The sequence below is a fragment of the Barbus barbus genome, assembly GCF_936440315.1.
Source record: "Barbus barbus genome assembly, chromosome: 16".
Lineage (NCBI taxonomy): Eukaryota > Metazoa > Chordata > Actinopteri > Cypriniformes > Cyprinidae > Barbus > Barbus barbus.
Window position 1 is genome coordinate 27,914,523 of NC_136744.1, and position 72,089 is coordinate 27,986,611.

At 37.6% G+C, this 72,089-nt stretch overlaps 1 protein-coding gene across 5 annotated transcripts; it reads right to left on the reverse strand.

The window, feature by feature from the left end:
* Positions 1-6,810: 6,810 nt before the first annotated feature.
* On the reverse strand, positions 6,811-55,214 carry LOC306882523 (fibroblast growth factor receptor 2-like). Of its 5 annotated transcripts, none has more exons than XM_079437204.1 (18): positions 54,786-55,201; positions 53,139-53,398; positions 44,609-44,875; positions 43,555-43,629; positions 40,092-40,261; positions 38,435-38,558; positions 33,001-33,191; positions 31,826-31,970; positions 30,009-30,205; positions 28,766-28,905; positions 23,017-23,138; positions 20,177-20,287; positions 18,808-18,998; positions 17,733-17,855; positions 15,188-15,258; positions 10,865-11,002; positions 9,421-9,526; positions 6,811-7,619 (listed from the first exon to the last, which is right to left on the reverse strand). In XM_079437204.1, exons 2-18 carry the CDS (start codon positions 53,320-53,322, stop codon positions 7,455-7,457), a joined length of 2,520 nt encoding a protein of 839 aa, XP_079293330.1. In that variant the 5' UTR covers positions 53,323-53,398; positions 54,786-55,201; the 3' UTR covers positions 6,811-7,454. The 5 variants fall into 5 exon arrangements, with proteins under 5 accessions (XP_079293330.1, XP_079293331.1, XP_079293333.1 ...); XM_079437205.1 differs by lacking the exon at positions 31,826-31,970 and adding an exon at positions 32,600-32,738; XM_079437207.1 differs by lacking the exons at positions 31,826-31,970; positions 44,609-44,875 and adding an exon at positions 32,600-32,738 and having other exon boundaries at positions 54,786-55,214.
* Positions 55,215-72,089: the final 16,875 nt, after the last annotated feature.

Consider the following 72,089-nt stretch of genomic DNA (forward strand, 5'->3'; position numbering starts at 1 on the left):
AAAACAAGCACAGACATTCCTGAGCATTTGGAAGGGCAGCTCCTTCAACCTGCAGCCGGCAAGCTAATTATCCACACAATAGACACTGTGTCCAGGTAAATGACTTTGGATATTGAGAATTAGCTGAGGGAAAAAATTGCAGGGAGTGGGAAGGAGGTCATCCTTCTCTTATATGGTGTTGGATCAACCTTATGTTGTGCGCTTTGGATTCTTTGGCTCCTCTGTTTTCCCGCTCAGATGAGCAGCTGTCTCTGATCCGCGAGCTACAGACTAATTAAGGCATGCTAACACTGCCAGGAAATATCACTCAAAACATTATAAACAGCAGCAAAGATAGAAATCATGTACCAGTTTTAATTTAAAACTTATACAGAGTTTTAAATTTCATGATTTACGGTTTTGGAAAACTGGTACGACAAGAAGACAAGAAATGTTTACAAATCGTTTGTTCAGAGTTACCAGTGTTAATGTTCTTTAAACGCAAGCACAAAATGATATTATACGTCATTCATTGAATGTTTTAGTTCTAAAATATTAGTTGGATGTTTTACGTTTTTTAAATGTTACTACTTCTTTTAGACTGTTCGGCGAACAAGTTTTGTTCCCATAATGTCCGCAAAATTATCAAATGGAATGTGAAAAAAAAGGTTTTAAATGTTTTAAATCTGGATCGTTTTGCATTTTCAGAGAACATTCAGAAAAAAATTTTTTATAGCGGTATGTTCTCAGAATTTTGTTTGTTTGTTTCTTTTTTAGCTGGGTTTGACTCTTTGCATTCATATGTGAATGATTCTTCTGAGTCAGTTCTTGAATTATTGGTGTTCGCAGCAGATTTAAAATTGCTGACTGAAGTCATAACTCTCACAATGTCCAAAATGAGCTAAAAACTGATTCATTTCATGTTTTGTTTCAATAAAAATGGCCCTTTAATTAAACAACAATTTGGCACATACACACACATTTCTACACTATCTCAAATGTCAAAGAAAATAGTTTAATATAAAACAATTGCTAAGAGAATTGCTCAAGAACCAGAATAATTCACTGGAATCGGAGGCGATAAATTCCTTACTGTTGATGCACAATTCTGGATTATTAATGTTCAAAGCATCACGTTCAACCTCAAGATATGAGGTAAACACCAGCAGGCCAACAGCATCAGAGCTCTAATGAACTGCTCATCTGCTCATTTTCAATTAAACCTCATTTATGAGGCTGCGCTTCTTTATAGCTGTTTTATTGGCTGACTTTATGACAGTAGCTGCACATCTGCTAACCCTCTTAAACTTCAGAATCTCTATTGACAACTTAAACCCTGTGGAAATACACAAGCTTTAGTTTCGAACTTGATCAGTTTTAATAAACCTTTGAGGTGAATCTGAGGATGAGCATGTACCTACCTCAACCTCAAGCTTTCACATTGCTCTTGTGTAGATGATCTCTGCACTGAAGAAACTATAAACAGGGTGCAACTTATGAGCAACTGAGACAAGAAACTTCAGTTACTGATGTAGCAAGTAGAATTAGGTACTGCTCCTTTAAGGTGGAGCACACTCTATTGCTGCATCCCAATTCACCTACTTATACTATGCCCTAGAAGTATGTACTCTTTTTGTGAAGAAAAAGAACATACTTGAGTATGTAGCAGAAGAGTAGTCAAGCTTTGGGACATACTACTTGTCTTTAACCAAAGTCTCTTTAAGACAAGTCACTCGGCGGTCATTTTTTAAATGCCTCTCGGGCATGTAACGTGTAGCTCCTATCTCTTTGAATGAGGAAACCTCAAATTCATGTGTTTTCTGAAGTTGCAGCGCGTTGAGCTCTCTTGGCCACCATAGGTTAGATATTATTTATCACTCAAAAACCCCTTTCTCTACCTGTCCGTGGGTCACGCATATCCACCATGTTTGTAGTTTTTAACAATTTTTATGCATGTTTGTAGTTCTAATCGAATCCTCATCCACGCAGTGTGTTGTGGGCAATATTAGCCGTTAGATTGTGCATCGATCTGCATAGACATATATAGACACCCTATTTGACCACTCCAGGCACGTAGATGCCTCATGGAATGGTATTTTTGACATCATTCACCATACTGTAGGTTCGCACAGAGCCATTGAGCCGTTCTGTGCAGGATTGTGGCATCTTTCGAATATTCAGTGATTACTATGGTGAATGACATCAAGTTTACCGCTGCAATATGGCGGACGGCCTACATATGACGGCCCATAGAAACAGTCACTAATGAGGCATCTATGTATATATATCTATGTCGATCTGCACTTCGAATTCTAACCGGAATTAGTAGGCCATCCGGGAATCTTTGGCATACTTATTTAAACATACTGCGATTTGGGACATTCTAATTATTTTCGAATACTATTTAGGACGGATAGCATGCGAATTGGGACGCAGCGTATTACCTCCTCACAGACCTCGCTCACTGATGAGTGGGCAGTTGTTAGAAGGAGCGCGAGCTGTGAACATCGCATGTATGCATGTAAAGCTTGTTTATATTTCCGTTGCTCTTAGTCTTATTTCTGTACAGTAACGCAGTTGTTAGTCGAGTGTTTTTTACAAACTGCCCCATATGTGCTTGGGAATTGATGACGCTGATAATAAAGTACCACTGTAGAATGTCAGACACATGAGCCTCTGCTTACACTTGGCTACAGCTATTCAGACAAGCTATACGGCCTCCCTGATTAAAGCGTAACAGTGTATAATATTTGTCACACCAAACAAAACTGCTAAAACAATCATTGCTTTCAAACACACTCACTGACCACTTCTCTTATTGGTCAGAAAACTGATAGTCCCACCCCCAAGCTCACACTGTTGGCTGAATGTTCTTCTGACTGCAATATCCACATTTTTCTTCCCATAACATCGAACATGGCCATTTGTAAATTCTATGGGTTCAGCTTCAAAACAGCTCGTTTTACTGCTTTATATTGAAAATGGGTGTATCTTACCATATTATTTTAAAGGGATCATCGGATGCGACATGCACTTTTACAAGTTGTTTGAACTTAAATGTGTGTTGGCTGTCTGTGTGACGTCACAGAGACCCAGGCCCTCCCACGACTGTTGATTGACACTAGTGTTTTACCTTAGACCCGCCCTGAGTGAGCGGTCATTAGTCCGCCATTGGAGCAGATGTAGACAAGAATGTCTCCTTAAGTGGTTGAGGTGTTTTGTTGTTGGATGTAATAATGAACATAGCAGTTGTCATTTACTCCTGACATCTGAGCTGCTGAAGATGCAGTGGATTACCTTTGTTTTTGAAGGGAATGCATCCTGCGATCTGCCTAAATGTGTTTATGTTCGCGCAAATCAGTCTTGATCCAGCCTCACCTACAGAAGAAGTGAGTTTAAGGTTCTTTTATGAATCTTTGCAAATCGCCTTTCCTAATAATGTGCTAGTTAGCCATTTCCGAGACGAATGTGGCAAAAGTTTACAGTCTCTCAGAGAACGGCTCGTCACCCAACGGAAGAGAAGGGCGGGGTGAGCAGAGCTCATTAGCATTTAAAGGAACATGGACTAAAACGGCTTGCTGAAAACAGAACTGATTTTGACAGGGTAAAAAGGGTGTTGTTTTACACTACCATTGAGAAATTATAACCAAAGTACGTTATAGACTTTTCATTAAGACCCTAAAGAATCATATCAACTTGTGGAAAATGGGCATCCGATGACCCCTTTAATGTATTATCTTAATTATGAACACACTGGTTTGTAGTGCAAACATTTTTACCGTTCAATGCACGTTGTCATTCTTCTCGTTATTTCCCTATAGTGGCTAATGAACTGGAAGTCTCACCCATAGGTTTACTTTCGAGTTGTAGAAAAAGGTAGATAAAGATATCTGCATTTTTCTGGGTTTTTTTGGCAGCTAAAGTAGTAGTATGCTGTTATGAATTCACCAAAGTTAATGCTTACATAAGTCCAGTAGTAGTAGAAGGTAGTAGGTTTGTTAGGATAGGACAATATTTGGCTGAGATACAACTATTTGAAAGTCTGGAATCTGAGGGCACAAAAAAATCTGAATATTGAGAAAATTGCCTTTAAAGTTGTCCAAATGAAGTTCTTAGCAATGCATATTACTAATCAAAAATTAAGTTTTTGTATATTTACAAAATATCTTCATTGAAAATGATCGTTGCTTAATATCCTAATGATTTTTAGAATAAAAGAAACATTGATAGTTTTGACCCATGTATTTTTGGCTATTGCTACAAATGCTACTGGTTTTGTGGTCGAGGGTCACATATATGCTAACTTGCATACATTTCCACAACAGAAATGTAAGCTAGTGCTACTGAAGTGGAGATTTCTGGCTCGGTTAATGGGAAATAACTCATTTTGAGAAAATGGCCTTTAAATTTGTAACTGAAATCTACAGACGTAAATAGATAAAGTGCACTAAAATAAACACTTAAATGTGTATTTTGAATGTTTTCTTTCCACTAGTCTTGGAGGTTATGGAAGCAAAATAGCACAAAATCTCAAAATTCATTAGTATTTGAATTAACAATTTTCCTTTAAGATTATACTAATGCACCAATTTAGGTTGTGGGAGAAGAACCTCAACAGATCACGCTCTGAAAATGACCTCTAGAAATTTCTCTAAAGAAGCTGGCTATTCTTAAAGAGAGTGCAAAGCTATGAAAGCGTCTGAAGCACTGGATGTGGTTTATATTACTGATTAACTCTCTTCCTGTGTCACCCGTGTGTTACCTGCGAGCGCCGGTCTGTCTTGCCCGCTCACGCCCGACTCATGTTGACATTCCAGAGGACTGGACCTTGTGCAAACAGCCTCTGACAGATGGAGGCTACAAGAACCAGTAGATTGAAATGGCAGTCAGTGCTTTGATGGGCTTCCTCGTGTATTTCAACAGCTCTGAGCTGAAGAACTTTATGTGGCAGATGCTCATTGCAGTCTCTCGTTTAGAGGATCATACAGGATGGTGGAGAGCAGTAATGAGGTCTGAATGCTGCTGTCAGTGAAGGGCATGACAGGTCTCAGTCACCATAGTTTTTGTGATATTTTCAGATGAGGAGAAGGTTTTGCTTTCCTGAGTGGTACCATGAAGAATAAAGAAGAAAATGTCTTGTAAACATCATTTTTAGGGAACAGTGGTTTTGATAGAAATAAAAAAGTGATTAATTTAGTATCTCAATTTTAAATCAAATGGAGATCATGTTAACATCTGCTTCTCAGAAATATCTCGTAAGAAAAACACCCCAGTAATCTCACGTCTCCTCTAATGTCTTAAAGATCTCAACAAGGTCCCAGACTGCTCACATATGCATAAACAAAATACCAAAGCTTAAAAATAATGTCATAGATCTCAATATGAATTTATCAAATTCTACTTTTTTATGTAAAGACTAAAACTACCATGAAGATATGAGTTTATGTGCTTGTAATTTTCATATTAAAACACTTTTTTTTCTGCAAAACATAACTATTATCACCCAGCCCAGTGTACATAGTTGCATATTTAGATATGTACAACTTTATCTGCATATTGCACAAGGCAAGAAATACTATATAGCAAATCTCAACTGCTTAATTGCTTGTATCATTGCAAAATGTAAAGTGTATTATCACACAACTCTAATCTGCTAAATGTTACTTTAACACATAAAAATATTAAGATATTATAAACATTAACGTGATTTTCTGCAAAGCTGCTTTGAAACTGTGTACTGCAAAAAAGCGCACTATATAAATTTGACTTGAATATGTGCAAAGACACCAGAAAGGGATTTACTTGGAAAAGCGGAACAGAGTATAAAAACAAAGCACACACAAATAATTTTTTCATCTTTAATTTTACAAATCTGTCAGGAACACTTGTTGAAAACAACCTCAGCTCATTTGTCTGGAAGAAAATGAAACACTTGAATGATTCGTAATACTTTCGAGTTGATGTGGGTAAAACTGCACAAAATATACTGCAACTTTTTTTCCAGTATTTCGTCAAATTCAAATGCAAACTTCAGTGTGAGTAAAACAGCCGGATAAAAACCACATCCTCTACTATAGAAAAGGGATTAGCTGACTATAAAAATGTACGTTATTTTTGCATTTTAACTTACCATTCACATTTGTATATATATATAAAAAAGACGTAAGAAATGCAAATCTTTCGATACCAGCTACAAATAATTCTTTGTACCACTGAAATGTAATTTTTAAATTACAAAATAAACATTATGAATCATTATTGTTTCTACGGTCATCATTAATATTATTATCTCTTTATTATTTTGATCTTTTTATCCGTTTGATTCTTTTTTAACATAAGTCAATAAATTAACACGCTATCTCTTTCCCTGAAAGCCAATACGTGACTGTGTCAGCAAGTGAGAGTTGTGCAGGACCCGACATTAAACTTCGAACCAGCACCACAGCTCAACGTGCCTGGAGCATACGCATGAAAACTGAGAGTTCTGTGGCTTTTAGTCCATGTTTGTTAGTTTTGAGGTCATCTAAACGCTAGTACACTCCCAAAAGATGACAAAGAAAAGAGACTTCCTGTTTTAACAGGAAACACAAAAGAGAAAACTGCACTCGTCAAACAATGTCGTGGAGTTTTTAATGTCGAGTCCTGCTATATATGTGCGAATGTATGTCTGGGAATGTAATAGAAAGTTTCTCACTCTGTGGGAAAAGGGAGGAATTGTTCGGAAGTCCATACAAAAAATAATCCATTGTAAATATATAATATATATTTTTACATATTTGAATATATTTACAAATATACCCAGCACTATATACCATGTATTTTTTTTTTTTTACCATTAAGGATAACTGCTTGGGATTTTTGTATGATAACTGTGTTATCATGTTAAAAACGGAGCATTAAAAAAAAAAAGTCAACTGGAGGCAGTGTTATGTTTTCTTCTATTTCTTCTTCTTCTGTTAGTTGTATGTTTCCTTATTGTACTCGTATCCTATTTTCTCCTTTTTGTCTCTTAAGAGTTCTGTCCATGTGCTCCATTCATTTCTCTTGGGAACACAGAATCCGGGAATGCCAAGCAACGGAATGATGGCAAGAATGTAATAGAATTCCAACACAAATGGAATCAAAATAAACAAACAAAAAAAGCAAGAGGTGGGTCCTTGGAAACAGTCACTTTTCTTCACTCCTCATCCTCTTTTTAAGAGCTCGGTCACGTGTTTTTGTGCGCGCAAGTGTGCGTTTCCACAAAAAAAGGCACCTGCGTATCACACACTTCAGTTTCTTTCCGGAAAAGCAGCACTGCTGGCATCTCAGCCTCCTTTGGCGCACTCCGAAAGTCCAGCGGGAGCTTTGCGAGGAGTCTAGAGGCAGCATACGGTTCTGGGTGGGGACAAGGGAACTGTGGGTAAAAGTCTCAGTCTTGTTGAGAACTGCAGGTGTAGCTTGGATGTGGTGGGTCTGGAGAAGGTTGAAGAGGCTCATGTTTTTATGCCTCCGTTGATGTGCTGGTACTTGGGAAGGCAGGGCTCGTCGGCTAAGGGGTCGTGGGAGAAGACTGAATCGTCTCCGGAGGAGCAGGAGCTGCGTGTGTCGGGGAAGCTGGGAGAGTACTGCTCCACTGGGGCGCACAGGTCCAGATACTCCTATAGACACAAAGATGAAGCTGTCAGTATAAACATGACCAGAACTAGAGCTGCCACATTTACTAGGGAAAAATTATAGCTCAATTAGTCAATTGAAAGAGAACCTATTCCATGGAGAAAAAAATGCATTTAAACCAGTGATATTTTAATAAATTGTATAAACTATTATAGTTTTTAAATAAAAAATTAGAAATAGATTTGAAATGTTATTTTAATTTTAACTTGGTATAATTATAGAAATGTGTCACTTTTATTCATTTTATTTTTTGTATGTCTATATGGTTTTCAGTTATAGTTGTTTTGGTAAAAAAATTAAATGCTGAAATTAAAAAGTTCAAAATTTCACTTTTTTCCATTTTAAATTGCAGCCTGATACTACAATTGTTTAAATTATGTTTTTTCTTATTAATTTACACTCTGTACTTCATAACGACAAAGTGAACATTTTAGAAATGTCTGTAAATTTATTGAAAAGAAAAATCTGAAACATTTTCATAAGTGAAAATTTGACATTTTTAAATGAAATGTAGCTCAGGTGCCTCCCATTTCTCTTGATCATTGCTTGGAGTCCACCTGTGGTAAATTAAATGGATTGGACATGATTTGGAAAGGCTCACAACATTTGGTGAAAAGTATTTATTTGAAATAAAAAAACTTTTGTAAAATTATAAATGGCTTTGTCACTTTTTAATCCAATTAATGCATCCTTGATGGAGGAAAAAAAAGGGATTAATTTAATTCTTTAAAAAAAATGTTTTGGAACGGTAGTGTATATAATCAAATAATTATTTATTTGATTATAATGATTATTTTAAACAATACTTTCTGCTGTTGCTTTGGAATAAGTTATTTTTTGTTTTTCTTCAAAAACAAAAAATACTGAACCCAAATGTTTGAATGGTAGTGTATATAATAAAATAAGTATTTATAACTCAAATAATACTTTCCGCTGTGGCTCACCAGCAATAACACTGATCTACTAGCCAGTGTGCTCAATCCGAGTTTAACCATGCTGGAAACCACCGCGCCAGATTCCATGTCTGAACAAGTCTAATCAATATTTGCTTATCGAATTTCAGTGAATCAGTCACAGAACGGACCACACCTGAAGACTTCTATTTACTTCTGAAATGCATATCTAACATCCAATGCACGTGCATATATTTGACCAAAAAGGATGTTTTTTCCTGGTTCACTCCTCAGACAAAATTGGAGCCATTTTCTCTTTGTGGCTGGTATTGAACTATTTGATGAGAGGAAGATGGGGGTTTTAGGTTGCTGAAAATGAGTGTTGGATTGAACTCTCGCTGCTCAACACAAGGCAGCTCACATTACTAAAGACCTTCACATCTGTGAGCAGTTTAAGACGGGGGGAAGAAAGCAGAGGCACTTTATTACATTTCTAAAGTTCAAGACGGCAAGCGAGAGCGGGGCTTTTGGCATCATCTCTCTTCCACAGCTCAATCCCCCCCTTCGACAAGTTCTGACAGATTTCCATCCCTCAGTCTGCCACACGGATATCACGGATGACAGCTAGGGAAAGGAAAGAATTGTCTTGTAGGGATCCATCTGGCAATTGAGCAACGTTAGCACGAGGGCCACTCTCGAAAACCCAAGCTTGGATGAAATCAAGCGACCTGTACACTGACCGTAAAAACATTTCCTTTCCCTCATGGATCTTGTGAAATGTTATGAGCTGAAGCCAGTGTTGGCACGGGTTTGATGGATCCCATAAATATAGGGAAAGCGTGAATGGTTTCGAGTGTGTTTATGCATGTGTGCAAACGTGTGTACGCCTCACCTCGTTGGTTGCCAAAGTGAGAATGCGGTCCAAGTCCTCGACCAACTGTTTGAATGTGGGCCTGTGGGAGGAGATCGCATGCCAACAGTCCTTCATCATCATGTACCTGAGAAAAGACAACGTGACATCATTTATTTATTTCTAAGCTCTGTTTTGGAAATCAACCATTTGTGTAATCAGACATGCTCAGGCGAGTACACGTGCGTTAAATAGCAGGCTCGATGAAAGGGTAACAGTAATTTTGCTGCCCATGTACCATCTCAAAACTAATGCAAAAGTTTTATTTTGGCAGAAAGTCAATGTGAAAGTCTGTTAGGTCATCATGTCGATGGCTTATAGGTACTCTTTTGTCAATTTAGGATGGGAGGGAGCTCATTGGTCACTGCGAAGGCCATGAGAGCACGATTAAAAACTTGAAATTACAATCTGTTGGATTTGCTGAGAAAATCAAAAGCATCTTGGTAGAGCTGGAAAACTAGCTTCATGTCAACATGAACAGCATTTTACCATTTTACTTTAATAATGGGATATATTTCTGAGTAAAACTGAGGGGAAAAAACAGAATGATGCTAGCTTAACTAGTTCAATCTAAATGCAAGACAAAATATTTTAGGAAAAATGGGGACACTAGCTCAAGTGCAGTGAACAAGCTAAATGTAAGACAGAAAAAATTGCAGGAAATTAGCTTAGCTAGTACATGCACACATACATGCAAGTCAAAAATGAGATTAAAAAACAGTTAGTGGGACACAGGCTTAACTAGTCCATTGCTAGGCTAAATGGAATAAAAAAAAAAAAACAAGAAAAAAACAGTAGAAATGTAGCTCAACTAGTACATGTACACTACATGCAAGTCAAAAATGTGATTAAAAAACAGTTAGTGGGACACAGGCTTAACTAGTCCATTGCTAGGCTAAATGTAATTTAAAAAAAAAAGAAAAAAACAGTAGAAATTTAGCTCAACTAGTACATGTACACTACATGCAATGTGATTAAAAACAGTTAGTTGGACACTAGCTTAACTAACGCATTGTTAAGCTAAATGTAAGACAAAAAACAGCTAGTAGAAAATTAGCTTAATATGTACAGAGTACATGCAAGTGAAAAATATGATTAAAACTGTTCCTGAGATACAAGACAGTGAAAATTGGTAGAAAAAAAGATTTGTGCAACATCTGAACTAATACAAGGACATACTAAATGCAAGCTACAATATGGCAAAAAAAAGGGGCGCTAGCTTGACATAATAAATTTAAGTGAAAAAAATGGTAGCAGCAGGACACTAGTTCAACTAGTCCTGAAATGCAACTGAAATTACCAAAACATTTTGGGACACCACCTTAACGAACACTATTTCAAATGCAAAATATATTTTATTGATCAGAAAAAGATTCCAATTACAAACAATGCAACATGAAACCTTTGAGAAAACATCAACACTCACAATTCGTTGGTGCAGTTAGCAGGCTTGTCCATGCGATGACCCTCTTTTAGTAGCTTAAAGAGCTCCTCGACAGGTATTCCTGGATACGGAGACCCGCCGAGCGTGAAGATCTCCCACATTAACACCCCGAAAGACCAGCTGGAAGAGACAGACACACATTCATCAGATCACTTTACCAGTACAACACACAACAAGCACGGTCCTCTCGTGGTTCATATTACACTTTCAATCAGTGTTTTGACTGTAAATACAGTGAGAGTATATTAGCATTCGACAATCAGCATTTTGTTCAGTTATTATTTAACATCAGATTCCAGCCTCTTCTGTGGTACCATTACTTCACTATCCTCAAAATTTGGATGAGGAATGCTCTGTGAAATGAAGCTTTTCCAAAAATCCCAATTTGATCCATTTACAGTAGTGATATTTGTTGGCGCTAACAACGCAGTAGCTGTTGAGGTCTCAATGCAGTCTTTCTGCCAGCGTCCCAGACTGTGGGACCACTTTTACACGACTCAAATGGCTCTGGGCTCAAAGCTGGCTTTTGTCCTCTATGGAACGCCACAATGACACATATTGTCCAGCCAAAATAAACATTAGCGAGACCCACAGGAAACAAACGTCCAGAGGGCGGAAGATTGTAGCGGGGAATGATTTTTCAACACATGCCAATTCCGTGTTGCTTCATCTAAGATGAGGAGGGAAAATAAAATACGTAAATGATAAGAGTTTCCACAGAGGGTTTCTGACCTTTGACTCATCATATGTGAGTTAAAAGCTTCCCAAAATAGGCCAGCGAACATGCAGAGCCAGAAACCCTTATCATCTGTATAAGCTTTTATTTATCCTGCTGAGTTAACAAAAGCATTTCACAATCACAAGATATAACGGTTTGAAATCAATGCGTTACACAATGTGCTTGAGAAATACATCTCTACAACTATACACACAGGTAAGTAGAAAAGAAAAGAGGTGAGGTTTCTTTAACATCCCAACTGCTTCTCATAAATAGCAATGAGAATCAGTGGAGAGCATATTTGAGACTTTGGTGTAATCTCCTGCTTCTCAGATGTTTCTCCTGAGAAAAAGACTCTAACATGGTCTCAGATACCAACATTTGCACACAATGAGATCTCAACATGAACTCCAATATTTCTCAAAGATTCCGTGGAGGGCAAATTCGAAACTTTGCTTTGGACTCCTGCTTCTCAGATGTTTCTCCTGAGAAAAAGACCAAAATTTGCTCAGATACCAACATTCGCAATCAACAAGATCTCGATATGAGCTCCAATATGTCTCATAAAGATTCAGTAGAGAGAAAATTTAAGACTGTCTTAAATGTCTCAAAATGTGATCAGATATCAAAGTTTGTGATCAAAACATCAATATTTCTTATAAAGATTCAGAGGAGAGCAAATTTGAGACTTTGCTTTGGTCTCGTGCTTATTTAGATGTTTCTCCTGAGGAAAAAGACTCAGCAAATGCCTCAAAACGATCTCAGATAGAAACATTTGCGATCAATGAGATCTCAAAATGAACTGTTTCTCAGAGATTCAGTGGAGAGTAAATTTAGACTTCACCGTAGTCTACTGCTTCTCAAATGCTTCTCTTGAGAAAAAGACTCTAAAATGTCTCAAAATGTGCTCAGATAGCAAAGTTTGCATTTAAAATTCATTATGAACTCTAATATTTCTCATAAATATCACAGTAATGTACATAAATTGAATACCTAAACAACTATTGTCTTATTTATGTCTATTTCTCCTAAGGAATTTTAGGAGAAACATCTGAGACTGAGAACTCATCAAGTCTCATTAGCTATAAAAGAGCAGCCTCTGAACAACACAATGTTCCTCTGGTTGTACTCTTTTCTGTTGGCCCACAGCAGTCACAACACGCAAAGCACAAAGGCTCTCTGCTTTCGTTTACTCCTGCGGTTATCAGTCCATGTGTTTGTTTATTCAATTAGTTACCCTGTTTGTCTTCTCATTTTTATCTAGCGCTGCATCTTCTCTGACATGTTTGCCAAATTCATCATCTCTATTCGGTCACCCCATGTAACCGTGGCTTACCTCCCCATGATCAATCACTCACACTGAGAGAACAAAAAGGGTCACTGCAATGTCCTCTTGAACCCTTGCGCTTCAATGCAATAGGCCGCAAATGGCTTGTGTGCAAATGATACAGCTGTATGCTAGACCTTGCTTGCTAATTAGCAATGAATGAATGACACACTTCACTTGAAAATTAAGAGTAAAAAAAATTAGAAATTTGTTTTTGTATTTGTCATGGAAATAATTCCACAATGCATAAAATCTTAGTCAATTTTTTTTCTTTTTCAAAAATAAAATAACAAATAAATAAAAATAATTAATCAAACAAATGAGTTGTTTTGTGATTTTATTATTTTATTTATTTTTTTAGGGTAAAATTTAAACCCAACAAATTTCATAAGAAAATTTTAATTTAGTCTAATTGCTAACTAGGAAATAAAGGCAAAAAGTGACACAATTTTACAGGCTTTAAAAGGCCAACACCTTTCTTTAATCTAATTTAGCTGACCTTGCATGATGCCGGATGAACCTCAACCATAAAAGCCATCAATTTAACATCCTGAACAAACAGGAAATTCACACACATGCATCCGCATTTCCAATTTTGCAAGCTCTGCAGGTTACATCCCATTCCCCATTCATTATAATTTATGTATAAATTTAACATGATGTCATGTATGGACCGTGTCTGCCTCTGAGCCAATCAGAAAGCTCGGGACCTTAGCGACTGAGATGCATAATTAGCGTTGAGCCCCGAGACAAAAGATTCAAGCGTCTGCCATCAATAAGGGTCTCTTTGCCATTGATTTGATTTTACTGCACGGACCACACAAAGAGCAGACAAACATGACAAAAGATAATGAGCTGCAAGAGATTACACAACATATATCATTAAGGGTGGACAGTATGACCACATTCTTTTATGATAATATCTGTTTTTGTACATTCCGATGCCGTTTCATTAAATACTTCACAAATTAGTAATTTGAGACTTTCAGAATAGAGACTTTCAAGTGTTCAAAAAACACCAATGAGGTAGAGAAGAGCTGGATGGAGGAGTGTGATGGGACGGAGTGAAGGGAAGATAGAGGGCATTTCCATCCGGGCTCGGGGAGGTGAGAGTCTGGCCCGTCTGAAGGGCTTTGAAGCTGCGCAGATTAGTAACACGGCACTGGTCGCAAGTCGAGCGTGAAATCTCTCGCTTTTCAGTGTAGCGCTGGCCGCGAACAGCCCTTCTTCTTTCTCTGCCTGACAAAAACACTTCCTTAACTTTCCATCACTCGTGCTCCTTTTTTCACAAGGGAAACAATTCTTGTACCCCTGAATTCACCTGCCAGCAGTTCCTATTCTTTCCCAAACTACTCGCTTTACACAAACACACAGCCACTCCAATCACAGTAGAACTGTTTTCCTGGCCTCTCCAAACCACTTCAGACAACTTTTTCAATTTGTAGAAAGAAAAACAGCCCTAACAGTATCATTTAGACTTGGATCCATGACAACTTGTGCAGAACCAACCAGAACCATCCAAAACCAATGAGCAGAAATAACAAGTTATCATCACTATATGCAAATGATCTGTTATAATTGGCCACACAGTTGCACTGATGTGTAAATATGCATTCAGAAGGTTTAATGTATTTGTTACTGCTTAGAATAATAACCCTGTCCGGACAGCCTGAATCCCAGACAATATTCAAGAAACAGCCAAAAACTCTTCTCTTCTATGTATCTCTTTTCTTCTCTTTCACTACATTGTGTGGAAGCCTGTTTCTGCCACTGAATAAAAAGTAAAAAAAAAAAAAAAAAAGGTAACCAACTTTTTATCTCATAATTCTGACTCTCTCACAATCGTGAGTTTACATCTTACAACTGCAAGAAAAAAGTCGCAATCATTTTTTTAAATTTTTTATTCGGTGGCAGAAAGACTTCCATAACATCTTGCTGCAAATTTGACTTTTTCTATGCTTTCTTAATCCCTCTCTGTTCAACTTTTTACTATTTTGGACAACGTTTGAAACTTTGTACTGCAAGTACTTCTATAATGCTTTTGCATCATTACGATGAATCGCTTGTGTATTCCTCCTTTGTAAGTCGCTTTGGATAAAAACGTCTGAAAAATGAATAAATGTAAATGTGCATGGACTAGGGAGGGAGATTAGGTTGTAAACATCAGCGAAAGAGCAATAAAATCTTGTTTTTCACGACATGTCCCCTTTAAAATAAAAACAATCAAACAAACAGTAGAGGACATAAACGTCTGACTTACACATCGCTCTGGTGCGTATAGACTCGGTCGAACAGCGCCTCTGGAGCCATCCATTTCACCGGCAGACGACCCTACAGACATCAATAGGAGAAAAGGTCAAAGACGGGCAACACAATAACATCCAGACACTGCGACACTCACATCTTCATCTGTACCAGACCTTTGTTAGCCTAGAATTTCATTAAGCCCCCCCCCCCCCCCCCCCCCCCAAGCAGCCAATAATGATTGGCAATTAAATCTTGTTGGGACGTATCGCCAAACTCTAATTTCCCTCAGGAGTCATTGTGGGTTTATAAACTGAAGCTAGTGGAGAAGATACAAGAGTCAATGGCACTTGGAGTGCTAGTTCCAATAAGAAGGGCCCCCGAGTTCACAATCTCCTGGTTCACAGTGTTTTATTTAGACGGGGTTGAACTAGTGTAATTGAATCTAACCCCAGCCATTAATCAGTCATCAGTATCTCTCAATCTGGGCTTTGCTCGTTGTTTTAATAATGGCAAACTATGTTTAAAATATTCATGGCCAGATCTTGGTGACCTTGATAAGAACGGAGGAATAAATCAGGACTAAAGCCGTCCTGATGAATAACGTATGGAAAAGTTGACGCTTACATTTACTTCCCTGTTGTAAAATCCAGGTTCTACCAGTTAAAGTTTGGCAAACTGGGGTTTTTTTGGACATAGTTGCTGATTTTTTACTGCTCCAACTAACTCTAACCAGCATGACTAGAAGACCGATAGGTCTGAAGGTCTGGAACTCCAACTGATCAACCCTCTAAGCCAACTAACAACCATAAATATGCAACTAGAATCACGTGCAATGAGACTACACTGTAAAAAAAAAAAGAAGTTGGGCCAATTGAAAACTTTAAGGCAACCAGCTTCAGCAGATTTTTGAGTAATAAAATAGGATTAATTTTGATTTCAATCCAACTAATCCACCATAAATGGCCAACTAGAATCATGCACAACAAGACTACCAATGTTAATTAATTAAATAGGGCCAATTTTGATTTAAATACAATAGATCAACCATGTATGCCTTCCAAAAACCAAACAACCAACTAGAATCATGCATAATAAGACAAGGGATGTTTATCAAATAATAAAATTGGATCAATTTGAATTTCAATCCAACTAATCAACCATAAATGACCAACTAAAATCATGCACATTAAGACCGGAAAGGTTTATTAATTAAATAGGGCCAATATTTGATGTAAATCCAACTGATCAACCATGTATGCCATCTAACAACCATAAACTCCAACTAAAATCATGCACTGTAAGACTAGAATGTTCAAGGAATTAAATAGGGTCATTGATGATTTCATGTTGATCTTTCATGAACATTGACCCAAACATAATGATGATAACGATGCTATCAATATTCTCACACTCTTTCTCTGCCACGTCTGATGACCTAAACTCTCAGATGAGTGAATTACAGCCTAAACAAGCATCTGAGACGGGCTAGACACTGGTATAATGGTGGGAATGCGAGTTAAAGCTATGCTAATGTGTTTAGGTTTGTCACTAACATTTCTTTCTCATGAGCTTGAACAACAAGCTTTGGAATAAGAGAAGAGGGCAGGCCCAAATAAGCAAAGAGCTGAAATCACTTTATACGCCGACTGCCTGGGAATCTGCAAATCATGCCAAGACTGGCGGGGGGGGGGGGGGGGGGGGGGGGGGGGGGGGGGGGGCAGATAAACAGAGGGGGGGAAAAAGATAAATGAAAGAGAGAAAAGGTAAGAGAACAAAGAAAGAGATGGCTGGAGGCTGAAAGGAGTCGAGGGTGAATATGTCTGTATAAAGGACGCTTCAAGACCCAATGAGATCTAAATCATAGGCATTTATATGGCTGTGTACACTTAAACATTGACAGGCTAAACCTTTAGTAGACGCATTTAATTTCATTTAAAGTCTTTCTTACCAGGAAAAGTGGTCCAACGGTATTGAGGAATTACTATTCAAACTAGTGTCCAATCAGTTTTTTTTTTTTTTTAAGAAATTAATATTTTATTCAGCAAGGACACAATAAATTAATCAAAAATTACATTTATAATGTTTCAAAACATTTCTATTTCAAATCGTTCTTTTGTACTTTCTATTAATCAAAAATCCTGAAAAAATGTATCTCGGTTTCCATAAAAATAATAAACAGCACACCTGTATTTATCATTAATAATAATAATAAGAAATGTTTTTTTGGAGCATATCAAAAAGGTTGACAGTGTAGACTGGAGTAACGGCTAGAAATTAAGGTTTGCATCACAGAAATAAATTATATTTTCAAATCAAAACATAATATTTCATAATTTTACAGTTTTTACTGTATTTTTAGATCAGATAAACACAGCCTTGGTGAGCAGAAGAGACTTCTTTCAAAAACATGTGTATGTCTTGTCTCAACTTCCAACATCAACTAATGTGTCGTTACAGGCATCTATAAAAATCTACAAATGAATGCACAGCGAGATGAAAATCAGCGAGAAATGTGTTTTACGGTAAAGAGGAGTATCTCCTGACGAAATGAAACTCACATTTGTGGTCTTTTTATAGTAATCTATGTTGTGGACGTCTCTGGCCAGGCCAAAGTCTGCAATCTTCATAACGTTGCTTTCCGTGACCAACACATTCCTGGCAGCCAGATCCCTGTGTATACACTGCCATAGAGATGAAGAAAGATAGAACAAAGATAAATCACCACGACATCATCTTGGAAACACAGACAAAAATCACACACGCAGACACAAACAACACAAAGGTTTTAGGTGCTTTAGGGATAAACCGCAGGGCGGATCCGCATGTGAGAGCGTCTGAGGCACGATAAGGCTCTCTGTGCATTCCAGACGGGAAGGGGAGCGTGATGACAGTGTTTAGTTAGCATGCTCGCAGTGAGAGCGAAGTGACCGGCTAACAGAGTCGTGCACATCTGCCGTGATTCATTCAATGACTGCCTGAAAAATGCTGCATGAATCTAATTGGACGGCTGAATTCTCTTTAAAAAATGTGCATATCAGAATAAACTGCCTTAAAAATGCTTGTTAGATTTAACTCTTCAATTGATATATTCTATAAATAGTTTAGCAAAGCCATCAGCATGAAGGCTTTGCTAAGTCCATTTCTGTTTATTACAGCCAAGATTTAGCCAATTGTTAACTTTTTAGGGACAATGTGAAATCAAATACTGTATATAACAGAATATACAGGTGTGCGCAAACAAAACCCTTGAATAGATTTCATGGCGTGAACCTTGCAAACTATCCAGCAGCTTGTTTCTTTTTGCTACTGCTTATTTTAGCAGCCTGAGATCATCAACACTGTTACTGAATTAAATTAAATCAACACTGAACTGAATTGAGCTGAAATATGACACTGTTGTCTTATGTACAGTTTGATTCATAATTGATTCATTTTACAACATTAACACAGTTATTCTTCCTGTTTATTACCATGAAGCTTCTTTGAAACAATATGCGCTATATAAATAAAAGTGACTTTGACTTGATTAGAAAAATCAGATCTGAGCCGGAGACCAGCACCATTTAAAGCCTATTTAAGTGATATTTATAAAGTGAGGTAAATGGTATTTATAGGGAGTGCATGTGCAGATACCTTCTGTGAGGCTAAATACTCCATGCCACGGGCTACTTGATAAGTGCAGGACACCAGATCTTTGAAGGTGAGAGGCTCATCTGATACTCGGGCTATATCGTATGAGTACTCCATTCCCGGGGGTCGCCGGGCCCTCAAATACTCCCGAAGGTTTCCCTTAGATGCATACTCTACTATGACATATAACGGACCTGTGAAAGAGAGACAGACTGTCATCCCACTGTCATTTATACAGGTGAGCGCTTAAAGGAATAGTTAACCCAAAATTTAAAGTTTTGTCATCATTAACTCTCCCTCATCTTATTCCAAGCCTGTATGCATTTCTTTCTTATGTGGAGCACAAAAGAATATATTTTTGAAGAATGTTGCTAACCAAATCGTTTCTGGTAGCCATGGACTTCCATAGTAATTCTTTTTTTTCCATACTATGGAAGTCAATGGCTGCCAGCAACTTTTTGGTTACCAACTTTCTTCAAAATATATGTTGTGTTCAACAGAAAAACGTACAGGTTTGGAACAACTTAAAGGGTTAGTTCACCCCAAAATAAAAATTATGTCATTAATTACTCACCCTTATGTCGTTCCAAACCCGTAAGACCTCTGTTCATCTTCGGAACACAAATTAAGATATTTTTGATTAAATCAGAGAGCTATCTGACCCTCCATAGACAGCAACGCAACTGAAATGTTTCCAGGTCCAGAAACGTAGTAAATACAACAGTCCATGTGACATCAGAGACTCAACTTCAGTTTTGCGATACTACGAGAATACTTTTTTTTTTTGCGCAAAGAAAACAAAAATAGCTATTTACTCAACCATTTCTCTCTCCCGAGTTACGTCTTCTGCCATTTTGGAGAGTACCCAAGAACGTATTTGACGTAATCAGCGTTGTTTACGTTCGGGGGGAAAGCGTGCGCATGAACGAAAGCTGCATAATAAGTGTTGTTTACGCTTAGGCGAAAGCGTGCGTATGCATTGTGATACTCTCTAAAATGGCTATTAAATGGCTAGTAAATTGCTATTTTTGTTTTCTTTGCGCAAAAAAAAAGTATTCTCGTAGCATCGCAAAACTGAAGTTGAGTCACTGATGTCACATGGACTGTTTTACTGATGTATTTACTACGTTTCTGGACCTGGGAACATTTCAGTTGCGTTGCTGTCTGTGGAGGGTCAGATAGCTCTCTGATTTCATCAAAAATATCTTAATATGTTCCGAAGATGAACGAAGGTCTTACGGGTTTGGAACGACATGAGGGTGAGTAATTAATGACATAATGTTAATTTTGGGGTGAACTAACCCTTTAAATAATGACAGAATTGTATTTTTGGGTAAACTATCTCCTTGAAATGAATGAGATTTCCACTTACCGTCCTGTGTGCACGCTCCCAAAAGATTGATGATGTTCTTGTGCCGGCCAATCATCTTCATCATCTCCATCTCTGACACCAGGTCAGAAAGATCTTTCTCTGTTGCATCATCTAGAAAGGTTAAAAATAAAACACAGAATAAAAATAGTGTTCATTGTGCCCACTCAACAAAATGTAATCTGCTTTTTTAGGAAAAATCCTAAATAAATCCTGTTAGTTCTTCTCACTACATTGTAAACAATGCTTTTTTTGGATATAACAAAGATTATTGCAGTACATTTTACAAATCCTATATCAGTCTTTCTACTCTGTAATTTCACGTTTAATTCATTGTGTTTTTTTCACATTTCTTTGTAATTATTTGTGAAATTTGTTAACAGATGAGACTGTGTTCCGATCGCAATACTTAAAAGTTAATACTGTATTCTTCATTCTATATTTAAATAAATAGTATGTAAAGCAGAGAAATGATAAATGTTTCAAATGTTTCTTTTTGTAATACATCTTAATATTTGGCAGTTCACTCTAATAAAGATTTTAAAAAATAGGACACATTGGAAATGAAAGGTCAAGGCAAATTGTATTGTGGGATACACTTCTTCTCAGTGTTTTGTTTATATACGTACAGTAGATTTTTGTAGCATAATATTCATATATATGCACATTCTACGTAATGCAATAGTAGTATGAGTGGTGCGTTAATATGCTATACATGCTAACGTATCCTATATGAGTCGATTGGCTGGATTGGCCGGACTGTCTGTCTGTGTCCCAGTGTAACTGTCTGTGTGGTTTAGTGTTACACTGAAGAGCCGCCACACAGCTCTCCTTTCATTGCCTCACAATTAAAAAGCGTTTCTTCCATTTAGAGTAATTACCTTAGAGACAGTCGCCTTTTCATTATCTGCCTGCTGATCACTGGAGCGAGCCTGACACAATCCACCGGCCGCCATTCCTGTCTTATCTTACTCCAGTTTCTTCTGCTAAGAATGCTGTGCACTCTTCCTTCCATTCATCAACGTTTCAAGACCTAATTTCTCTAAAAAACTAAGATTCTGTTCGATACTTTACAGTGGCCTAAATTTTTTTTAATTTAGTATATAATTATGCTTTTGTATTATTTATTAATATTTTAAACTAGCTAATATTTTCAAATGGATTTGGAACAGCATCAGTAAATAACTTTCCCTTTAAGTTTCTAAATGTTTTTTGTCTTGGGCCAGTAATTAAGCCAGGTGTAAGCGGTGAACGTGCTCTTGTTTTAAGTGTTTTCTCCGCTGCAGCCCTGCCCCCTCGGCCCTCTCAACATCCTTTAAAACTTCTTTTGAGCTGCTGGCTCCCTCCCCCACTCTCTTCTCTTTCTTTCAGTGTGAGGGTCTTTCTTTGTGCAGGTGAAGAGCGAAAGCCGTGCAGCTAGTGTGCACCGGGTCAGCTATGCGGCCTCTTGACCCGAGCTCTACCAACTTCACTCAGCACCAACAAATAACCCCGCGCAGGCCTCTACAGTCAAGACCTCCTCTCCTACTTTCTCCCTTTCTCAACATATGCACATTCTCAGATCATAACAATACCTTCACTAAAATTTGCACCCAACTGAAACATTCTTAGCTTATGTGAAGTAGTTTTTTCATTTTTGCGACTGGGCTGATTAGGGAGAGGCCATTATATTATTATATTATATATATATAATTTTATATTAATATAAGTTTATTTGCAAAAACAGATAAAAAAATCTTGTTTTTCATTATGCTATCATGTTTTTATTGTATTTTATTGCGTTAGCTGTATTTTTTTGTTATTTTTACCTAATCAAAATAACCTGACTACAGTTTGATTGAGATTAATTGGAATGCACAATGAAAAAACGTGATTACTGAAAATGCTTAAAAACGGAGTTATCTGTTTTTGCAAATTAACTCTTCATATACACACACACACTTTAAATAAATAACTGTAAAATTGTAAAATAAAAATATTTATAATACAGACAAAAATTCATATATGTGTATAAATTGTAGACATATTATTTTAATTAATTTAATTATATATTATATTATTTTATTTTATATTATATGGTTTCCTACACTCTTAAAAACAAAAGCTGAGGTGAGGTGTCTTAGTGTGTTGCTGGGTTCATAACACTGCTGTTTTTGTTGAAAATGTTCCATCTTTTCCTCATAGGTTCCATATGACAATATTATTCTGTCTGCATTGTGCTCTACCTGTCCGTCTGTTGTTTTTGCAAGATTTTTTTTAGCTGTTTTAGCAACTGCCTTATCTAGGAAGGTAGACATTATTAGAGCCTTCTTGACATGTTTGCTTCCCTTCGTCTCGAACTCTTTGCTTTTCTTCAAACACTCCACTCAGTCTTCTGCATAAAACAGTCTAAAACCTCAGCCTGTTGTTCTGTAGAATATCCCGTGTGAATTTTATCTCTGCTGAACTGGTGTGATTTGTAGCTTGTATCTGCCGGGCTTTGAACTTTCACTTGAGTACCATCCGTATATGAACCAGTAGTTTTGTGATTCACTACATCAGAGAAGTAGCTCCCTTGTAAAAAGCAATTCGAACCATTTGAAAGGTGACGCCCACATCAATTTATGAGCTGATGAGGTTAAAAGTCAAGTAATTTCCACCATCCTACATCTGATGAAGCCATTAGTGGTGAAATGTTTCAAATAAATGCAAAAATGAACCAGTTACACAGAGCTGCAAAGACCTACATGATTAAAACCCTTCAGATCCTGTTAACATGCAAGTAAACTAAGGCTAAATGTTGATTTAGGACATGCACCAGAGTACAGTTTGACTCACATGGAAACTAATCCATAAATATTTACCTTTCAGCATCTTAACAGCCACCGTCACGGCCTCTTTAGGTTTGTCCTTGTCAATGCCCAGAGCTTCAGCCATCACAACCTGCCCAAAGCAGCCCTCGCCAAGCGGTTTACCCAGAGTTAACCTGCACAAACAAACACCAAAAAACACAAACATTACAGAGAAACCCAAAGCTCTTGACTGTTATTTATGCACATTATTTATGCACATTTGCATGAGCATTTCAATCCAACCAGACAGACTTTTTCAGTCTCCAGATGCGATTATGATGCTAAAAAATGCTGTCTAGTTTGGAAACACGTTGCATTAGCGACATTTAACCGTATATCAGAGTTGCAAGTGCGTGTGTTGTGTTTACTTAACTCGTAGGTGTTAAGTGGATGCCCTTTGCCTTCCATTGCAAAGCTTACATTAGACATTAGAGAGTGTGACAGCCGAATGTCTGGCTGGGAGATCTAGAGTTACAGTCCTCTGGGGTGAGCAACAATATGCCTTTGGGGATTTAGAGACTTTCTTAAAGTGTGCAAGAGAAGGCCAGATACCGGGGTTAACGCTTGACTAGCGTGCTCTGGTCAAGTGCAAAAAAGATTAGAGCATGTTTCAGGAGAGTGTTGTAACGTATACATCAGTTAAGAGACTCCGACCTTTTTTAAAGGGGTAAAGTGTTTTATTTCTGTGCAGAATTCCAAAAGACTTGCTGTGTTCAATCAAACAGGTTAGACCCCAGTCTAATGCCAATGATACAGCCAATGTTGATCGACTAAAAACACTGCAATTCTTTCTGGTGTCAAGTCAAACACATTTGCCCAGCATATATATATATATATATATATATATATATATACAGTGCCCTCCAAAAGTATTGGAACAGTAAAGACAAAATTGCTCTGTTGGCTGTGGAGTCGATACATTTACAAATATGATTAAAAGATGAATATGAGACAAAACTATAGAAATGTCACATTGTATTATTGGGGGATTCAACACATAGATGTTTTACCAAATAAAAAGAACAGCACTTTTAGAGTTTCATCCCTCTATCTGATGTGAGCATAAGTATTGGAACAGTTTCCTCACAAGTCTTTCTAAGTGATCAGCTGTGTCCTGTTGCATTAATTCTTCAGATATTAAAAGCAGGGAATGTGTCGTATCAGTTATATCCATTACTTCTGCATTCGATGATGATGACACACAAACCAGGATGAAGACGAGGGAGCTGACTTTGAGAGAAAAGCAAGCAATTTGGATGCTAAAAGAAAAGAGGAAGTCAGTTAGAGCTACAGCAAAAACAAAGGGCATGGAGAAATCAAGAGTTTGGAAACCACCAGCAACCAACAACGACCTGATCGGCTGAGAAAACAACAGTAGTTGATGACAGACAAATCATAAAAGCTGTGAAAATGAACCATAAAAGACGTGTCTGTAAAATCACCAACAACTTCCAGAAAGCTGGGGTGATGCTCTGACAATCTACTGTCCTCAGGAGACTTTGACACAGAATTACAGATGCTACACAGCAAGATGCAAACCTCTGACCAGCACCAAACATAGAAAGGCAAGATTAGAGTTTGAAAAAAAGCACAAAGGTGAGCCAGAAGAGTTTTGGAACTGCGTTTATGGACCGATGAGACAAAGATGAACCTTTATCTAAGTGATGGGAAAGCAAAAATGTGGAGAAAAAAAGGGAACTGCAATGATCCCAAGCATACAGCCTCATCTGTAAAGCATGGTGGAGGTGGTGTCATGGCATGGGCATGCATGGCTGTCTCTGGAACAGGCCCTCTCAACTTTACTGATGACTTAATGTATGATGACAGTAGCAGAATGAATTTGGAAGGGTACAAAACCATCTTGCCTACCAATATTCAAGAAAATGCCACCAGATTCATTGGGAAGTGCTTCATATTGCATCAGGACAATGACCAAAAACACCCTGCCAGTTCAGTCAAGGAATTTATAAGGAACAAAGAAATGGAAAGTCTTAGATTGCCCAAGTCAATCTCCAGATTTAAATCTGATTGAACATGAATTTCACCAGCTGGAGAGGAGAGTAAAGGCAGAAACTCCACAAAACAAGCAACAATTGGAATTGGCTGCATTGAAGGCTGGGGAAAGTATTTCAAAGGATGAGACCAAGAGTCTGGTGATGTCTATGGGTCACAGACTCACTGCTGTGATTGTGCGCAAGGGTTCTGCAACTAAATAATAGCTTTTAATCTTTTATATCTGCCTTATGTTCAACTATCCCAATACTTATGCTCACCTCAATGAGTGGGACATTCTGTAGTTTTGTCTCATATTCATCTTTTAATCATATTTGTAAATGTCTTGACTCCACAGCCAACAGAGCAATTTTGTCTTTACTGTTCCAATACTTATAGAGGGAACTATATATATATATATATATATATATAGTTTTCACTTATGTATGTTCTCTGGGTAGATCAAGATATAAATTTATAACATATAACATTTCCATAGTAATATTTGTATATGTACACTTTAATAATATCTATATAATTATTTTTGATTCTATATGTGGTATTATATGCAACCATACATGTCAACAATATATTTTATGTATATATGCAACTTTATTAAAACAACATACTGTATATATACAAAAAAAATCTGTATGTTTATATATGTTTTTGAAATCATTTTCTTTAAATATGTGTCCATCTTTTATTTTTATTTACCAAGTATCAATATATATATACACATGATATATATGTACAAAAATGTATTATACACAAACATATATTTGTATGTTTTAAAACATACTCCAATAATCTTGTTTTATTCACAACTTCTAAAATAAATTATATTACAGAGCATATTTATGAACCAACTCTCCTTTTGAGAACAGCTCAAAAAATATCTTAATTTCATCAAATTAACTTCTGGGGACTTTTTTCAGCTAATTTGTCTCTTAATTAGCTCTAGTTTGGAAACAAACACAACCTCACGTATTAAAACACAATCACACACACTTCATCTTCATCCCTCACGATAACTGTGACATTTGACCTCTTGCCCTGCCAGTGGCCTTCAGTCAACCTTTGATTGGCAGGAGCTGGGGTCTGTCCCCGGCCCCCTGCAGCACTGGGCTATGTAAACATTGACACCCGCACCGGGGCCCGGGGGCCGATCTGAGGCTGTGATAACACAATCCCCCTCTGTGCCGTACGGTCAATGGCGGCCTCTGTCTACTCCACTCCACCACAGATAATCAATGTTATGTTTATCCTCCATGCCGACCACAAACGTTAACATTCCACAGTTTTCAGCCCGGCATGCGCCCTGGGGCAAGACAGCAGTCCCAAAAAAAATTAAAAAAAAATGTATAGCTTAAACTTTGTGCTAATAGTGTATTATAGGAATGCGCAAAAAATGTATTTTATAATGAAATAAATAATTTTTTATAAAAAAATGTAACTGTATATGGCAGCACTGTCAAAAAAAAAAATTGTTAGAAACTGATTTTGAAAAAAAACCTACAATTTATATTTTTCCAGTAAAACTCAAAATAGCATATACAGTTAAAAGACATTATTATTATTATATTTTATATAATGTATAATAAAAATAATTTTAAAAATGTACAAATTAATTCTAAGAATTCTAAAACTTATTAAAAAATATTATGTGCAGTAAAATGCAGTTATGTATAATTTATTAAATTTTATATATAATAAAAAATATTTCAAAATGTTCATATAGGACTGATTTAAAAAAAAAAAAATTCAAAACATCTAGAATTAATATGCTTCCAATTCAATCAGTTATGAAAGCATTGTGCACAGTAAAAAAAAACAAATAACTGTATAGTATTTTTGAAACAATAACAATTTACTGTTTACTGCTATGAATTGAAAAATGTAGGCCCCGAATATTATCTACTTTCAATATTAGAAATAAAAAAAGAGAGAGAGAGACAATATCGGGAAATATTGTTATGGTTACTGATTGAATACATTTTTTGTTGGAATGGAACAAAATCTTTCCTTCCATAAGTCTTGTGTTCCTCACAAAAACACGTCTTAGCTTGTCTTCCCAAAGGCAATAATTCCTGGGTGTGAAGTCAAAAAATACATAAAATGGTTCACCATTCACCTATAGAATGAACATTACTGGCCATTAGTGGTGAACATGTAAGGACTGTTATCCACTAAATCACGAACAGCTTAATCCTGCAAAAACTGAGCAACTCCACCTGCACTTGTTGGGTTTCCACCATTCATTTAATAAATAAAACTTAGAGTTTGGAGTTGAATAATAGCATGTTAAACTGCTTACAAATCATCCTTGAGACAATCAAAGTACAAACAGACTCCTATTTAACCACCATTTTTGTTACAGATTGCTTAAACAGGCCTACTTATTCATTAATTAGGAATCTGTACGATTTTGGCAACACCACGATAGATGATCCATTGTAAACCTCCAAATGATACCGGAAGCATTCTGTAAATATTAAGCAAGACAATTAAACATTAATCTGAGAGTCTGAGTTTCTCTCATTAGTCACATGATCATTAGAGGTCACCGTGTCAGAAGAGAACATGTGATGCTAACAGAAAGTTATCTGGTAGCCGCTTGTATATTCCATTATATAATGAGAAAAATGTGTGTTTGGTTTCTCTAAGAATAATAACGGCTAACGAACAGAGGCCTGTGTTGTGTTATGAATGATTAATTATACATTGCGCCTGCATAAGTCACAGGTTAATAATTAGACATAATGGGATTGTAAGCATACAAGAAGATTAGCTTCACATCAGAATTATTTACAAGCGAAAAAGATGCAAGATTATGCTTTTGAAGTGACAAACGCGAACCACGACTCACTCTAGAAACTGCGATGATCGACACCATGGTAACAGTAGCAACGTTTTACCGTTTTGCACGTTTAGTATCCACTATTTTTAACCAATGAAATATTACAGCAACCAAAGACTAGTTATGTTCAGTGATTTTAACTAAACCACCGTTGAGTTTTGTTTATATTTGGAAGATTGAAGGGTTGCCACGTCCACTTATTATTAAGCATCTTTGGGATTGTTGTTTGGGCTCGGCTCATTAAGCAATCCAGTTTATGGAGTTAATAGGCAGATCGCTATATTTTGGTATGTGGCTTATTCCTAAAATAACGCGTTTGGATTTAAGTTAAATATGGGCTTGTTTTTATTTGCCTTTTTTTTCCTAGTAAGATCTGGCAACACTAATGAATCAAAACATGTCACTTTGATTTCCTGCACCTCAAATTCCAAAAAAAACACAACTCTGAAATGCGTTTAAATACATCTTTAAACAACCAGTTGTTCGGTTTGGTTTCATACACACTAGAATTTCCATATATTCCGCTGTCACTATACCTAAATTTTCTTCGGGAGTCAATTCGGTTGGAGAATGCGGTTGTCACTCCCGTAAAAAAGTTAAGGCTAGATGGTATACAGATTTGTCTTCTGAGCTTACGCACATCAATATAGCGTAATTTTTGTCACACAATTATGTCACTCATAATTACTGTTTTTGCATTATTGTAAGGGGTAGGTTTAGGGTTAGGGTAGGTGTAGGTGTAGACTTAATAAAACACAATCTAATAGGTAGAAAATTACATTTATTGTTAGCTTCCAGTTTTAGCTGTATCCCTTCTAGCCACAACCCCGTGAAACTGAACTGTGTACTGGTTTTAAGCACTAAAAGATGAACTGACAACCGAAATCAGCTGCCGTGTGTTTTTCTCACTTGTCTCTGGAGAACTCCCATCGAGGGTCCTCAGGGAGGTCGTACTCTGGGATGGGGTCGTCGTGGGCGGAGCTACGGCGAGTGGTGATCCTGACCAATGGTGTGCTAGAGCTCATGGAGGAGCTGGAGTCAGACGATACCTGTAAGGGGAAAGACGGATGGCTGATCACCTGAGTCTTGAAGACAGCACCGAACACTATTAACACCTACATGTGTGTTTGTGATTGTGTGCATTTAGCAGCTCAATATTATCAATATAGTAAGCTGTGACTTATATGATACAAATAATAGCACAAAATCTAGGGTAAGGTATCAGGCTTAACTGAAGTTACCTAAACCTAAAAGCCATGCATTTTTCTTCTTTTTTTAGTATTTATAACGTGTCATACATTTGCTCAGAATTTAATGGTTTGAAAGAATGTTTCCAACTTACTTACCACCATATAGCATACCTTCAACTTCTCAACAAAAAAACTTGACATGTTATTCAAAAATGTACAACAAAGGTACTGCTGTACAAAACCTAAGCGTACAAACTTTAAAAATATTTGATCTAGAATAATGTTGTTCATATATACACTTTTTATTATCATTCATAAAAATATAGTTTATATTCATCAAAAATATAATATAAATCATATATTCATAAATTATAAATATCAAAGTGACTTATATAATTATCTTGTCCATTATCTAAGTCTCAATTATCTTTACATAATACATGATAAACATCTTAATCATGTAAAAGTCAACATGTTAAACCAATAATTTAGATTATATTTAAAGATATATTTATATATAATATAAAATCATTAGAAATCATTAGAAATAAAATGTATACAATAAAATATATCATCATACATAATATAATGACCTTTTATATTTATATTTTATGTAATTATCTTCTCAATTATCCCAGGTTCAATTATCTTCATACAATAAATTACATAAAAATATTATGATTTATTACATCTAAAAACAAATTAAAATATTACATTTAAAAAAAAAACATAATTGCATGATTTGAAGAATTATTTATGTCCGTAGCACAAATATCTAAAACAAGATTGATTCCAAAATGCTATACTTTAAAATAAGAGGCTGTTTCGAATCACTAAACATAAACTTGCCTTATAGAAACCCCCACTAATTGCATAATTCAAAGACAAATCATTCTTATATTAGTGTGTGTGTGTGTAGGTGTGTATAAGATCTCTAGAACTCTTTATCTACTTTCTGTTACCTGGCGGCGCAGAGGGATCTGTTTGGTCAGCTTGTGCACTGCCGGCTGACTCCCGAAATCAGGCTTCTTAGCCGACGTCCTCATTCGACAAACCACCACAATCACCACCATGCAGGCGATGAGAAAGACACCTATGCAGTAGATGGCGATCTCCACATAGTCCGGAGGATAGTCCGTCTCGATGGCGTCTGGCTCGGCTGTAGAGCAGCGAGAAGGATCGGAAAGAAGTGAGGCAACAATTAGGATTTAAGACGCTCCACAAGTCATACAGCCAAGGAATACTGCACCAGAAACCTTAATGTTGGACAAAGCACACTTTTAAGATGGTTATGAAGGACATTAAGGTTTCAGAGCAAGATGTTCTGCCAGTGATAACAAAACAGGAGAGGAAAAGATGAAGGTGACTAAAGAATGACAAGATAAACCAACACACACACACACACTTGACATACTGATCAATGTCAAACTATTAAATGTTCTACAAAGCACTTTTCTTGACCTGTAGCTCAGGAAACTTTTCATTTAAGTCATCAACTTAAGTAAGAGCTATAAAATGAATTTGAAGAGCAGTTCAACATTTAGAGTTCATATTAAGACACGTGAGATTTGATCTCCATTTAATAACAAGATACTGAAGAGATCTCCTTGGTGATCTTTCTATCCATCATAGCATATTTTCCTGACATTCAATGGCCCCTGCAAACATACACACGCTCACAAAATGGTTTAAATATGACCACAGTATTGAAGTACTTCCTGACAATTGAGGTCCTTCAGAAATGCACATTTCATGGATACGATCACACATCCACACACACACACACACAGTGACTTCCATCTGTCTGACCACAGACCAGTAAGTAGTGCCATTTACGGTCAAAGATTTGGTCTGTTTCCTGTTCAGGAAATGGACTCTTATTAATATGCAGTGAGGTGCACGCTGTTACATTATGCATGTTAGCATGCACACAGGATGCTGTCTTGCGCATGACGACAGATAGGCTTTGTGTTCGTAAAGCTATGTTGAACTCACTAATATTTAGTTAAACCTGTCCAGAATAAAAAAAATCTAGTCCTAAATCACACTCAAGAACACACACAGGAACAGACACAGGTTGTGAAGTGGCTCTAATAACTAAGAAAGTCCAGCATGTGAGAGGGTAAGCAAATCTTGAGACTTTCTTTAGAGAACAAAGCAGTTATTAGAGCTGAAATGGAAAAAGACTTTGAAACATATGGGAATAGTTCAGCAAAAAATAAACATTTTATCATCATTAACAACCTCATGTCATTTTAAACCCATCTGACTTTTTTCATTTGGTGTTATACGGAAAGTCAGTCAAACTTTAAAACAACATCAAGGTGAGTAAATAATGACAGAATTGCAATTTTAGACTAACTATTCCATCAAAACACATCTTTCCAAACATGCAACCACTAAAATGTTAGTTGGGAAAAGAAAATCGAAAATAATAGGGATCTCGAGACACTTGGGTACAGTTTTAGAGAATTTCATAACACTTAAATTCAAACGATTTAAACATTAAAAAATGTAAGAGTGTATATATATATATATATATATATATATATATATAAAATAAAAATAAAGAATATATTTTTTTTTTCTTTTATATATAATTGATAAAATAAAATATTTATTTTATTTATATACAGTATATCTAGTAAAATGCTACTAAAACAAGCACTGTCCCAAGTGCCTCTTGTTCCCTCTCAAAGACCAATGGTGTGATATCAACCAATGTGGCTTCGACATAAAGGAGGTGTAGGTACGGAAGCAGTAGAGGACGAGTGTATACCTGGAAGCACCGTCAACCAAGCAGTGTGATAGGAGATCCCAATAGAGTTACCCGCCAAGCACGTATACTCGCCCGCATCCTCGAAAGTTACATTAGGCAGGTAGAGCAACTCGATCTCTTTGTCCGTAGTGTTCACACCTGCCGTCTGAGAGAAACAAAGGAGGAAAAGCAGGAGAAGAGGAAGATGGAAGGGAGGTACAAGAATGGATGGAAGAAAGAAAAGAAACAAATCAGACCCATAATACCAAGAAGAGAAAAGGAAATGTTCAATGTTGTACTTCCCATCTACGCATTACAGAGATGGTAGATGTTCCACTTCGGGAGAGAAGAAGATCGTCAAATAGGAAGGGCAGGATAAAATCACCATAAACGTAGATCTAACTGAAGGCCGAAACCTCTGTACCCAACACAGGTGAACCCACCGCATCCTCAAGGGTTCATGCAAACACAAGTAAAGAAACATGGAAAACAAGCCGCTGTCTTTTCGCCAAGAAAGTACTGAAGAAAAGCGATAAATCAAAGGGGGAAAAGAAGGAGGGAAACTTGACACAGAACAGAACAGGAAGGTAGTGGCAATGACAGACCAAAGGCTTGTTTCCATGGCTGATTGGGCACCAGGAAAGATCCACCAAAAAATAAGAGAAACACCAGACCACACCACAACGGCTCAGCGAAAATCCCAGGATCACCCTGACGACAAAAAAAAAAACAACCCAAAACACCAGCAGGGGGGAAGGGGACGCCGGGGGATTGACGTCTCGTTCTTGTTTTTACCTGGTAGGACAGTGAGCCAACCGGACTGGCTGACCTGACCGATATAATTGGACACTTGGCACGTATATTCACCAGAGTCCTCTTCTGTGACGTTGGTGAGCATGAGCACTTCCACGTCCGAGCTGTTTATGCCCGAACGCTAGGGGGCGCCGCAACGAGGGACAAAAACACACACATGGGAACCTGTTATAATCTCACTTATTCTTTAGGAGAGCAGAAAAGGAAGGAGCACCACTCGTTACATGGAATAAGATATACGAGAATATCTCCTGCAAGAATAAAGTGTTTTTGCATTTTCTCCTGCTTTCCAAAAGAAATCAGCTGCATCAAAACATTCCTGTTCCCCAAAATGCAAGGATAAAATACATGGAAAAAAGAGCCAAAATGAAAACCAAGCCTACCTTCAACACCCGGACGTAAGGGAGTCCATCAGGACCATAACGGCTGCCGTTCTTTACAATGTGCTGCAGCCACTGGATGTGAGGTTGAGCATCACTGTATACTTTGCAGACGAACTTAGCGTCCTCTCCGACTTGCACAGTGACGTTGGCTGGAAGGCCTGCCTGAAGAATGGGCCGGTGAGGAGAGCGTTCTGATAGAAAGGAAGAAATTAACATTATTATATTGATTTTTACCAAAGACACTACTGTTTTGGTTGGTAAGGTTTTTTTGAATGAAGTTTTATGCTCACCAAAACTGCATTTATGTGCTCAAAATTACAGAAAAATCAAGAATATTATGAAATATTATTGCAATTTAAAATAACTGTTTTCTATTTGAATATATTTTAAAATGCAATTTTTTTCTGTGATACAAAGCTGAATTTTCAGCATCATTACTCCAGTTCATTGACACATGATTCAGAAATCACTCTAATACAGGTGCATCTCAAAAAATTTGAATATCATGAAAAAGTACATTTTTTCTTGTAACTTATTTAAAAAAATGAAACTTTCATATATTTTAGATTCATTACATGTAAAGCAAAACATTTCAAAAGTTGTTTTGTTTTAATTTTGATGATTAGAGCTTACAGCTCATGAAAGTCAAAAATCCAGTATCTCAAAATATTAGAATATTTCCTAAGATCAATCAAAATAAAAAAAAAAGGATTTGCAAAACAGAAAAGTTCAAGTTGTTTAAAGTATGTTCATTTACATTTATGCATTTAGCAGATGCGTTTATCCAAAGCGACTTACATTCCATTCAAGTTACAGTTTTTTTACATTTTATCAACTCTTGCTTTCCCTGGGAATCGAACCCATGACCTTGGCGTTGCTAGCGCCATGCTCTACTATTTGAGCTACAGGAAAGCCTTGGAAATACTTAGTGCTCCTTTAGCACAAATTCCAGCATTAGTGAGGAATGGCATGGAAGCGATCAGCCTGTGGCTCTGCTGAAGCACTATTGAGCCTTCAGCTCGTCTGGATTGTTGGATCGACTGTTTCTCATCTTTCTCTTGAAAATAGAAATGGGGTTCAGGTCAGGCATGTTGGCTGGCCAATCAAGCACAGTAATATCATGGTCAGCAAAGCACTTGGAAGTGGTTTTGGAAAACAATGCTGCTCATTTCTTATTATTATCAATGTTGAAAATGCTTAATATTTTTTGTAATTTGTGGAAACTAGCCCAATCTGCATGGTAAGACAGTGAAACTATACGCGAACATACGGTGTTCAGATCACCACACCTACCGTCCTATTAGGCTGCTGTTGAGACTTCACGAAACAGAGGCTGTTGCATTATCTCTGCTGATAAGGACTGAACAAACACAGATGAAGAAAGGCAAAGTGGAGGGAAAAATAAGACAGATGTGCAGTGTCCACACCGTATATCAGCTGCGGTTCCAGCAGTGTTGGCGTATCAGAAACCTTCATTTAATTTCCTTTTTCCCCTTAGAAATGATCATACAAAATAAGAATGCAGTGATTTTTGTTTTCCAAAAGCCACAATAATGAGCAAACTCGTTGTGAGCAGCTAAGTTTCCTATTATTTGAAAAAACTATTTATTAGAACACACAATTTTTAGTGTTATTTTAGAATCATTTTATTTTTTTATTTTTTTTAAATCATTAGTTTTTTTATGATAATGTTTTTATTTTCATTTTAGTTCAAATTTTAATCATTTTTATTAGTTTTTGTTTTTAAAATATGACTATATAAATAAAATTATACATTTTATTACAGTTTTAGTTTTAGACATTTTGGTACATTAAGTTAAACTAATGTAAACTAAATAAAATAAAATGTTTTACATTTTTTATATATATTTTTCTTTAATTCAGGTAATTATTTTATTTCAAATAAAAAAAAAAATAAATAAAAAAAAAAAAATATATATATATATATATATATATATATATATATATATATATATTTTTTTTTTTTTTTTTTTTTTATTTTTTTTTATAATATTTTTATAATATTTTTTTAATGGTTGTAGTTTTAAGTTAACTGTAATAACCCTGCTTTGAATACAGTTAGATCTACTGCCTCACGTTTTCCAAAGAAAAAGGGGAGAAAAAAAAAAATCACAAACTAAACAGACACCTCGTTGTCTTCACAACACAACATTACTCTTGCCCTGTAATTGTGACACGTCTCCTGGTTACCCCGAAATACATAGACACACAGGCATGATGTCACACAGGAGATGTGGAGAGGTCAACCTTCACAGACATGCAGCAAAGGTTTGTGGGGGAAGTAAGAGGATTTAGGACTGAGGGGCACAAGAGGGGGCACAAGAAAAGCTCAAAACAATGGTGCAAAGCAGAAACAGAGAGCAAAAGAAAGAGGGGTTGGGGTCAAGGGATGCAGAGGATAAAGGATGCCCAACAGATGGGCAGTGAAAAGAAAAGACAGACAGATGAAGAAGAACAGATGAGAAACAAAAAAGTGGAGAGACAAACTTTGCTGACACACAAAGATCTAAACCTTACAAAATCTTCACGTCTGGCAGAAAGTCTTCCTTTGGAGATGCTATCAGGTATTTTAAATTGATTGTGTTTAGACTGGAGGATTTGACAAGACAAGCAATTACAATTCTGCTTATCGATTCATGTGTGTGCATTTTATTGTGATTTTTAACCATTTAAGCACAAGAAGATGCAAAAGGAAAACTCAATTTGGCACGTACGCGCATTTTCTCCAGAGCATGCGATGCCCACAAAAAGCAGCTTCATATAGTGTGTAGTTCATATAGTATCGCCTTGTGCTTAGACAAATACACATAATTACATTAAAATATCCTTGTAAACACAGTAGGTGAACGCAAGCAGCATTTAAACTGAAAATTCATGTGTAGAATTATATTGGATGCATTAGGTCTTAAAGTGACAGCAGCCTAATATTCCTGCAGTTGTTTGTTCCATTAATGTTAAGAACAAAAGAAATAGAAGTCACTGATCTTGACTGAATAACCGTTATAACGTCAATAGGGATAAATCTATATTTCATTCATTAAAAAAACTATACAGTGTTATTTTAAATTTGATTTGTACTTCTGTACCTGAACTATGCTCAGTTGCATTTATCTGTGCTGTCACTAATTTGTTTATTTGCTTGTAATTAATGATGTTTAAAATCTATATTAGTTAGTCTAGTTGTTTTTGCTGTGGCATTTTTGGTAAAACAATAGGCAAAAGTTCATTCTTTAGGCTGTTGATTTTTGTTCATGGTATTCAGCTGCAACAGAATGTTTTGCAAAACAAAAAAGACAGACTAAATATGTAACATCTAAATGTTTAATTCCATTTTCTATACCTTATTGGAATCTAAACTGGTAATTGTGAAGAATCATAATCTCCAAGCAGAATCAGAATCGCTAAAATATATTACCAAAATTGTGTCACGTTATCGCTTACTCAAGTTTGCTAGCCACTACCCTTACCAAACAGCTTTCCAAAAACCCAGCTAAAACCAGGTTGAAGGTCAGATCCTTCTCTAAAAAATCCATCGAGTTAGCCACAATTTAAGCCAAGTGCCAGTCGCTCTCCCGCATTCTCCACCAAATCACAATCGATCAATTACATCATTAGCCAAGCATTTACAGGCTGATCTGGCATCCCGAAGCAAGACTGTTGAACTCTGGATAACCTGCTGACTTAGCATACGTGGACCAAAAACAGTCAGGGAGGGGTTGTTTGGCCTGTAGCACGAGATTGGTTAAGAGAGAAATCAGGGTGGAGATGAACTAAGTTACTATGCCAACTAGGTCTGGGTGGTTTGAAATGTCGATCAGTAGAGATATTGCTGTATGGTTTATTATGCAGAAGATGTGTTTATATGGCTATCAGTGCAGAGAACTAATGTATATTATTTACACATGAACAAGATTGAGGTAAAAGCATGAAGTAATGCTATTCAAGATTAGGAATAATTTATTAACTTCAGAATTTTTCATTGAATTATCAGTTAAAATAACTATATTGTTATAAGTATACACTTAGTATGACTTAAATTATTGTGATTTATCTCCAAACTCTTGTGCCAGTGGTAGTGGATGGTGAACGGGCATCCTAAACTCAAATATGTATATAATGTGTGCACAAATTGGTAGAAGAGGCTATTGTTGGAAGAGAACTACAGTAGAAGTTTCTGGAATCTGGCCGACGTCCACAACAAACAGCGATAATTAGAGTCTTTTTGGCTCTTTTAAGTGTCAGCGCTTTGTACTTTGTCCAGCTTAGAAATGCAGGCCAGTTCAGACTGGCGCAACTTTCATTGACCTGTTTGAAGGGTCAGCGAGACTCCTATTCCGGCACAGGGAAAATGTTTTCTCTCTCCCGACCTTCTTTTTCTCATTTTGTCATTTACATAGACTTCCCAGGTAGGTTAGTCTGACATTAAAGTGAAAAACAACAGCATTATCCTCTGCCTCTTTTCTCTCCTGCTTTCTCTGTGATGAGAGTGTTAGACTAAGCCAGACCCAAAAGGGCTTTACGGCCATAAAATAAAACAGAAAAGAAAGACAGAGACCTTCTGAGAGACTGCTTTTACTTAACCCAGAACAGGGGCCCTAAATAGGGAGCATGTATATGTGAGTGTGAGCATGGCGTGTCTGCGTTTTGTACGTGTGTGCATGTTCTTGGGCGTGTGCATGCAAAAATATAGCTTGGTTCTGAGGTTAAGATGGGGCAGCTCTACTCAAACTATAAACTAGTACAGACAGCTGCGAGTTAAAAGGGCAGTTCACCCCAAAAATGGAAATTAAGCCTTCCAAGTCTCTTAAAGCTGCATTATAGCTTAGCCACGTGCACAATACATACAAGAACACCGTGTATGGCTTTAGAAGATTTGGATATAAGCACAACTACTTTCAATATTGACAATAATTAGAAATGTTTCTTGAGCAGCAAATTTCTGAAGGATCATGTGACACTGGAGACTGGAGTAATAATGCTGAAAATTCAGATTTTCATCACAGGAATAAATTATATTTTAAAATATATTCAAATAGAAACCGTTATTTTAAATAATAATATTTCACTATATATATATATATATATATATATAAATAATTTCCATGTTAATGCTTACATAAGTCTGCAAATCAGGTACGGCAGGCAAATCGCTTAATGTCCATATTCTCACAATGGCAAAATATCATTTTTATCAGTTTTATCAGCCTGGCCAACATATAGATCTATCACTATGTAAATGGTGACATAATTTTCATTATTGGGAGGACAACGCTTGCTCCTTCTTATTTTTATTAATACACACTCACACTTTATTTGCTCTGCTGTCCTCTCAAAGCTACCCACAGCCGTCTTCTGCGCTGTTTACCAGTGTCCGAATCAAACAAGTATCTAAACACATGTAAACAGGACTCACCTACTACATCCAGCGTGTAGGTGTGATTGATGGATCCGTAAGCGTTCGCCACCATGCAGGTATAGTTTCCTTTATCAGAGGGAACGACGCTCTCCATGATTAGAGTCCAGTGCTGGAGTCGGAGCTGAACGGGACAAATGAAAAACAAGCTTAGTTGTTTTTGTTATTCTCGAATTCATCTCAAACAAAACTCAGGTTTAGTCAAGCGTCTATTATCCTCAATTTCACACCTGTGAAGTGACATACTGCCAAGTATGGTGACCCATACTCGGAATTCGTGCTCTGCATTTAACCCATCCAACGTGCACACACACAGCAGTGAACACACACACATACACACACACACACACAGCAGTGAACACACACACACACCGTGAACACACACCCGGAGCAGTGGGCAGCAGTTGGGGGTTCGGTGCCTTGCTCAAGGGCACCTCAGTCGTGGTATTGAGGGTGGAGAGAGCGCTGGAGATTCACTCCCCCCCTAAAATCCCTGCCGGCCCGAGACTCGAACCCGCAACCTTTGGATTACGAGTCAGACTCTCTAACCATTAGGCCACGACTTCCCCTGTGTGTGATGTCTTATAAAATGAAGGGCAAATCTGACAGCAGCACTGACAGAACAATCAAGAGAGAGAGAAACTGGCCCAGAAGACGAGGGTTTTTCGAGCAAGAGCACCATGGGAAAAGTAATATCGCCGTGCCGACAGATGAGCGAGCTCCCGCCCCTACCCCAGGAATGCAGCTCTCGTGACTGCAAGCCACAAAATCCAGCGTCTCTTCCATGGAGACTTTCACTCCACAACCCTCGGCCTTCTGAGACCATTCAAATGATGACAAAATAAGGGTTCATCCACCTGAGGCACATGTTATCCATAAACCATAATCTCACTTATTTTATTAAACATTTTTGACTTATTCTGACTAAATGCTGCAGTCTTGGTAAGGGGTGGAGATTGTTTTCATGAAGGTTTGTTTTTTATATTCTAAAATGCAATAAAAATAAAATACTATAAAAATAAAATCTAATTCTAAATATGAACAAAAACTATAAAAGTACCTCAATAAAACTAAAATTACAGGTCATATCTTATCTTTCATGACATATTCATTTTATTATATGACATATATTTTATTATAAGTTATTATTGTTATTTTCACTTAAAATACAATAAAAATTTTAATTATTAAATCACATTTTATCATTAATAAGTTGTCATTAGTTTTATTAAAATGTTTCAACTGATCAGTTAAGGTTCTTAAGAAAACACCAATAATAATAATAATAATAAATGGCAATTTGAACCAGTTCATGGTCCTATAGTCAGACCCTGACTCATATCTGAGTCTTCAGATCAAACGAGCATGAGCAGCTCAATCATTCAGCTGTGTTTTCAGAGAAGGAAGTGCAAACAGACACTGATCGGGGTACATCGACCAATCGCCCCGCACATCTATTACACTTTAACCAAGAGCCAGTGCTTCACTAGCTCATGCCTACAATTCTGACTCGTGTAAATCTGCATGTAAAAAAATACTTAAATGTAACCATTTTGCTTTCTAAAAATCTTTTTGTTTTTGCTCTAGTTTTTAAGCATTAATACATTTAGCATGATAAGTTCCATTATCATATACAGCACTAGTGAAGATCCCTTACCTTGTAACCGCCCATGCGATCCTCCTGTTTGAAGGGTTTTCCGTTTTTTTGCCAGCGCATTTCAGGCTTGGGATTTCCTGCCGCCGCGCACCGAAACTTCACAGTGTTGGCCGCGGGGACGGCGTGCAGCTTCTTCTCCATCTTCTCCGGCGAAGTCCAATATGGTGCCACTGCAGGAAATACAAACATTTGCGTCATCCAAATATCAACAAGAACCACACACTTGCAGTGCACTATATATATTTCTTTGATGTGTCGAAGCCTTTAGGATTACATGCAGCTTTGATATACATCACATAAAACCTCCATGCAAACTGGAGACTTTTTTTTATCTATGCCTCCTCTCTTATCTGCTTTCAGCCGTTCATAGATCAGCCCCTGACATCTACAGTGTGTTTTCTATATCTATGTTTATGGAAAAACTTAGGATCAAAGCCAGAAACAGTAGCTTCTGGATTGTACAGAAGATGAATCAGATTGGATTGTAGAGTACACTGAGGATGAATCACTAAATGTGTTTTTTATTTCATTAGTCATATAACAAATCAATTCAAAATCAAAGTTACAATATGACCTTGTGTGATTTTAAAAAAAATTGCAATTTAAGTAAATATTACAACTATTGCATTTTGAAAAGTTCATTTTGACCTTATGTGCCTGTGCAGTGAATGCAGTGTTGTTATTATTATTGTAAAACTATTAAAAACTGTTTTTATTAATTGAAATAGCATTCAATTAAAATGTTTATTAAATTAAATAACTGTATGAAAAACATTGAAATAAAAAAAAGGCTTGAAACAAAAATCAAATCAAAAACATAATACTTACTGTCAAGTAAGTGAGGTACTAAAATTACTAAAATTAAAACTGAAAAAATAAAAATTAAATTTATTTAAAAAAAAAAGATTAAAAATATAAAACTTAAACTAAAATGAAAACTGAATACAGCACATAAAAAATGCCAAAGGACACTGATTCAATGACACAAAGAAATTCAATAAAATGGCAAATCAATCTGAGGTCCATTTTGATTCAACCCCAATATCCCAAAAGAAATGCATCATTGCCAAGAGAGAGAGAAAGCAGGAGCCCGTCTGAAACTCAGCGAGGGGAAACAGGAAGGCATGACCACGGATGCAAATCAAAACAGTTATTCACACTCGCAGCACTGCATGACTGCACCGCCCATCTGCTTAATGGAACCCTGCAACTCACAGTGAGCAGCTTAAATAAAAACATATTCCCATTTGCTCTGAAAACACACAAGAGAAAAGGAGGATAAAACAAGTCGGTCCAAAAGCACAGCGGCTTGCCAAGAAGGAACTGGACCATCACATCCAATTTCTTTTGTTCGACAGACATGCTAACCGGAAGGTTGCAAACGACTTGATATCAGACGTGTAAACAGGCGTCTTCCCTTCAGCATGAAGGCATGATAATTGGTGTTCAACTCAAACCTTTTCTTCAACGTCTATCTATCTGTATGTTTTCTTTCCTCACCACCCAACTTTTTCATCTCACCTCGTGGGAATTCTTTTGTAACGGTCGTTCTCTTTGACCTCAGCGCCCTGATGGACAGCAGACAACATGTCTGTAAACCCGACTCCTTTTAACTTTGTAAACGGTTCAGGTTTTCATTGAGAAAACGAAGATGGGAATGACCCTCAGACGTTGGGGCAGTAGGGTCGGATGTCCTGGGAAACCCCAAAAAAGGTGACCTCCAGTGAAAGATGGACTGTCCATTGAACCTTCATTGCCATTTTTCTTCAAAAACTCTGGGACCATCCACAAATACCACCGGTATCTGCAAAAATCTATCAGTAAACCGAAACACTGACACAACCCAGCAGCCAATTCCATCAAATTGTACAGAGATAGAAAAAAAGACCTTTAGACTTTAAACAATCCCAGTGTTTTCTACTCCAGCGCACCTCATACGAAGGCAAAACTTCTCACAAATAAAGGAAACTTTCTCGTGAGAGGGGGAAAAAATTTGTGTTTTTGAGACTGCTGTTGTTGAGGCCCCTTTGCACAGAAATATCAAAGAGTTCTGAGTGGTTCAGCTGGGCAGAAATCCAACCCACTGAGCCCGAAACCGCCCCAAGCACAATGCTAAACACCCCTCCATCCCAACCCCAATCCCCCCCACACCCGCTCAGCTACACTCCACTCCAAAGGCCAGACCTCCAAAGCATACACAGAAAAGTGTTGGTGCAGATCCAAACCAGAGCCCATTAGCTGGAAGACCTCGCTCCACCCCTCGTTCCAACAACTCTCTTTAATATTTAGTTTTGCACAACTCAAAACAGATTCTGGTGGGTATGGTGCTCGTTTCAGAGGAAATGCAGTCAATATCCTTTCCTCACCTGTCACGGCTTCTCTTTCGCATAAAGTTCTCAAAAATGTGAAGCGATTAGTGTTAACCATGACAAAAAAAACCATTGCGAACAGAGTCCTGAAACTGGAAACAAGTCTGCATTTTTTAACTTACAAATCCATCGTCCCAAAGTAAATGGGTTTTTGGCTTGAAATAAGGTCTGTGGTTAATACAAGCACAAGATATTGTCCTACGACAAAATAAAATACATCGGTAATACCCCACTTGTGCTTTTTTAAAGTGTCTTGAAAAAGGTGAACAAGAAGCTAAATGGGACTACAGAAGTTGCTGGATACATCATTATATTGAACAGGAAAACTCATGAACTCACTAGTCGCTTTTACAGCTTTGTTGTGTTTATAATCACACTCTTGCAAACTATTCTAATTCAAACTTCCCAACTAGTATATTTTAAAGAACTTAAAGCGCTGTTGACAAGTCGTGAGACTGGTGTAGTTTGTTTATAGAGTAACTTTAGCTTTTTACTTCCGGCCATTGTATTTAGGCTTCAAAATTCCTTTGTGAAGATTATCGTGATGGAAAAAACATAGAAGTATCATAAACTTTTGTTGTTTTTGTCGAGAGAACCAGTTTACCTCCGGGTTTGCCTACAAAAATGCGTACCCCCTTGCAGTACTCTATTTATTAACAAGATTTTTAATGCCCTTGGAATTTCTCCTTTTTCTGTATTTCGTTAATATTTTCACCTCAGGTCTTTCCCTTTTACCATTCTCAGAGCGAAGCCCAATTCAAAACACATCTCTTAGCAGGTAAATTACAGTCAGGCCTCTCATGGACCTGAGAAATGGAGAGCACAAAGACACAAAGAAGAAGGAAAGAGAAGGCCTGGAATTCTGGGAATGTGTCTGTGCTGGAATTGCTTGGTAACATAGTTAACATCAGACTCTGCTGCAGGCTTGTCCTGTCACCAGAGTGTGGTGTCAGTTACAAAAACTGCAAAAAAACAAATACCTATAAAAACAGTATGCCAACCGTGTTGCATCTAAATTCAACATTGGAAATACAAGTGCATTTAACATGGTACTCTGTAACAACTGGTGTTCGGCCCCCAGTCCCGATACTCACGCATTTGCTCGCCGTCCACCCCGACATCGTCCGATCGCTCCGTGTCGTCCTCATCATCACCGGATGAGATGGCATCTGCAGAGAGTACCAGGAATACTGTAACCGTGCTTTGTTTCTCCTGCCATCACAACACCCATACGTCTATCACTAATCAAATATTTGATCTTTTTGACGCATTAATATAGCAATAACAGCGCTGAACACAACTCATCCAATCAGTACTTAGAGTACAATTTTAGTACATTTTTAAATAGTATTACTTTTACTATTTGGAGTGTTTATTTTTTAACTCATGTCTTAAAAATGTGAACCTGTTTTAGCACTGATGCCATAATCTGTCATTCATTTGTTAATCATTGTGTCCATGCAAATTTAAAGAAAAATAAAGGAGATGATAAATACATAATTACTGTATTTAATTTAATTTAACTGACTGACTGAATAAAATATTTATTGATAAATATATTTGTATAATTAATTTAGAAATTAATGAACTAATTCAATATATATTTGTTACATATTTTTTTAAATATAAATTTATTTATTAAAAAATACACACATATATAAATAAATGCATATTTCACAAAAATAACTGTAATGTGTCATTTAATGTTACTGTGAGATAAGATTGTGTCCAATATCCCAGAGCAACTGTGAATGCTAGCTAGATAGCTGAAAAAATTCAGAAAATAATTTAACGTGACGTGTTAAATCAGACAAAATGTCTGTATAACACAATGATAAAAAGTGTAAAACATAAGCTAACATCAGGCATATGAACTAGCCTAAACTAATCTTAATACTCAATTTACAAAGCCAACGAATGTTGTAAAAACAATACAAACAAATCTCAAACTCAGGACGTAAATGCGAATGCAGCATGCAAAGTCATTTTAAAGACTACATCTTCCACTTCATTGCAAACTGTAAAAATGCAACGAGAACAGACAAACAGAACCATTCAGTTCAGGCTGATACGGCGTGCGAAGACTCATCTACGAATATCAAAGTCTCTTCAGTAGATGGCGCCACCTGTGGTAGACAAGAGTCTCACCTGTAACATTTACGATGAAGCAAAGAGTGTCGCCGGCCCGGGAGCCCGCGGCACTGCACGCATACAGGCCCGAGTCCTTAGAGGTGGCGTCGCGGATCTGTAGCCACTCCTGATCTATGAGCGTGCGGTTGTCAGGGCCCAGCGAGGAGCCGTCTTTGGTCCAGACGATGGCAGTCGCCTCGGGCAGCGGACAGTTGAGCTTGAGCAGTTCACCCGGGTGCACCGAGCACAGGGTGGGCTTAGAGTTTTGGTTTTTGGTTGGAGGCTCTGCAGAGCAGAGGGGAAAAGAGAGGAGGGCAGGAGGAAAGGGGTGACAGGGTGCACAGAGAAAGAGAAAGAGTGTAAGATGAAAAACACTGCACCAAAATAACATCCCTAGAGTGACTAGTGTGGAGAAGAGGCTTCAATTAAATTAATAGTTCACCCAAAAGTAAAAAAAAATCCCAAATACAGACACCTCAGAGCATCCCATTAGCTGTGAATTGTGTGTACAGAGCAATTCTGGAAGCATGCAGCTGTACCAGTGGGAAAAACGTGTGCCGTTAGCAGTGCGCTGACATAAAAGAGGTGCCAGTCGAGAAACAGAGCTCAATATTTGTTCATTTCATAAACAGAGCCTTCGGTTTTCCTTCGCCTGTCATTTCAACCTCGACCTCACGCATTAGAATTAAGCCCGTTATTGCCGGTTTATTCCATTATCTTTAATTATGCTCTACAATGACTATAATGGCAAGCCAAACGCTCATAAGGAATGCCAACTGGCACCTAAAACAGAAAAATCAAAGGCTTGATTACAGATTGCAAGAATGTGGTATGAGCATTAAAGGGGGATGGGGGGGGTCCAGTGTAAAATGCAGGAGTGCACAACAATAACGCTCTCCATATAGTATCAGTACAAATGTCTACAAATATTTAGTTAATTTTGTATAATATTCTATAAAATCGTGTTTTATATATTCAATTATACATATACTTTTATGTAATTAGAAATATATTGAAAACATTGTTTACATATGGATATACTTGGATATAGCTGACTACTAGTTATGTGAAGCAAAACATACCAACAATATCCATTTCAATTCACCTGAGACTGCATTGAGAGCAAAGCCAAGATGAACAGAAATCAAACGCCCCAATCAGGTCAGAATGAGAAGTAGAGAGAGAGGAATTCAAGTTATTCTATCCATTTAATTCACTTAATCTTATGGGTAGAATGATAAACAACAACTAACACAGCACTGCATAGAAACCACATCGGTGCCTTGATGCTGATACACAATGACTCAAATGATGTCGAAACTGCCTTCAGAAAAAAAGCCATCAACACTTGCTAATACAGATGGAAACTGTACAATCTGTATGATACAGTCTGAGCAACACCAGCACAGATATTACATTTCTGGGCAGTTAACATAGCTGGATGATTAAACCCAGACCACAGAAATGCAGCCCAAACCACAAACCCGTTCAGCAAAACCCCGGACTAATTGTTCAGTAATTTGTCCAGTACACCATGATCCACTTCTGTGACAACAAAAAGTGAATGCAGAATGCAGAATGCAAAATGCAAAATGCAAATGCATGAAGTTTAAGGACTACTAATAAACTTCCGACACTGTAGAAGATCCCATGATTCTACAGTACTAACAATAACCTACTGCATCTAGGCGGAAACTATGAATTAAGGCAGACTAAACAGCTTTCTATGCATACAAAAACTTTAAAAGCGAGAGGTATGGAAAAACATGGTCGGACTTGTCAGAAATAATCAGCGGCGCAGAGACACTCCCAACCTTTTTCGTAGTAACACACCTATCTTTCTGCACATTCATGTCCTTTTGTGAATGTGTATGGCAGATTGAACTACACACCACAGGAAGGGAAAGTCATATGACTTGCGTTCAGTCCTCAAGGGGTTTTGGAGTGTGCTTGAAGGTCTAAACTCTCTCCCCAGGCACGTTGCCCTACACACGTTTAGTTCCCGTATTGTTCCTTTTTTCGCAACTCCGGAAACAATTACCTTTTCCTTTATGCCTTTCGCGACGGTGCGGCCTTAGAATGAACTCTGCTGTTGATTGATGGGACCGGTATTCATTGCCTTGCTCTTCCGGAGGCCTCTGTTTGTCCAACTGTTATTTAACTGTAATTGGTTGCGTATTTCCCTCTATTGTACGATTTAAGACGAACTGAGAAAAAAAACAAAAAAAAAGATCTGCTCCCACTCACGTCCTGTTAGAAAACCAACACATGTGGATCGTTTTTTTTTTACATACACACTTAGTAAACTCTATAGCATGACCAGTGGACGACCGAGTCTCACAAAATGTTTAGTATATAAATAGCAAACAGATAAAATGCTAAGGGGAACTGAAGTAAGCAGAGCAAAAGATTAAGCTGTGCATGCTGAAAGCAGAAAGAGCCATGCAGAAAAAAGGAGTCAGAAGAGCTCTCCAACTAAATAATCCAAATTATTATGGTTTTTATACATGTATGCATTTGGAAGACAATTGTATTTAGAGTGACTTCCAGTGCATTCAAGCTCATTTTGATTTTATACTTTTGTACTTTTAACTAATTTTTGAATCTACCGTCATGTTTTACCAGCAGTGCTACGAAGAAAAGACAAACCAGCCAGTTTCAATCAATTTTAGCTGATCAAATGACTTTGTCGACATTTAAAATCAGCTTCATAATTCAAAGGTTAAGAAATCTTTTCTCACGGCACTATGATACATTTTGTGAGGAACTTGATGCAAGCTCAACCCTCTTTAAACATTTGACATGCTTTGCTTTCATTCGCTTTACTCTTCAGGTCCAGTACATCTGTTCCTTACCATCAACACCACCTCCTGCTCCTCTGATTTGCACTTTGACCTTTCACCCCTCACCCTGCCAACCGGCCCCCTGCCGTCCACAAGTCACCGACCCTCCACAAATCCACAACCTGTTGACATCCTGAAAATTCCAGATTTTTCGTCTTGGGAAAGGTCAGAGCTGCATCCTACCAGAGTAGCACAATAAACGTAGTCTTTTCCTCATGTGCTTAAAGTGGAATAATATATGAAACACATGCAAGGAAAAAAACCCTCAAACTCTATTTCTCGAGGTGTGACTGTCTCTATTCTCCTGTGTTTTGATGGGAAGGCTATTGAAAAGCGTGCTGTGAGTGGCAATTATTATCAAACGTCCCGTCAGGAGTGACGGATACTGACTGTCTCGCATTTCCCATCCGCTCCACCAAGTCTCATTTGCGCCTCTGCTAGAACAGATAACTACGCTCTCGACCAAACTGAGACAGGATCCAGTCTGTCCAATTCTCACACTATCATCCTTCTGTCTCCACCCGCTGGTTGACATGGAATCGAGACCGCTGTGCGCTTCACTGAGTGCTCGGGGTCAGTCGGATGAGATGCGTCTGCGACGAGACAATGATGAAATGGTTCTCTGATAACAGACATATACACCCTATTTCCACTTGTCCAGGATTTCCCAATCAGGGAGTTGCAAACCCCCATGTGTTCATAAAGGTACTAGTATATTTGTTAATGACAAATGTAGTTTAATAAAAATTATAAATCTGAAATAAAATTAAGCTTGATTATCAAAAATCTCATCTAATTTTCTTAAGAAGAGTTTTTGTTCATGCACACATCGTAGTTGATGCCAAATGTAACTGAACAAAAATGCATAATCTTGAAAAATTGCTTAAAATCACTTAAAAAAAATGGGCATTTTTGCTTTTTTTCAAATGTAATTAAATGAAAATGCAAAAGTACTAATTTTATTAAATTAAAATTTAAAACATTACTTGAAATAACAGATCGTGATTCATTTAAAAAATGCATTTTTGCCATTTGCCAAACTACTTTTTCCTCATGTAAAAGTTAACATGGATGCCAAAAGTAATTTTATAAAAATTCTTACATTTAAATGAAAACATCAAAAAATCTAATCTATTTCCATTAAATCTTCTTGCCAAAATGATTCATCGAATGAATGATGAATGATAATTTAAAATCACACAAAGTACTTTAAAATCGCACAAATGCATTTTTTTATATCCTTTTTGAAGTCATTGTTGATGCCAAAAATATTTTAATAACAATGCAAGTCTAACAATTAAATTAAAACATAAAAAAAAATAATTTGCTTTCATTAATCTTATGGGGAAAATATTTATTATATTCAATGAAAATGTAAAACATTACTTAAAATCACACAAAGTACTTCAGTGACAGTCTGACAAAAAAATAGTTTTTACACATGCAAAAGTTGCATCATGATATTCGGCTAAATTGCTATGCTGTTGCAAAGCTATTTTAGATGGTTGACATGGTGTTGCTAGGTGGGTGCTTCCAAATTCACCTTGAAGTCTTGATGACATTGTGGACCCTAGATATTCCTCAGGTTCTCCTAACAATTCTAATAGCAAAAAGCATTAGCACACCTGCCCTCAATAAGCACACAACTCATCTCTACAGAACAAAAAGTGTGGGACGAGTCACACTTCAAATTTTAGTAGTTAGGTTTAGGGGCTTGTTTAAACATAGTGATGCTTACTTTAGCAAGCACTGCTAATTAGATCACATGGGTTGAGCAGACAACCCAGCCGCCCCACACAAGTTAACTCTACACAAGCTGCGCATTTGCCCTGTTCTCCTGTCACGTTCCCCTCCTTCCTTATTTTCACACCCTTCCCATTTTATACTCCAGTTAAATCCCAACACTCTTCCGTAGCCGCTCCTTTTCTTTCCTAATCACAATCGCCTTTCAAATTGTAATTCTGCAAGCTTTATTGTCATGACAATGGCATGCCCAGCCAAAAGCACAGGCCTCTCAGGGGCGCCCACGGCAAGACAAGCATCCGGGCAAATCTCATTGGCCAACTTTCCCTCCAAAACCTCTGGAGTCACATATAAACACAGGAATTTGGTAGGGGATTTGAGCAAATTGCTAACTTTAAAATTTAGCACGTAACCTGCTCTGTGCCATTTGTGCTACATGCATGAATTATGCATCAAATCATGTGACTTCTTGAGGAGAGGTGTGCTAGTTAGTTTCTAAATAATTTAAGAGAAAAAAAAATCACACTGACTTAAAAGTAGCCTTTTATGACTTGAAACCACCTAGGAAGCACCCGAAATACTCAGGCAGCCACCTAATAATGTGCTATATATATATATATATATATATATATATATATATATATATATATATACACATACATACTTTATGTATTTTACATATATAAAGAATTCAAACAATTACCCATCAAATCCATTTGTGTTTCCTAATATACAGCATATACAGCAAACATGTATTAACAAAAAACACTGCATAGGTTGACAACAGCCAATTGCAACATAAACAATTTCTGGAGGAAAATAAAAACTTTTAGTTTATTTAGTGGGAGAGTGAGGCTTTATTCACCCGAGAAAACACAATAAACAAAGGGTGTGAGCTGACACTTTTATTACAGGGATTTACTATCATGATTTAGGACGTTTGGTATAAACAGAGAATGATTCGCCCAGGAAACCCCCTACTGTATGCAGGTGGTCACTTTAAGGCACGCTTATCAAGAGGCTGAGCATCTCTCACAGTTCTGCTGTTTCAGCTTCGGGTATTGTCACTGTCATGAACAGGAACGTCTGGGTTGTGAGAACAAAGCCCTCGGGCTAAAAAGGCAGAGAGCAAAGAATTGGGGACGATTCCGATTCCGGAAAAAAGAGTGATGGCAGGAAAGACAGCGAGAGATTCGCTTGGATCTCCAGCCAATGTTTTAAACATCATCAAAGCTCCGTTTGACTGTGTCTAATTCTGTCCAAACCAACAGGGCACACACGCACACTAAAACACCAGCAGAACCACTCCAATGACAATAAATAAATCACACAATCCAAATAATAAAGATCCGAACAAGCTTGTGCGATTCCACATTTTCCACCGTTGGGTCAGCCTGGCCATACCTCTGGTTCCAACCACAAACCTTATGGGGCGGCAGGGAATGAGAGAATAAAGGGCGAAGATCTTCAACTCTATTGTGCTCTAAGCCCTGTCAGATTACATTTGATCCAAGTTTGCTTTCCCACACTTTCACAATGTGTTGTTTTCCAACCTCTGAGAAGATTTCGACCGCTCTCCCAGCCTTTATCACGTCTACAAAGAAGCCTGTTCCAAATAAATTCAGGAAGGTAATGGAATATTTCTATCATATAACTCTCACAGACAAACCAGCTCACGTGAAACTCTGTAGGAATTCTAAACTGATATTCTCTCTTAAACAATTACCCCTCCCAGAAACACAACCGAGCCCTTCGGTGGGCTTTGCATGCATCAGGTGGGGGCTGTTGTAGTTTCCCTCCAGGGGTGGACGTTTAATGGCAGGCTTTTTTTGTTGAACTGATACATATAGTGTTCTTTGGTACAAAAAGTAAACATGTTTAGCACAACCATTCAACTACTTGAGTTGTATCTGTACCACAAGAAACTGGTGTGGTTAGTGCTCTCCACCTTTCATCAAAACCTCCCAGCCTATCTGCATCACATGACACCACTTCAGCCACTTAATCCTCCGTCACATGACCTCTCGTAATCTACCATCATATGATAGGAGAGAAAAGTGCAAATCGTTCCACAACATACACCACTTAGCATTAGAAGATGAAAAGTTATGCATCTGACTTTGGACAAAAGATAACCAGTTTCTACTGGCAATGCAACGCGATATTGCGCAATAGAACGTCTTTTGTATTTGAGGCATTAAGCGAGGCTTTACTCTTAAAGAAACAGTTCATCGAGAAAAGCTGAATCTGAAAGTAGTCCATACAAGTCTACTCCAATTTTCAGTGAATAACAACTTAAATTCCATGTTTAACAAATTCTTTTAAATCAAAAGACTTAAAAATACAGTGAACATTTTAATCCTTTTTTGTAATTTTTGGTTGAAAAATAGCCTTAAAAGCTGTCTGGAAATAGCAGAAATTCTTCCAAATATCTTGCTTTGAATTCTAAGTAAAAAGGAAAGTCAAGCAGGTTTTGAACAATGTAAGGTTGAGTAATGTCAGAATTTTATTTTAGGGTGAACTTTCCCTTTAACCCTACTATGGACCTCCTTTAACCCTGAGGTCAAAGGGCATCTGGAAAGTGTTGGTTGGGGGTGGGGTGGGGTGGCCGCTTCCAGCGATTGTGTTTGACAACCCTTTAATTAACATAATGATTAAAGCCAGAGGAACAAAATCAGACTTATCCAACACAACAGTTCTCATTACCTGTTGCATTTTACATTACATTTATTCATTTAGCTGACGCTTTTATCCAAAGCGACTTACAATTGCTATATATGTCAGAGGTCGCACGTCTCTGGAGCAACTAGGGGTTAAGTGTCTTGCTCAGGGACACATTGGTGTCTCACAGTGGATTCAAACCCGGGTCTCTCACACCAAAGGCATGTGTCTTATCCACTGCGCCATCACCACCCAAACGAATGTTGCCCCAAACTAAATGGAAAAATCACATCAATAATCGCACTACTAATGGTAGAATGTGGCAAAACTGGGCCAGGACACGCCACTGCGAATTTACCACTTCAGAAAGTGCCAAAGAAGCAAATAAAATGAATGTTTTTACTTAGAGTTAGGAATGAAGATGATGACAAACCACATCCCGTTGAAAGGAAGTCAGGAAACCTCCAAAAAGAGCAGAGAATCTCGTGTTTCATTTTAGTTCAAATCTGAAAGCATATAAGGTTTATTTTCTTCCCAAACAAACTAATACGGTTTGGTTTGCATCTGCATGCCAAGCTAGCAGGTATGTGTGTGGTCCTCAACTCTGAACAACATTAAACTCAGACAGATGGAGAGAGAGAAAATATGTGGGGAGAAAGGAAAAGAGACGTTACGAGTGGAACCACAAAAATCCTAAATGCGACTCTTTTGAAACAAGCTGCTGTGAGTATATAGCATACGAAAAATAATTCCATACATTGTAAAACCTCAGGGTTCGCAGTTCAAAGACGCCAGATACATGCTTAAACCGCTTTCTCCACATAATTATCGGAGTTTCAAAGACGTGCTCCGTGCAGAAGAAGTACTTCCTAGGGTTTGCATACAGCAACTCATAAAACCTCCAAACCACACATCATTGCAAACCAGCACCTCCTCAGAACTTTCCTGGCCGTCTTGAAGGGCTGAACACAACCGTTTATGAAAAGTTTAATCCCATAAATCTGCACTAATGATGTATGAAGCCATGAGGAATCCTACCTACACCAGGAGAAATTCCGTGCAGCAATGTTTTGTTTCACCCAAATTCCTTATTTTCCCCAAGACTTCCCCCAATAAAAAGGAAATATTTTCACACATAGGTGCAGCTGCGTAGGAGAAGAAGGTTGTTTTTATAGCGATTTAAGCAGTAAAGAAGCATCTGTTTTCTTGTCACCACTGAAGTATCAAGAATTCCTAACAAGATCCTGCTGTAAATACTAGGAATGTTCCTTGAACGATATTCCATCGCTCTTATTCCTTACCTTCACGTTCACTCGCAGTCTCCACCTTTTCAGCAATCTTTGACGATGGCCTTGCCACGGATGCCGTTGCCAGGGTCAAAAGCAGGAGTGCACCCAGAAGCCACCCTCGGGCGGACATCCCGTCAGCAGCGGCCGTGTCTCCCCATCCCCCCCTCCTCGGCCTCCCCCTGGACACGGATCCCATCTGAGGGGCTCCACCCAACCATGAACTGCAGGCTGTACGGTCGGTCACTCACTGGAATTCCCACCAATCACCTGGGCTGAGGAGGGCAGCAGAGAGGGCAGTGATGGGGCAGGGGATCCCCAAAATAAAAACAAGAGGAGAAACAATTAGAAAAAAGTCTTTGTCATACACAATCCATAAAACACTAACTCTAACCCTACATATCTAGTGTGAACATTTTAAATCAGTTGACTCTGAAGCACAACTATCTTGCAGAGAGTGTGTGGGCCTAGTTATGAAAGAGACAGATAGAAACTAAAGGCCCACGTGTCAAAATGCTGTTAAACGAGCCTTGCCACAGACATACCAAAGCTCTTATGCTTGAGACCTACCTACTCGCTGACACCTACACACTAACTTTTGCAACAACTTTGGCTAACTTTCTACAGAACTGACAGACTAATAATGTTGAAGGCAATTTTCCAACACCACTATTAAACAGTGATTTATTTGATCAGTACTGTAATTCATCTAGCTAACAAACTAGATGTTCCCATGCATTCATTTAAATACATTTAGGCATTTGGAGACACTTTTATCCAAATCATTAAGGCATACATTTATCTATCGTTCTATATATTTATCTTTGTCTATCACATGACTTGCATTCCATTGTTATTCTAAAAGAAACAACTTTATTGTCAGTTTAGAACTCATTTGCACAAACAAAAATGTGATTTCAAACAAGACCGCTGAAGGAATCAGTCTCTCTCTGGAGATCTGACGCGTAAATGCGGTATCGATCTGTTCTGTGATTGCGCGTGTGCATTTATAGCAGGCTTTAATGCTTGTGAGATGACTGACAGATGGTGGGGTTCCTCCTCTGCAGAGGTTTTTTTATATATACCGTGAGAGGTGAGCAATGCTGTAAGCCTGTAACATGAGTTCGGACAGTTTATTCTCTTTTCTAATCACGCGCTATTCAATTAACTTCATAGGTTTGATGACTAATGCACTTATTTTTGCCCAAGGGATGCTGGATAGAAACAGTGACCAAACCACCTTCAGTGACAGTGATTCCCGGGTTTGCTGCATGAGCAGGATTTTGGAAAAGATTTCCAAATGCAATGCATGGCGTCACCTTTAGAGACCTTTTCTCGCGAAAGCGTTGTTTTAATAGACCGCTGTTTGCGTGCACAAGCAATCTGAAGGTGTTAATCAGCGTCCTATTCATATTCAAATCAGAATGCACAGAAAGGATTTATTGCCAATGCAAAGAAAAAACTGATATAGCCTAGAATATCCAAATTTGTGCGCATTTAATGTAATATTACCATATTTTATAGTTAAGATACATTCGCGTATTTTATAAGTTGAAGGTAATGAAACATGCGTAAAGCCGCAACAAATGACAAAAAGTTGCATTTCCATAAAAGACAAGCAAACCTCCGCTTAAAATATAACCAGAAACACTGAGAACTTACAGAGAAGGAGCTGATAGTTAAGTTCAGGATCCGCATATAAACAGGGAGCTCATGGGCCGAATCCAGTCAGGAATGCGACCAAAACTATTCCCTATTCCCAAATCCAACGGGGCACCAACGACAGGATCGCATGCCACTAGCGACCCACCGATAGTATCCGTGCGTGTTTGTGTAAATCCTTCCAGAAGAGGAAAAATAAATAAATTACGCGTCCCAGAAACTTTTTTCGCCCGTAAACCAAGTAGTTGTTGCTTCACCAGACGGCTCGAGCAAAACGCGCATCAGCCTTCAGCTACAAGAGATGCAACACTGCAGCAAACACCGAATAAAACATCCATCCCAAAATACACATCCAGTGACATGAGCGCAGTCTCCGAGGATACTGGCTGTTCTCAGACTCTTTGTCAGGTTTACACAGATTTTTTCTCTCTCCTTCCAACCCCCTGAAGAAATGTCACTCCCCCCTGAAACCCGAGACGTTTCCTGGCTGATAGTTTTTGGACTCGGTCTTTCTCCTCCAATCACAGACCTGGGAGCTGGAGCTCCCTCCGTGCAGTTCTGCGCAATTCTGCAAAGTTTGTCCGGAACTGGGGGTCTCCCTCCTCCCCTGCACGAGCTCCAGTGCTGCAGAATGCCATTCATTCACTGCAACAGAGCCACCTAGTGGCAGAGCTCTCGGATTATTAACCCTTTGGGGGCCCCAGAGACCCCAGGGCCTTTTAAATTGCATACATACTTGGGTCACGACACTTTCCATTTCATGGATTTGACATTTTAAAACATTCTGTCAGACATAGAATGTCTGTAAAAGAAATTGCATTGTGACATCTTAAAAATTCATTATATGTTGAGAATATAAATCTCAACTGTATATATTGAGATTTTTTGATGCAATAACAGGTCGAGAATTTAATGTTGATATTTTCACAAACATCCAGTTTTTAATAACCAGTTTTTACTGTACAAAATCAGCGTAATCTGACAATTTAAGATCATCCACTGCTGACAAATCTAACAAAACAGAGATTAAAAACGTTGTCAAAAACGGTCAAAAGTTTGAAATAATTCAGATTTTTTAAAAATATTTTTGAAATAATTCTTACCAAGGCTGCATTTATTTGATCACAAACACAGTAAAAAAAAAAAAAAGAAAGGTAAATATTATTTGAAATATAATCAGCATATTAGAATGAGTTCTGAAGGATCATGTGACACTGAAGACTGGAGTAATGATGCTGAAAATTCAGCTTTGTGTCACAAGAATAAATTACATTTATATTAAATACATATTAAAATATAAAACAGTTATTTTAAACTGTAATAATATTTTACAGTATTATTGTTTTTATGTATTTTTTTAACAAATAAATGCAGCCTTGGTTGCATTCAAAACATTAAAAAAATTAATTATTCCAGACTTTTGACCAGTAGTGTATACTTTTTACAATATCAGAGGGGGGGGGGGGGGGGGGGGGGGGGGGGGGGGCAGGTCTAAATGCCTATAAACAAAGCCTAAAAAAACTTAACTTAAAATATATATATTTTTTAATAAATGGTGGTTGTTTTTTTAAGTGGAAAATTTGTACCATATTGTTTAAAAATCCCATGATCAGATCATATTTTTGTCTTGCTTTAAGCAGCGTTATGGTTATTAGCTATAATGTTTGTGAAGGTTATTTTCATGGATTCGTAGAAAAGAGCAGAAAACTGACAATTTTCTTTCTAATACAAAAATATAAATCAATCTATTTTTATTTTATTTTACTTTGTTATTTCAATTTTTTTATTGTATTGGATTCTGAAAGAAATAGGCACTATAAACTGTCTTTCATATGCAAAAGAGCAGTGTAAAGTTTGGTAAAAGGTTTGGAAAGACATGAGAGTGAGTAAATAATGACGGATTTGTAATTTCCTTTCATCTCTGTGTAAACGGCACTACATATTATCCATACTGCTGCATACGGAGCCCGTCATTTTCCCAGCATTACTAGCTGTGCCTGATAGACTCCCTCACGCAGCTCCCCCGCAGAGCCCTCTCTGTCCCAGCGCTCACACAGGGAGGCTACCTAATCAATGACCCCTACATGTCAGAGACTGAGGGGCCCCCCTGCCGCGCTCCACACTCCCCTTCCAAACTGTCTTCTCCACCGGACAGGCCGTTTCACCGATCCGAAGGAGAAAGCTAAAGAGTTGCAGAGGAGAGCGGGATTAGGAGAGGAGGAGGGAACTGTGGCGAATATGCCTTTCCCTCTTGTTTTTCCTCTCTCCTCTCCACCAGGCTGCCCGAGCCTCCTGCTTTTTTTCCCCCTTCATCATAAAAGAAACATTCCCATTCACTCCGAACGAGCCAGCTAATAAGGTTGTTAAAGAAAGCGGTGAATGGGGCCTTCGATAACGGCTTTTCTTTAGCCCAGATTCTCTCGCTCACTCATACACAGTGAAGCCATCACACACTCCCATAAAAGATGACAGTTTGGATCGCAATGAGAGGGAAGCGGGAAAAGAAGGGGACAGGCCACAGGTTTAGGGGTGTGAAATAAAAGATGGACTATACAGTCTTTCACGTACTTCCCCATCGCCTGTCCCGGCCAGATTTACATTGTTTTTATGGCCACATTTAGAAAACACAATAGGACAGCTAGTGAGAGTCAGAGAGAAAAAGGCAGAATTGTTAGAGGTGGGTCACGTAGCGCTGTTCTTCACATTTCCTCCTCATCCAGCTGAAGATGTCAGGATCTAACCAACGGTAGAAATCACAAACAATATCCGATGAATTAAAATCTTAATAATTGTACCAACTCATTTGCGAAAAGAGAAAAGATACAAACAGTGTGTAAGACGTCACACACAGGGGAAGTCGTGGCCTAATGGTTAGACAGTCGGACTCGTAATCGAAAGGTTGCAGGTTCGAGTCTCGGGCCGGCAGGGATTGTAGGTGGGGGGAGTGAATGTACAGCGCTCTCTCCACCCTCAATACCACGACTGAGGTGCCCTTGAGCAAGGCACCGAACCCCCAATTGCTCCCCGGGCGCTGCAGCATGGCTGCCCACTGCTCCGTGTGTGTGTGTGCATTTGTTCACTACTCACTGCTGTGTGTGTGTGTGTGTGCACTTGGATGGGTTAAACGCAGAGCACCAATTTCGAGTATGGGTCACCATACTTGACAATACGTCACGACTTTTTAAATATAGAGCAAGAACATGGTTGCATCCCAGAATTTAATACTAGTTTGCTGCACATTAATGCAACATGTTGTCACAGATCACCACATCATATTGCATGCTAGTGGAATCCTGTCATAAAACTATATTTGCATACTATGTACTGCTAATCCAAACACAGCCAATGTGCCTCAAATCAAAGAACATTTTAAATAGTATGCTATCGATGCAACCACACATGCTTTTTCAGCTAATAGGCTATTGGCCACAACCCTTGAACCAGGGTTATTATAATGAACTGAAATTAAAATTAAAACCATAATAAAGAATTTTTGTCATTTGAAATAAAATAAACTAAAACTGAAATAAAATAGTGAAAATATAAAATTATATAGACATAAAAAGCTAGTAGAAAAATGTACTAAAACCCGTAAGACCTTCACACAAATTAACATGATATTAACATATATATAACAATACAAATTAAGCTATTTTTGGATGAAATCCAAGAGTTATCTGCAGCGATTTCTTCTCTTCGGGGACAGTCCTCCGCCATTATCGACGCATGCGCAATTGCATTTCTCTGTACATAAACCAGATGACGCACATGCGTGTTCTACATCAGCAGCACCACGTGCATGTGCCGATAATGGTGGAGGACTGTCCCGGAAGAGAAGAAACCGTTGAATAAAGTCGTTATTTTTGTTTTCTTTGCGCACAAAAAGTATTTTCGTAGCTTGGTAAAATTACAGTGGATCCACTGATGTCACATGGAACTTTTTAATGATGTCCTTAATACATTTCTGTGCTTTGATCATGATAGGACCCTTGCTGTCTATGAAGGGGCAGAGAGCTGTCGAATTTCATCAAAAAATTTGTGTTCTGAAGATGAATGAAGGTCTTACGGGTTTGGAATGAGGATGAGTAATTAATGACAGAATTAAAATTTTTGGGTGAACTAACCCTTTAAAACTTTCAGAAATGATTGAGTTTGGGGAGATAATTGAGGACTTAAAATCTTAATATTTTTACCAATAAAAAGATAATTGCAACTCCTTGTATCACAATTTTGAATTTATATCTCACAATTCAAACTTTATTTCAAATTTCCCAAAAAAAGTGACATGTAAATTCAAAATTGCTAGAAAATACAGTGCCCTCCATTAATATTGGCACCCTTGGTAAATATGAGCAAAGGCGGCTGTGGAAATAAATCTGCATTGTTTATCTTTTTTATCTTTCATTCAAAAAATTCACAAAATCCCAACCTATCATTGAAGTAAAACAATTGAAAGTGGGGGGAAAATCTCATTGTGAAATAAATGCTTTCTCTAGTTGATGTTGGCCACAATTATTGGCACCCAATTATTGCAACGTCCTTTTCCCAAGAGAACAGCTCTGAGTTTTCTCCTATAATGCCTGAAGAGTTTGGAGAACACCTGATAAGAGATCAGAGACCATTTTCTTCATACAGAATCTCTCCAGATTCACAGCATCTTCTCTTCAGTTCACCTCACTCATTTTCTGTAGGGTTCAGGTCAGAGGACAGGGACAGCCATGGTAAAACATTTAATTTGTGCTCAGTGACCCATTTTTATGTTTATTTTGATGTTTGCTTTGGATTGTTGTCCTGGTGGAAGATTTCTAAGGCAGTCAGGTTTTGATTTTTTATCTGTTGGTATTTGATAGAATCCATGATGCCTTGCATCAGAACAAGATGTTCAGGACCTCCGGCAGAAAAACAGGCCCACAACATTAAAGATCCAGCATTGTATTTAACTGTGGACATGGGGTACTTTTTTATCCCTGTTTGTACTAAACTCATCTGGTGGGTTTGCTGCCAAAAAGCTCTATTTTCAGTTTCACCTGACCAGTCCAATTTGAAGTTCCAGTCGTGTCTGATAAATGAATACGCTGGAGTTTGTTTTTGGATGAGTTAAGAGAATTTTCCTTGAAACCCTCCCGAACAACATGTGGTGATGTAAGGGATGTTTGATATATTTGGTTTTTAGGTTTCTGACCCCAAGACTCAACTACTCTCTACAATTCTCCAACTGTGATCGTTGGAGAGTCTTTGGCCACTCAAACTCTCCTCCTCAGCGTGCATTAGGACGATATAGACACGTCTTCTTCCAGGCAGATTTTTAACATCTTGGAACCTTGTAATAATTACCCTGATGGTGGAAATGGTAATTTTCAATGCTTTAACTATTTTCTTACAGCCACTTTCTATTTTGTGATGCTCAACAATCTTGTTCTGCACATCAGAACTATATTCTTAGGTTTTACTCCTTGTGATGGATGATTAAGGGAATTTGGCCTTTGTGTTCCTCATATTTATAATCTTGTGGAACAGGAAGTCATGGCTGGACAATTTCATGCTCCTAGTCACTCTGGTGTACTAAAAAATGTTATGTATGGGAATATACTTCAGAGATATTTTACTCATAAGAATGTTTAGGGGTGCCAATAATTGTGGCCAACATTCATTGGAGAAAAACATTTATTTCATCATGAGATTTTCTCCCCACTTTCAATTGTTTTACTTCAATGATAGGTTAGAATTTTTAATTTTTTTTGAGTGAAAGATCAAAAAGATAAACAATGCAGATTTATTTTCACAGCCGCCTTTGCTCATATTTATCAAGGGTGCCAATATTAGTGGAGGGCACTGTAATTAAATTTATTTCTCGCAATTCTGACTTTTTCACAGAATTGTAAATTGATATCTCACAGTTCTGAAGATTTGGGAAAAAATTGTGAGATATAAATTCAAAATTGTGGCAAAAAAAAGTCCAAATTGTGTGTTGTAATTGCCTTTTTTATTTTTCTGAGGCGGAAACAGGCTTCCAAACAATACTGACTACACGAATAGAACGAATTTCAGTGTGAATTATCAAAGCCCTATGATGTCAATTGTTCAATTGAATACAACTATTTACAAAGAACTGTTTCACAAACAGTTTACACAGATTCTTTCTGTTCATGTTCCATGAATACAGTTAGTACAAGTAAGCAATTTGGAAAGCAGCTTTCGATAATTTGGCGAAATAGTGTCATTCTCCTCTGGCCAGACAAAATCAGCAGTTTAAATCTAGGCTAAAGAAGAATCAGATTGTGCAAAGGACTCATCTGGTTCCTGTGATCTTGTGGGGCTCAGTCTCTGGGGCTCATCTAGGTGTCCTGGCTGTAGAGGTCATCTATAAGTGCTGATCCACCATCTGATCTGGATACAGTCTGGATCTGGGTGGCTACGGTGACCTCGGAATAAGAAAGAAACAGACTAATATTAGCATAGATGCCATTCTTCTAACAATGTAACAAGTACATCAGGTGTTATGGGGAGTGTTCCCGGTTCCGGTTGACCTAATTAATGCAGCCTAACAATCCTTTAACTGATTTGAATTATAGAAATGCGATAGTGTATTATGTGTAAGACAGGTTAAAGAGATGGGTCTTTAATCTAGATTTAAACTGACAGAGTGTATCTGCTTCCCAAACGGTGTTAGGTAGATTGTTCCAGAGTTTGGGTGCTAAATAGGAAAACGATCTCCTGCCTGCAGTTGATTTTGATATTCTAGGTATTATCAAATGGCCAGAGATTTGAGATCGCAGCAGACGTTAAGGACTATTATGCGATAAGAGCTCATTCAAATACTGAGGTGCCAAACCATTCAGGGCTTTATAGGTAATTAGCAAGATCTTAAAATGTATACAATGTTTAATACGGAGCCAGTGCAGTTTTGACAGAACCGGGCTAATGTGGTCATACTTCCTGCCTGGTTCTAGTAAGAACTCTAGCTGCTGCATTTTGAACCAGCTGGAGTTTGTTTATTAAACATGCAGAGCAACCACCCAATAAAGCATTACAATAATCTAGCCTCGAGGTCATGAATGCATGAATTAATGTTTCTGCATTTGACATGGAGAGCATAGGTCGTAATTTAGATATATTTTTAAGATGGAAAAATGCAGTTTTACAAATGCTAGAAACATGTTTTTCAAAGGAAAGATTGCTATCAAAAAGTACGCCTAGGTTCCTAACTGATGATGAAGAATTTACAGAGCAGCCATCAAGTATTAGACAGTGATCTAGGTTATTAGATGCAAAAGTTTTTGGTCCAATAATTAACACCTCTGTTTTTTCAGAATTTAGCAGCAAGAAATTGCTAGTCATCCAGTTTTTGATATTAACTATACATTCCGTTAGTTTTGCAAATTGGTAAGTTTCATCAGGTCGCAAAGAAATATAGAGCTAGGTATCATCAGCATAACAGTGAAAGCTAACACAATGTTTCCTAATGATATCTCCCAAGGGTAACATGCAAAACGTGAAAAGTAAAGGGCCAAGTACTGAGCCTTGAGGTACTCCATACTGCACTTGTGACTGGTATGATACCTCTTAATTTACTGCCACAAATTGATGGCTGTCAGATAAGTACGATTTGAACCATGCCAGTGCACTTCCTCTAATGCCAACATAATTTTCTAGTCTATTTAAAAGAATGTTGTGGTCGATAGTGTCAAACGCCGCACTAACACAGTCACAAACATTGGTCATTAATTTTGTCAATAGAGTAATCAGAACACAGCTAATGGATTTGAGTATGAGAACAGCCTCCTAACGGATGCTTAACGTTCATTACAGCTCAGTCCTGCTGTTATGTTAATGTTGAGTGATTTCAGCGAGGCCGTCGACACTACGCTGTTATTTTACCTACAAAGGGAGTCACGTGACTAGCCTGCTGTGTGCTGCCCTTCTGTCTATTGACAGCAAGTTATGATTTATGCCAGACAACTGTTTGGTCAGCTTTTGGTTTCAAAACAATCCTACCAAAATGCAAAGTTTGTTTTACTCGGAGAGGAGACGAAAAGAAAAACTATTCACATGGAGAACAAACACTCACTCCCCGCGTCACTATGAGGGCAAGAATTCTTAGAAAAACATGATGTCACGTATCATCTCCTTGGCAACCTGCATGAGAATAAATATTCATTATGAACATTAAGAAAACACTTTAAACAGTGTTTGGTGCAATTTGACTTCAGGTGTGCCAAATACTTCAACTCCTAAATTATATAATTATTTATAACTAAATAATTGTAGGATAATGTCTGCGTAGGTGTTCTTTGCCATGTATTAACATGTTTTGTGTAATAATCCACTTGTAATGGCACATACAAAAGTCAACCATGCACAAGTACTGTAGTTAGTCCTGATCCTTACTTAGTATAGAAGACCTCAATAATAACAGAAAAGCTTTTTAAACTAGATAAAGTTCATGTGAGTGATTCTTACACATGCAAAGCTCACTGCCATGATGCTATTTGGCCCACAAGCAGATAGCGTCATTATTACTTGGTAACAAACCTAAAAGTAATTTTTGGAAGAATACCAAAACATTTATGATTATGACAGGTTGTAAAAATGTAAAATTATTATATTTAGGGATGCTTCTCTCAATAAGTAAAATAAAATAAACATATTAAAAATATATTTAGGGATAAAATAAAATCCAATCAAAGTTTTTGCAATGTGTGTAAATAAAATAAAATAAAATAAAATAAAAATAAATAAATAAATAAATAAAAATAAAAAAAATAAAATAAAATAAAATCTCAAACCTACAAAGAATTTTGAGAGCATCTGCAATGTTTGGAAACAACTGAATACCAAACAGTATGATTATGGCAGATTTTAAAAACATAAAATTATTATTTTTATGGATGTGTCTTAAAAGAAAAAAGAAAAGAAAAGAAAAGAAAAGAAAAGAAAAGAAAAGAAAAGAAAAGAAAAGAAAAGAAAAGAAAAGAAAAGATTGAACCTACAGGTAATTTTGAGAGTATTTGCAGTATTTGAAAGTTATTTTTGTGAATATTTTATTTGTGGAAAACAACTGAATACCAAACAGTTTAAAAATGTATGATTATTACAGATTATTACCTTTAGAGATGCCTCTTCCAATATAAAGAAAGAAAGAAAGAAAGAAAGAAAGAAAGAAAGAAAGAAAGAAAGAAAGAAAGAAAGAAAGAAAGAAAGAAAGAAAGAAAGAAAGAAAGAAAGAAAGAAAGAAAGTGTCCGTGTTCCTGTGGCTCAGTGCTAGAGCATTGCGTTAAAAGCACAAAAGGGCATGGGTTCATTTCCCAGGGAGCACACACATGGATAAATAATGTATAGCCTGAATATACATGTAATATACTGTAAGTTGCTTTGGATAAAAGCTTCTGCTAAATGCATAAATGTAAAATGTAGAAAGAAAGAAATCTTACCAAACTCTCTTTTCTTACATTCTTACAAAACTCACAGCCATGCTGTTTTTTGCTATGTGGCTGCTCACTGGCTTGAAAATGGTCCTGCATCAAGCCTTTAATATCTTGATAGTGCCATTAGCCGAATGACTTGGTATTAAACCTACAAAGAAAACTATATTTTTAAAATGGTCGTGGTTCACCAGTGTCACTTACTGCAAGTAAGAGGTGGAATATGATTTTTGGTCTTTTATATGTATATGAATGACAAAGCCAGTTAAGGAGCTTGTGGTGCTCCTGACTGTGAGATTGGCACTTTTGGACAGCAAGCGTTAGCAGTAAATGTCCCTGTGGTGCAGCTTTAGTGATGCCATTAGTGGTTGTGGTGACAATCTCAAACTGCGGTCCATCAAGCGTTATATGCCGCTTCCTTGTGGATACAGTAGACAGAACAAAACCTCGTTCAGAGTTTAACTACCAGTTAAGAACCAAAAAACACAGTCATTTAATAAGTACAAAAGATTATATAACAGATTATAATAAACTACAGATTACAAAAGATCACAGGTATAAATAAATAAATAAAACTAACAATGCTTTTCTGAAATATAAATATAACTACATTAATGTATATAAGCATTATAAAGAAAGTAGTAAAGATTTGATCAGGTGTCATATCTGAAATATGAAGTGAATGAAACCTAAAGGCTGCCAGAACTGTTTGGCCAAATTTTTGGGAGCATTTGCAATGTGTGGAGAATAACTAAATCATTATTATCATGTTTTTTTTTAAGTGTAAAACATTATCTCTAACTATCTTTAATTTGCCAAATATAAAAATAAAATAAATTAAAATGATCAAATCATGGCATTTATGTTCCTTTCAAACACCTTTAAAGGAAAAAAACAGAGATCTCATCATGATTTTTCCAATCAAATGCATTGAGCTGTTTGAATCGTATCACCAGAAAGACTATACTAACAGCAATAAGTTGAGAAACCAACCCTGTTCATTCCAGGAAAGATCTGTGGTTTGAAATGCAATGCAAGACCTTGGTTGGTCCATAAACCTAAGAAATGAACTAGACTCAGGTGAACCTTTGCGCTTCAGTTGTTTTACCTTTCAAGCATCAATTATCACTAGTTTATTTTGTAAACAATGATATAGGTGCAGAATATAGTTGCCCAATGATGTATTAATGTAACAAAATAAAATAAATCAAAATGTACTAAATTAAAGATATTCCATTTGATTTTTACATTTTCTGAAGAAAATGTGAATTTGAGTTGCGTCACATACAGCACAGATCAGTACAAAATATGTAAAATTCTTCTAGTTTTTGCATAAGTTTGTTTCTAGAAGGTACTTAAAATACATAGTCTCTAATAATATATTCAAGATTCAAGAGATTCAAGAGTTTTATTTGTCACATACACGATTATACAGAGTATAACCAGCAGTGAAATGTAGGTCAGGTCCGCTCCAAGGACAGTGCAATTATAAAGTATACAAATATTAAGAAGAAGTACAAACATAAAATAAAAGATAAGATAAAATAAGATAAGATAGGATAAAAAATATAAATATAAATGTGCAGGTCAGTATGTTGTTGACAAATAGTAATGAGAGGAATGTGCAAAAAATAATGTGCAAAAAGTTGTACAGGGTATTTGAATAGCAGCAATATGAGGTAGAGAAAAATTATGAATAGCTTATTGATATATGATATTTACATGGAGAAAAAATTATGAATGAATAACTTGTTGATATGGTGATATTACATGGAGTCAAGTGATGTTATGATGTTAACTCCTCCTAAGTCTCTCAGTTTTTGCCATCAGGCTACGGAAGCGCTTACCAGATGGAAGCAAAGTGAATAGCTGGTTACCAGGGTGATTAGAGTCCTTGAAGATTTTAACAGCTCTACTTTTGCAGCGTTTGAGGTAGATGTCCTGCAGAGAGGGGAGAGCAGACCCTGAGATGCGCTCAGCTAAGCGCACAACTCTCTGTAGTGCTTTGCAGTCCTGATTGGAGCTGTTTCCATACCACACTGAGATGCACTGAGTCAATACACTTTCTATGGTCCCTGAATAGAAAGTTTTCAGGATTGCTGGTGAGACCCTGAATTTCCTCAGCTGTCGCAGATGGTACAGTCTTTGCCTGGCTTTCTTAACCTGTGATTGGATGTGTGTAGTCCAAGTCAGGTTCTCGGAGATGTTTACGCCGAGGTACTTGAAGCTACTCACCCTCTCCACAGGGGTCCCACTGATCCTGAGAGGAGAGTAGGGCTGCTGCTGTCTCTTCCTAAAGTCCATGATCAGCTCTTTAGTTTTGCTCACATTCAGAGAGAGACAGTTGTCCTGGCACCATGATGTGAGACTCTCTACCTCATCCAAGTATGCGGTCTCATCGTTGTTGGAGATGAGGCCCAGAACCACAGTATCATCAGCGAATTTAACAATGGATGTGGAGCTGTGAGAGGACACGCAGTCATGCGTGTAGAGAGAGTAGAGCAGGGGACTCAGGACACAGCCCTGTGGGGCTCCTATGTTCAGAGTGATGGAGTTTGAGGTGAACTGGCCAACTTTCACCACTTGAGGTCTGCCGGTGAGGAAGTTTAGGCCGAGGTCTGTGAGTTTAGAAGCCAGCTTGATGGGGACTATAGTGTTGAAAGCTGAGCTATAGTCAATGAATAGCAGCCTTACATAATTCCCATTGTTGCTGTCCAAGTGTGTGAGGGAAGAGTGGAGAACGTGAGAAATGGCATCGTCCGTGGATCTATTTGGGCGATAGGCAAACTGAAGAGGGTCCAAAGTATCAGGGATGGAGGAGCAGATGTGGCTCTTTACAAGTCTCTCAAAAACCTTCATGACTATAGATGTGAGGGCAACTGGGCGATAGTCATTCAGGCAAGAGGGTTTATTGTTCTTTGGCACAGGGATAATGATGGATATGCAGATTTTACAGATTGATCAGGGCCCAAATGAGAAATCAAACACTCACACTCATTGCAGAAGTCTAGTGACAGGCATGCAAAATATTCCAGGCACTCCAGGGAGCAGCAGCCCAGACATCTGAAGAATCTGGACACTTCACCAACACACACACACACACACAGAGAGAGAGAGAGAGAGAGAGAGTTCTAGGGCTGGATGAGAAGACTGCAAGGAAGAGACACACTGGGTGGAAGGATGAGGGACTGTTAATGCACGGAGATGACAGGAAAGGCCAAAGGTTAAGAACCTTCATCGCTACAAATCACCAAAGACTGACATTTATGAGCCATATAAGACAAAGACGTAATTAAAGAGACTCATTATCATGCTATTCTAAAGATACAACATACTTCATGTGCAATGTACCACTTTTTTATGATTGTAGGTGTAAGTTACTGCAAAAAGAATTCTTTAATCTGTGTGATGAAAATTTATGATTCTGCTAATTTATAACACTCAAAACATGACACGGCTTCAAACAGTCTCTTAATTGTGGTTGCTGAAGTTGCTAAAAGGTTTCACAGTCTGATCCGACAGGACAACCACAAAAAAAGTTTGTACTCTTGTTCTTAAAGGAATAGTTCGCTCCTAAAAATGAAAATTATGTCTTTGTTTACTCTCTGTCATGTCTGTCCAAACCCATTTTAATCTGTGGAATACAAAAGGACAAAGTTATTTTCCATGCGACAGTTCATAGTGACCACATTTTTCAAACAAAACACATCATAAAAGAAGTCCATATGCCTTCTGAAGTCATAAATTAGCTTGTGTGAGAAACAGATTGAAATTTGGGTCATTACTATCCTCCCAATGAAGCTCTGAAATGTCATTTGCATTCGCATTTGGGCTTGTTAAGACTTGTCTTCTTAGTTCATTCATGTGATCAAAAGTACAGTAAAAATGTGAAATATTTGTACAATTTAAAATAACTGCTTTCTATTACAATATAATGTAAAATGTAATTTATTCCTGTGATGCATAGCTGAATTTTCAGCATCATTATTTCAGTCTTCAGTGTCACATCATGCTTCAGAAATCATTCTAAGATGCTGATTTGCTGCTTACGAAACTGGTTATTATCAATTTCGAAAACAGTTGTGCGGTTACGTCTTGTGGAAAACGTGATACATTTTTAAAGGATTCTTTGGTGAATTCAAAAGAATGGCATTTATTGGAAATAGAAATCTTTTGTAATGTTATAAGTGTCTTTTCTGTCACCGTTGATCAATCTAATGCATCCTTGATGAATAAAAGTTTTCATTTCCCACTGACTCCAAAAACCATATCAAATGAAAATGACTAGGAAGACTCTTTTTTTTTTTTTTATCTGGGGTGATTTAGAGCTGTGGAGGTCATTATCTTATTATCTGTGGAGGTCATTATTACCTCTGAAGATTCAGACTGCGAAGGAATCTGGAAAATCCAATCTATCACTGCATCCTCTCTTCATACAAACCAACATGTTTCCACATTCAACTTATACGGTTCATATTAAGGCCCGGGGCACACACACACACACATATTTTCACATTTGTTTCATATTCCACTCAGGAAATGAGTCATCTACCTCTGATCTTTTAATTATAACATGACAAAAATGCATTGCAAGAAAAAGAAAATCCCCCCGGACTTTTAGGAAGTCTGGAGCCTAGAAAGTGCTGAAATGATAATTAAACTCAAAGGCTGATAAAGCTGTGCTATCAAGGTGTTGAAGTGCATTTTAACAATCTAGCCGTACTGAAATCTTCACATGTGGGAGAAATAGTGGCCAAGACGAGCTAATTACTACAACAACAACAATAGTGAAGAAAGTGACTGGACATTTATACAGCTGCTTTTATTAAAAATGAAGCTATTAAAAGAATAGTTCACCCAAACATGAAAATTGGCCGACAATTTACTCATTCTCAGGCCATCCAAGATGGAGATGAGTTTGTTTCTTCATCAGTTTTGGAGAAATTTTGCTTTCCATCACTTGCTCACCAATGGATCCTCTGCAGTGAATGGGTGCCGTCAGAATGAGAGTCCAAACAGCTGATAAAAACATAATAATTCAAGTAGTGGCTGGAGTGGTGTGGATTATTGTGATGTTTTTATCAGCTGTTTGGACTCTCATTCTGACGGCACCCATTCACTGCAGAGGATCCATTGCTGAGCAAGTGATGTAACACTACATTTTTCCAAATCTGTTCTGATGAAAAAACCGATAGTCCATCATAACGCAAATAAAAATCTTATTGAGGTAGAAACACACAGCTTTCTCTGCTAATACCTGTGTATGTGTTGACCACAGGTTAAGCATTTGTGCTGACCGAGCGAATCCATGAACTCATTCCGTCTGGACAAGCAGGAAATGTGGTTAAACTTTAGCACTAAAACTGTCACAAACAGGCCTCGACACAAATTCCAAACACTCCCCATGTGTCATTAGCAGGATAATTAGTCAACAGAGACACTCATTGCAAACTGTTAGCATTCATCTAGTTACATTGTGACGATCCGAAGCAAAGTCAAACACAACATTTACTGTTCCTCAGTGACAAAAACACTGACAAATGTATCCTGACAGCGAAACATATCAAAGGGCAAGAGTTAGTGCAAGTTAAATACAATACATGATCCTTCAGAAATCATTATAATATGCTGCTTCTTATTTGCTGCATAAGAAACATTTCTTCTTACTATTAAAGTTAAAACAGTGCTAATTCATATTTTTTGGAAACCATGATACTTTTTTCAGGATATTCAGAATAGAAAATCTGGTCACATATTAATTTAAGGTCCAATAAGGTATTAATATGTGCCTAATAAACATCCAATATGCTAGCAATATGTATGTGAGTTAATAGTGAGAATTACTGAAAGTTTAAACGAACAGCATTTATTTGAAATATAAATATTTTCTGAATGTTGTCACTTTTGATCAATTTAATGCACCCATGCTGAATAACACTATTCATTTCTTTCAAAAAATAAAATCCCTAAATTTTGAAAATGAAAATCTAATCAGTTATGTTAGCGCATTATTCCCGTTATATTCTACCAGTCGCTCTTATCCTTCTTGATGTTCACACTCATCTCTCGTCTGTCTAAATGTGGCCCTCTCCAGACATCTTTCATCTGGAGATGCATAAAGGCTTTGAGAAGTCTCGGCGAGACACTAGAGAATGTGAAGTAGTGGAAAAGAGGAGGAGTAGGAGGGAAGACTAAAGAAACAGGTTTATGATGAACCTCTTCAGCGTTGTGTTGACAAAGCCATGGATTGTATTGTGACAGCACCTGGCTGCACCTTAGTGAGGAGGGACAAACGGCTAGACACATAATACTGCTACTGTTACCTCATTAAAACACACAGTGAAGAGAGTCCCAGAACAGAGAACCTGGCTTCCCTCTGCTTTAGATACAGGGAGAGTTCATTCTGTCATCATTTATTCACCCTCATGTGGTTCCAAAACTGCCCGACTTTCTTCCTTCTGTGGAACAGAAAAGCAAATATTTAGTAGAATGTTCAAGCTGCTGTTTTAAAGGCGCCATCGGATGACCATTTTCCACAAGTTGATATGATTCTGTAGGGTCTTAATGAAAAGTCTATAACATACTTTGGTTAAACTTGCTCAATGGTAGTGCAAACCCTTTTTACCCTGTCAAAAACAGCTCTTTTCAGAGCAAGCCGTTTTCTTGCATTCCGCTTTAAATGCCTAAATTCCTAGACTTCAGAAATCATACACCTTCAGAAAAAAAGGTACCGCAGAGGTACAATTTTGTTCCTAGGAGAACAAAAAATATAACTGTACACAATAGCTCCTTAGGGTACAATTATGCACCCAAAATGTGTTTTAAAGGTACAAGGTATAAAATTGCACCCTTCAGGGTACCACCCCAGTGACGGCCACCAGTTTTGTACTATGAGAAATAAAATAAAATTTAAACCAATCTTTACTAAATTTCAATTACACAGTTTTCTAATTTTTTAAATTATTTATTTAGAAGGAAGCGCATCAAGTGCAGCACACATGTGAACTCCTTCAAAAAGCATCATCGGATGCACCTCATGAAGCAGTCTGGTTAGCGTCCTGAGCTGGAATCACATTTTTGGTGACTACAAATTTCCATTCGTAAATGTGCTCTTCCATAGTTTTGACGAGTTAATGTAAAATGTGGAAAGTAGTTATAAAAATGAGAACATTTGTCTAAACAATTGACTCGCCATGTACTCCGAAAGCATCAAATAACCATGTTGTTTACACACGTCTCCAGTTTTCTTTGAGAAACAGTTAAGAGGGTGTCGGTTTTTACAGACGTTCCTCAAATTTTCCACTTCCATTTGTGCCTAAGTTTGAGTCAAACAAAACACCCCCATGTCAGGTAACTTCAGAAGCAGAGCACCAGCAAACACTTAATCTGGATTAAGATGAGATTTCTCCTTCTTGTCGGAGGAGTGGAAATAGGAGGCGGAAAAATGAGGGCTTTAAAAGATTTATTGGCAGTGTTTGCTCATTTCATGCTCAGAGGAGGGAGGTGTGGAGAGACGCTCACTGGTTTGTTTTCACACACATACTCGTACGCATCAGTCCCAGCCCATTTCACACAACCTCACTGTACAAAGGCCAGGAATTTCAGTCAATGCTCGCTACTGTATCTGACGGGCCTCCTCCACCCTGTGATTAAAGCACGGGTTGGGTTTGAGTCAGACGTCAGGTCACGGCATGCAAGTCTGCAGGTGAACGAATGACAGATTTACATTGTCGTCTTCCCCTCTGCTCTACTTTCCGACTCGATTATGCAATGCCAGCTTCACCTGCGGCGAGTGGAAGCGTGTTCAAACTTCTGCAGTGATGTTGTTGGCACACAATGATCCCCCCTCGGGTCTTCACTAAATTTATGCCAACTTGTTTAA

Excerpts from the sequence above, each read along its gene's own strand:
- LOC306882523 (XM_079437204.1), bottom strand. The coding sequence starts at position 53,322 with ATGGGATCCGTGTCCAGGGGGAGGCCGAGGAGGGGGGGATGGGGAGAC. Across the intron at positions 20,288-23,016 it reads GGCTGTTAAGATGCTGAAAG|ATGATGCAACAGAGAAAGAT; the intron begins GTAAATATTTAT and ends TAACCTTTCTAG. Across the intron at positions 18,999-20,176 it reads GGGAGCGTGCACACAGGACG|GTCCGTTATATGTCATAGTA; the intron begins GTAAGTGGAAAT and ends TCTCTTTCACAG.